Consider the following 72089-nt stretch of genomic DNA (forward strand, 5'->3'; position numbering starts at 1 on the left):
TGTAATGCTAATCATGTTTGCTCTCGTTATTATTCAATTGCATTCGATATGATTGAAATAAAATCAAATGAATAACGAAATCAAATTTTTTTTTTTTTATCAAGATTTAAAAAAATAAATAATTAAACATAAAGAAAACACAGATGTTACCCAAAGACTTAATTACAAACACACACATACGTCAGTCCTCGTCTAGACTTCCAATTAGAGGACATGTCTTTCCAATTGTTAAATTGTTCTTCTTCATAAAGTAGAACATAAAGGATTGAGTCTTGGTATTGATATAAGGTCACCTGGACTTCGCCCATCCAGCAGTAAAATGCATGCTAAAGAGATCTAGAGTCCCTTTTGTCTATACGGGATGTATAAATACTCAGTTACGTTCGGTCGGAATGATGACATTAAATCCGATGTAGTGATAGTGTTATGCTTTCTTCAAGTTAAAAAATCCTAACAACAACGTTTAATACTTTTAGGGACCAGAAGGTGGCCTGTTGCAAAGCAAAATCAACAAGTTCCACCCGAATCCTACATATTCTCGTTTTCAAGTGGTAGTCAGCATTTTTCAACCTTCACCCCGGTTGACCCACTTTCATGACAGAGCTTATAAATTATAGCATCGTTATAGTAATTTTTTTATCCTGAATATGCATGGAATATTTTCCACTGAATGTAAAGCAAGCAACAATAAAATCAATCTTTTATAGTCATGGTCCATTGGATCCTACCAATCTAATTAAAATATAAACGTCTGATTTCGTTATCCTCATCTTATGAAATCAAAGGTCTATATTTTGATAAGATTGGCAGTCTACGGCCTTTCTTGACTGCTTAGATTTGTGCGTAATTGCAGTATTGTCTCAGATAATTAGAAAAAGTGTACTTTTTCAACTCAAATGTATGGCAATATTACTAATAAAACAAATCAGTTTAGTAATTGTCCTTCTAATCTTTCTTTTTTTCAAATATTGACCAAGGTGTTGACTTTTGTACTTAAGATTGTTTTTATGGACATTTTTTAACTTGTCTAAACTGTTTAACTACTAGTAACCTAATTCTCATTGAATGATTTCATTGATTTCTGTGTTCGATATACTTTTATACTGTTTACGAGTAGAGTTTTTTGGACGGTTCAACGGGTGGTGCTGTTTAAAATTCGAACTTTTGAAGTATAGCAGTCTAGTATATTAGTATACAAGAAAGCAAGACTTCTATGTCAGCAGACAGATACTTTAATTTCGGTTGAAGCAGAGACATATGATACAATTATATCATATGTACTGTACAAAAATGAGATGAGGTATAATTGCCACTGATGATAAGACAACTTTCCAACAAAGGCCAAAATGAAGAAGAAAGTAGCAATCATAGATCAGCGTATAGGGACTTCAACATTGAGCAAAACTCATACCGCATAACAAACTGTTAAAGGCCCCGACACGACATATGTAAAACAAACGAGAAAACTAACGGCATGATTTATGTAAAGAATAGTAAACGAAAAACAAATATGATATACAGCAACAAACTGGAGACACCACTCGGACAATACGTCTATGGTTGAAGTTAATCATATAATTTATTGATACAATAGCATCTAGCATAATTCTACATGCAGGTTTTGTTTATTTGTGTATTTTTGTTATTGTACTTTTGTTTTGTTGAAGAGGACATTGAAATAAAAACTGTTTAAACATTCCATGTTCACGATTTCGAAATGTTAAATATTGTAAACAATATAGTCCATTGCCAGTAGTAAGAGAGACATATATATACACATATGTGTAACTTTATATATGTCTCTGATAGTATGACTAAAACATACACATTACAAATAAAACCGATAAATAAGGATAAGAAAACAAGTTACATAGTCACACTGACTTTTATGAATTCAGCGCTCTCCTAAAAATTGACATCAAAGCACTACTGTGGTTTTTAGACACTTGTCCCAATGCGCACAGATAAAAGAGAGGCGAAAGATACCAAAGGGACATTCAAACTCATAAGTTAAAAATAAACTGACACCGCCATGGCTAAAAAAGAAAAAAAAAAAAAACAACAGACAAACAACAGTACACAAAACACAACATAGAAAAACTTTAGATAAAGGCTACTATTGACTTCTGGGTGTCTTTTTCTGTGTCTATTGTAAGCTGGTCCTCTACTGACTACTACACTTTGTCTATGAACAAAGTGTAGAAGTCAGTCGAGGACCAGCTTATGTCTATTGGATATACTGTTTGGTTTCTTTTTTTTTATTGTCGTTTATCTATTTTCTTATTTCATTATTAGACTTCATCACATATAAGATCATACTGTATCAAAGTATTTTTTTTATTAACATCCTTGATATAATCTCAGTGACAAATAACTGGTCACGGTTTTCCAGTGACTTGCCATAAGACTTGCTTTTTTTCAAAGCGTTCTTTATTTAAGATATAGTATGGAGAACTGAAGAAAAACAGTAAATTTTGATTAAAGTATTTACGAACAAAATGTTTTGACTTGCTCTTTCAATTTGCACATCTGTCTACTAAACAAATCCTTGATACAGACAAATTATAAATTCCGGAACCGTTTGCGTGCCCGATAACGGCGTATATTTAAAAATTACTATCGGAATATCTCGAGGTTTTTCAAAAAGAAATTTACACAACCTTCCGAACAGAAAGAAGAAAATGAAAATTTTTGAAAACATTGAAAACGATTAAAATTGACAACATTTATGTGAAATATGTAGTAAAATGCCAGGGTGGAAGCCTGACTGTCTGAGAGGTTCAGTTTATGAGCCAGGTGACTTAAATATTTGAGTTATAGTCTTACAGTATCTAGTGAGATGTTTATTGTTGAAAATTAACATTTCTTTCAGAAAAAAAAGGATTACCCCTACTGTCATCTTTAGATCCTGGAGAACATATAAAGACATGATTTTTATACTTATGCTGGATCTAAATGATTGCTTAATTTTAGTTAATATGAGACAGGTGTTACCTGATAAGCCCAGGAATTTTGGTACATGATTGTTTTGTTTATCTTCATACTTATCAAATAAAAGTTATCACAAATACGAATTTGCAGTAAACCGTGCACTTTTAAAATACAAATTTGCAGGAAATCGTATCCTATTTATGACTATAAATCCAAGAAAGTAACTGAAAACCAAAACGAGTTTTGTTGCCCTCTCGATCAAATTGATTGCATAAGATGTCATGTCAACTGTACGGAAGGAGTCGTTCTATCCCAGAACAATCAGAGAGTGGAACACCTTGCCCAACTCTACTGTCTCTAGAGTCCTGAATCCTTCAAGGCTCAGCTCCGTCATTAGATTAAATGCCATGTTTTTAATTGCACCTGTATATATATTAAATTGCACCCATTCTCTTTTTGTTTAATAAATTTCAAAAATATTTCATGCGCTCACTCCAAAATGTGGCAGAATAGTCAACCAGTTGACGGTGGCCGCTTACCGGAAGAAGGAGAATGTCTTTTGACATTTACTAGATCATGTGTGTGTCAAGGTTAATAATTTACTCAAAATATAGGACCCTTACAATTTCTGTGAACAAGTAAGCTGGTTCTACGTGAATTGTATCTTGGTGATGATATTGTTGAAGATCTGTCAGTGCATTAGTGGTATGACCCAAATCAACCATTCTACCATTTATACTCCCTTAGGGAGATATAAACTTATAATTTCAGATAGTAAAGGTTCCTCAGAAGGAACTAACAAATAACAGTCTGTGCCAAACGCCGACAGTCCTGACCGATGAAATAGATGCAGGTCAGCCAAATCATATGTCAATTCCTGTCCGTATGTTCGGTGTTTTCACTGTCTCAGTTCTGTGACTTATTATTGCATTTTGATATGCGTGGGCACAGTTTGGTAGAAATGAAAACTTCCGGGTAAAATATTTTCTCCGAAGTATTTTCAAGGGGCTATACCTGGTAAACCCTTGATACGTAACCTGACTGACTAAGGAAGCAATCATGACAAAAAGCGCAAATAGGAGACCAGAGAGAAATTTTTACCATGAAATATGGCAAAGTTTACACCACAAAATTTACTCAGAAATACCTGTGAACCTGGAACAGTTTTAAAGCATGGCAGGAACTAGATATTTTAATTTGAAATGCATTTTATGTTTCAGAAAATTAAAAAGACTTACCTCGATTTTTAGATTTTTTTCTTAAGGTTCCCGCTGAAGGTGCCAAAATAAACGGACCTGGATTTTTAGATTCTTTTCTTAAGGTTCCCGCTGAAGGTGCCAAAATAAACGAACCTGGATTTTTAGATTCTTTTCTTAAGGTTCCCGCTGAAGGTGCCAAAATAAACGAACATCTGAATTTCATTTGATATATTCCACTCATTTACACAGTTTAAATCACATATTTTAGCTGATACATGAATCCATTGTCCCTCAATTGTCCATGTTTATTTATACAGTTCACTACAATTATCACAGGGGGAAACATTCATAACATTTTTCCTAACTTAGTTTAATTTTGCAACTTATGCATATACTGTGGGAACAAAGTTTATAATTTTCACATAAAATGGATTTAAGATTTAATTATCTGGTTCGTGCCATGCTTTTTCCAGGTGCACAGGTTTGTAACTGCTCAGCACTTATTTAAATTTTTTTTTTACATAAATTAAGAATTTTGGCATGCACTGTGTTCACTTCCAACATGTCTAACTGTAAACATAAAAGAATTTAAGAGCTTTAGATAGAATTAGCCAAATGTGTACATGTAATATTATTATGTCCCATAAAGAGTTTTAAGTTTAAGTCATAATTGTTTTTTATAATATTTATTTCAGATCTTTTGAAGCTAAAAGAAAGAAAGCATAATCAAAATGCAGTAATAGAAGATTCATGTGAAGGTACACTTGTTTCATGGATATGAATCAACCACCACCACACACACACACACATACATATGCACTAATATAACCAGGAAATAAAAAAATCGTAAGGGTTCCGCGGAACCCAGTGTCTCGCTTACTTTTGCTGTTAGTTGCAGGCTCAACAAAAATGGGGAAAAAATTATTAAAAATTTTCCTCTAGATACTATCTTTTGATTGTAAGAAGTTCTGTTCAAGTTTGGTAAAAATCCAAGAAGGTTTATGAATCTAATAAATGTTCTAAAAACTTTAATTGCAGACTGTACGTAATGTTAACTGGAATAAAACTAAGTCCATTTATAAGTAATATATGGAAAAATAGGAAATACATTTTTACAAAATTTCCTTCTAGTTACTAGCTTTTGATCATAAACAAGCTTCTGTCCAAGTGTAGTACAAATCCAGGATAGTTTAAGAAAGTTATTAAAATTTGAAAAACTTTAACCACAGAGTGAATGTTATGTTAACTGGCAGAAAAACTAAGTCCATATATGAGTAAAATACGGATAAACAGGACTTTTTTTTTACAAAATTTTCTTCTGGATACTATCTTATGATTATAAACAAGCTTCTGTCCAAGTTTGGTTGAAATGCAGGATAGTTTAAGATAGTTATTAAAATTTCAAAAACTTTAACCACAGAGTGAATATTTGTGGACGACGCCGCCGCCAGCGACGCCGACGGAATGTAGGATCGCTATGTCTTGCTTTTGCGACAAAAGTCACAGGCTTGACAAAAATGTAGTTATAGAATTACAAATGTAATTCTAAAATTAATAGTTGTTATGATAGTTATAATTGTCGTGTCTATTTACATAAAGTTCATATATATTGATACATGTAGTGAATTTAAGTGAAATAAAATCTATCATTTCAAGACCAAAAACTAAAATAAAAAGTAAGAGCATAGGTGTGCTCTTACATTGCTTACAGTTTGTTGAGAAACCTGTCAAAATCTTTTGAGAATTCATCTATCATTGCAAAAGAACGGAAATTATTCAAGAATTAATATATTCATTGCACAATATCCTTACTAGCACTTCACAATATCAACAGGAAAGAAAAGTGTTTATATTGCTGTTCTTTATATCAAAATCACAGTAAGAAGGTCCTTAGCACTTTTTTGAGCCTAATTTGTTGATAGAAGGTGATAATGCTTCATAAATGCATTGAGGAATATTATTCCATAAAAGATTAAATAAGGCATTAGAGAACCTGTGTGAATTTAGTTCAGAAAATCTTGTTATGACTGTAAGCAAGATTTCACTTGCAAAATGTATATCTTTAAATTTAAATGAAGACTTGTCTATTTTCTTTTATTTATAGATGACAGGAAGGGCATTGCTGTCATCGAACTGTATAAACAAGATGGTTGTGGTCTGGGATTTATTGTATCAGGTAAAGAAATATTCAATTCTTTTGGAAAACTCAGATGTAAATGTTATATTTTATTTAAGATATAATTCTTTCATGCCATGCTCTATGCTAATTTTAACATGGGTAGACATTATATTTGTTAATATCTTTATACCGAGCGAAAGTGAGGTTTAAAATGTGGACAAATATAATACCTACCCATGTTAAAATGAGCATAGAGCATGGCATGATAGAATTATTTCGATTCTAATAGGAAAATTTAGAACTTTTATCCTCTGAAGCGAACCTATAATACACGTTCGAAAGACAGCCATTTTGATTTGATGAAGCCAAAACAATATAGAAAATTAACCGTTTCACAATAAAAAATGAACAAATACATGTAAACTTACTCTTAGAATGATTTTATTCAATTTCCTAGCGAGTAACACCAACACAAATATCCATTTTGATCTTTGGCGTTGTTTAAAATACAACTGACATTGCAATTTCAATTGTGACGTCAATCACGTGCAGCCCATGTTTTATTCAAATATACATGGCTTTGTTACCAAAGCAAAAAAAGAACATCATATTAGAATATACCCTCATTCACTTAGTGGTTGGTATACTTCGGTTACCTTGTCTGTCTTTTTGTTTGTCCATTATTTTTATTACATACTACTCAGCTTCTGTATAAAGGAATAATTTGATATTTTGTCAAGAATTTGGTTAAGTTGGGTACATGGTCTCAGAAAGAAAAGTGGCTGGCATTGTAGCTTGGAATGAAGTCTAAATCTAAAATCAGAAAAAACATGCAACTTGCAGTAATTGAGGCAAAATTTAGTGTACTTGCATAATACTTTTTTTGGGGGTAAAGATTGCATTTATGGAATCAAAACCCGTTTGGGACTGGGACTGGCTTGATACATGTATTTTCCAAACCTTATCACAACTTTTGAGAGTAGAAACACATTGTGCTTGAGGTGAATATTCTTTTCTCTAATTCTTCGTCAATTTATCCCTTTCTGCACCCATTGTATAAAAAAATTTAATCAACGTGTGGTTCGTTTGATCTCAGTTCTTCATTGGTTAAAATCCGATTATGACGTCGAATTTTCTTGCTTTCCTCTGAATTTCCTATTGTATCGGCATGAAAAAAGGCGACCATGCCTGATGACGTCACATAGAAAGAACACATCTTTTTGCAGATCATTCAAAAAGAAGGAATAAGTTTGCCTGCATATGACTGTTTGAAAATCATTAGAGAAACAGATTCCACCACCAAATCTCGTGTAATACTATATTTATCCACTCTCGACAGTTAAATTTTAAATATTTAAAACGCTCGGCGAGTTTCTCGAGTGGATAAATATCATATCACACTCGATAGAGTGGTAGAATCTATATTTACATCCTATCAACGTACATTTCAAGCTATTAGATATGAAATAAATATTCAGATATTTATGTAACAAAATGTTGTGTATGAGTAGAAACATTCTTGCCAAGAAAACTATTTTATTGAAAATTATATGAGTGAATCTACAAAGCAATGAAAGGTAATATTAAATTTGGAGTTATCTTCCTTTGTTCAAAATTGTAGTTGAACCAACTACAGTTATGGACAAAAGAAGATATCACTTATTGAAAATATTGCCTTCCATTGCTAGTACAAAGGCAATGTTTAATTTTTAGTTCCCATCGCAAAATGAATGCAATCTTTACCCTGTAGTGCTAACAAGCACTTTGATTTTGTAAAAAAATCTTCAATGATGTTGTTTTAATTGTAATTGTCTATTGATATCTATTGTTACGTTGAACCATATGCTAGAGAAAATGTAAAGACAATCGAACCAATTTCAACAGAAAAAAAGATTAGTTTGTAAGTCATTAATGTTGTCTGCTCTATGGTCGGGTTGTTGTCTCTTTGACACATTCCCCATTTCCATTCTCAATTTTATTAATGAATGCATTACTCATATACCGGAATATCATCATGATCTTAGTGAAAAGTTTAAAGCTTACATAAATCATTGTGGAAAAGTAATTGAGATTGTATGTTTAAACTGTGTACTTCCAGGAGGAGAGGATAAAGGTTTTAGACCCACAGTATCAAGTATAAGACCAGGAGGAACTGCTCATAGGTATATCTTTAGAGTAATTTTTAATAATATTCTAGATAAATCTTATTGTACAAGATGATAGGTACATCTTACATTTAAATTTTAATAACATTCTAGATATATCTTATCGAATAAGATGTAGTTATAAGATTTGTTTCCTACAGTTTTGAGATGATATATATGGAAATTTTAAGGCTTGCTTTTAGAAACATTTCTGTCTGTGTGTCATCATCATGCATATTTTGTTCATGTATTCACAAATCAGGTAAAATCAAAGAACAGCAAGGTAATTTAACATCACTATTGAGGATGACCCAGGGATCACCACAGGCTATTTAAGGGTGGAGCTCCTCCACCCTTAAATTTTCGGCTCCACCCTTAAATCTCCAGCACCACTCTTGAAATCTCAACACCACCCTTGAATTTTTGAAAAATGTGATGAAAAGGTAAAAGTTTTGACAATTTTTACTTCAAAAGTATAAATTCATGCCATTATTTCAATTTTTTTTTACAATGGCTTTAATTTATTTATCTTTTTCCAAATTAACAGATTATGATCTACAATAAAGATCTTGTGTGATTGTAATTTCAATTTTTTTTTTTTTCTTGAACACCACCCTTAAAATAAATTCTGTGGTGATCCCTGTGACCATTAAGATCTGAAAACAAGCAAACCACACATTGAACGTCTAAACCACTGCTTAAATAATCCCAAAGATCATACATAGCAGATACTTGAGTTGAGAAATATAAACCATAGGCAATATAATCTCATTTACTTTTACAGATCTGATTCCTTAGAAGTAGATGATATCATCTTGTCTGTTAATGGTATAAAGACAGATGGAATGAAACATGACGAAATAATCAACTTATTAAAGAACACTGGAGAACATGTTATACTTGAAGTAGAATATCAACTTCCTGATAATTGTAAGTAATACTGGGGATTGGTTATTAATCGGGGGTCTTATTTGGGGGTTCTGATCCCGGATCCCCCTTACTGTTTTGTCAGATTCCCGTATCCTGCTTAGACTATATGTATGTAAGCAATTCTCATTTTTTTGTAATTTCCCGTGTCCCGCTAGACTTCATTTCCCATTTTCACGGCACAATAATTTGACTTTCACGTGTCATGCTTACAAAAAATCGGCAATCCCGGGTCACGCATGGACCCCAATGAGACCCACTTATTTGTGGTTTACCAATTTTCATTTTTTGTGAATTTCATGGGTATTGATTTAAAGCCACAAATTTCACCAAAGTACAAATTTGCTTTATGCTTGACTGTAGACTTAGGCAAAACCACAAAATCAAATATCCTCGAAAATAAAATTTGTTCCCAATCCAAGAAAATTACTACACACAAAATCAAATGAATCCATAGAAGATATATGTTAATGAAAATAAAAACATTAAGCAGTTTAAGAATAAGGCCATACTTAAAAATATTTTGGTTTGCCCAAACCCTACCCAAAGGTAGAGACAGTGAGTAGGTAATTAGGCATTTTCTTTTTCTTTTTTCGACAAAAAGAAACTGAAGTGTCAGATATTTTTTAATCTTCATACCTATCTGATTGAAAAAAAACTTTTTCACATCAGGACATTAAAAGATTTTGAGTAGGCAGCTATTTTCTGGGTAGGTAGGGTTAGGGCAAACAAACATATTCTTTTTTATGGCCTAATGCATTGAAGCATTTTTATGCCTTCACAATGGTAACTTTTTTAACCTAAGTAAATCAGATCACTGATAATGTAAGGGACTCTGAAAGCCACTATTAATAATAAAAAATTCTCATTCCATTCTGGATGGGGCAAACCAAAGCCATAAAAATTTGGAATTTGCTGCTTCTCCACTAGGCATGATTTATTTAGAAGTAAGAGTAAAGTATTGTTGGCTAGGAGAGATCTGCTTGAGGGATTTTAATGGTTGAGGGTTGAAACTGAGCGTGATATTGATAATGCCATGTCATATACACTTCATTATAAAAGTTAAAATGGATGGGTTTTTTTCCTGTTGGGGTTTGTTAATGCCTGTGCAACTGTGACTGATATAGATTTCGTCACAGATGGCTGATACAAAACAATTGCCATTGATTTTTATTTGCACATAATTTTTTTTATTTACTAAACACCAAGTATGGCATAATTCTTCTTATTTTGCATTTGTTTCTTATTTTCTCTGTTTTATTTGCAGCATTTTCAAGTTCCTTTTCTGTTTGTTGTAAACAACATACTGTGTCCCTGGAAAGAGATAGTGGAGGGTTTGGATTTACTCTGCGTGGAGGATACGATAACAACCCACAGAAATCTAGAGCCTTAACTGTCACTCAAATAAGACCAGGAGGATCAGCCGATAGGTAATACTTCAGTGGGTTAATGTATCATTGCAAACTGGAAAGTATGTTAATATTGTATATTTAATTATTTGAATATTCTAGTTGAGGCCATAATGAAAAAAAATGTAGATTCTCATCCCCGCCTGTCCAGAATTTTTTAGACCACAGCAAATGTTTTATTGCAGTTTTTTTCTGTTTTTCTTTGCTAGAAGTTTTCACAAATTATGGAGAAAAAATGCACAAATTTGTCAGTCCATCTTGATTTAAAAGTATGATGAGAATTTAGTATTTTTTTTATTTTGGCCTAAGTCAAGTTGGATACACAATTTGCAAGGGAAAAAAGAGTTTATGGTATAACTTCCTTCAATGTTTTTTAGTTTTTTGTTATCATGTACATGTCTAATTTTTGTAATTTGTGAAAAAATAAGAAAAAAAAAAATTATTTAACAGATGCTGAGATAAATTATTGTAAGTTTTTTTTGCAAAGTAGGCAAAATACAAAATGTAAGAAGTAATTTTGGATTATGTAGATACAAATATATTTTTCTTGTTTGCTTGATAGTGTATCAGAAATTTCTGTAGGCAATTTAATAATTATATGATGATTATTTTCATAAAGATTTGAATAATTTTTCATTCAGAAGCAAGATTTTTTTTAAGTATCACTTCGTTCTTCATATCTGATTCTCTCAAAATGCTTTTGCAAATTAAATCTTCATGATGTCTGGGTATTTAAGGTTTATAAATTGTATCATTGGATTTGCAAGTATTCTGGGTTGATAGATAGATAGATAGTTTATTCTCATAAAACCATGCAAGTACAAAGGTTACAGAGAAGATAAAAACATTTCTCTAATTCTTCGTCAATTTATCCCTTTCTGCACCCATTGTATAAAAAAAATTTAATCAACGTGTGGTTCGTTTGATTTCAGCTCTCAATTGGTTAAAATCCGATTATGACGTTGAATTTTCTTGCTTTCCTCTGAATTTCCTATTGTGACGGCATGAAAAAAGGCGACCATGCCTGATGACGTCACATAGAAAGAACACATCTTTTTACAGATCATTCGAAAAGAAGGAATAAATTTGCCTGCGTATTGTTTGAAAATCATTAGAGAAACAGATTCCACCACCAAATCTTGTGTAATACGATATTAATCCACTCTCAACAGTTAAATTTTAAATATTTAAAACGCTCGGCGAGCCTCGCGTTTTAAATTTGAAAGTTTAACTGTCTCGAGTGGATAAATATCGTATCACACTCGATGTAGTGGTAGAATCTATATGTATACAAAATATTAGATGTGATAACATAAAAACCAAAAATAAAATAAAAAATAAATAAATAAAATATATAAACATGTTCTTGTTCTTGTTCTTATTGTGTCTGTTTATTAATGAGTTACTTTATTTTTTCAGAGAAGGGTCCATACAGGTTGGAGATAGAATTATTGCAATCAATGAATACAATGTTGCACATTTTACCCTGTCTGAGGCCTCAATGTTCCTGCAACAATGTGGACATGAAGCTAACTTTACAGTTGAATATGATATGTCTGTTATAGGTTAGTAATTTGTGAAATGATTCTTGAGTATTTTCATAATTGCCCCCATTTCTCAGATTCTGTATTAATATGTTCTTGCCATTGTAATTATTACTTCTATATAAAGTCACAGTGGCACCTCAAACCTTCATGGAATTTTATGAAACTTGGACACAATTTTCTTTCTGATCAAGAGATAGCATCTAGAGCAAAATAAAAAAAAAATGTGTTAAAATTTTTTCTGTATTTTACCTATGCAACTAATAATAAAGAGATATTTCTTGAGTAAAATTATTTTGCTAATAAATGGACTTATTTTCTATTTTGAAGTGAACACCTAGTCAAATCTGTGTGAGAAAGATTTATTAGCAACTTTTAATAACTTTCATGGAAATTTTTTAAAACATGGACAAAAGCTTCATGATAGTCCCTGAGCATTTTATGAATTTTATGTCCCTGCTGTGATGGAGGGTGCATTAAATTTTACCCTTGTCCGTCTGTCATTACGTTCTTATGATCCAAAATAAGTTTTCATTCTCTAATTTTAGTTTGCCTTAACCAAATGTTAATAAACTTATACACAATGCTCATTTCCACAAAACACAGATCAAGTTTGAATTTGGGTGGCGTCACTTTCATTTTTATTTAGTTATGTCACTTTATAAATGGAAAAATTGCTAAATTTGCCATTTCTGCACACTAACATTAGTTTGTCTCATCTAAACTTATATTCACTGCTTATTAACACCAAACTCAGATCAGATGGGTGGTGTCATTTTCATCATTCTTAAGTTACCTTTCTTTATAAAGGAAAAAATAGCTGAATTTGCTGTTTTTCGCACTCTAACTTTACTACATTGACTCTTGCATATTTACAAGTGGGACATCAGTGTCCCATAGACTCATTTTTCTCTTATTTCTTTTCATTTTCCTGTATATACTTATTAATGCATTTTATTTTGGTAGTCAACATTGCACTTTAAACTGACAGTAGCAATCACAGGTGACAGAACATTACACTTTAAACTGACAGTAGCAATCACAGGTGACAGAACAAATCTTGCTTGCTAGCAGGGGTTATTCCAGCTTACTCTACCAAACAGTGCCTTGTTTAATCATTCTCATTCATATTGTTTTCTTTTTTTTATTTACAGATACCATTAAGAATGCTACCGGACCATTGTTGGTAGAAATAGGCAGAGTACCTGGGACATCCTTAGGTCTAGGACTTTCACAGACATCACATCAGGGAAAATGGTGTTTGTCTATTGATGGCATTGATCCAATGAGCTTAGCAGACAGGTATGTTGGAATGTCTGATAGGTGAATTCTAAATTGCTAATAAATATGATTTATTAAAAAGTACCTACAGTATCTGTTATACTTAGGGCTATTCCAGAAAAAAATGTATGGAGGGGTGGGAAGGCAGACGGCATATTTTGGTATTAATATGGATTCAATCATAGGGTCTTTGCATCGGAAATAAACACGTTTGTTCTAAAACCAGTTGTTGGCATGATACGGGTTATGTTCTTCTGAATCTTCTCATATATTTTAGGATGGTATGATACTAAACCCCTAATGGACGGGATTGTGCTTGATTTTCATATGATGAAGACATAATCTTTCAATCAGTTTAATTGAGGTCTGGAGCTGGCATGTCAGTAACTGCTAGTAGTCCTTTGTTCATTTATGTATCATTGTCATTTTGCTTAGTTTCTTTTGTTATCTATTCTAACATCGGACTTGGACTTCTTTTAAACTGAGTTTTATTGTGCGTATTGCTGTGTGTTTGTTTATTCTACATTTGCTAGAGGTAAAGGGGGACGGTTGAGATCTCACAAAACATGTTTAACCCTGCTGCATTTTTGCCCCTGTCCCAAGTAAGGAGCCTCTGGCTTTTGTTAGTCTGGTTTTTTTTTTAATTTTAGTTCATTTATATGTTTTGGAGTTAAATATGATGTCCATTTTCACTGAACTAGTACACATTTTTATTTAGGGGCCAGCTGAAGCCCGCCTCTGGGTGCGGGATTTTCTAGCTGTGTTGAAGACCCATTGGTGGCCTTCGGCTGTTTTTTGCTCTTTGGTCGGATTGTTGTCTCATTGACATAATCCCCATTTCCATTCTCAATTGTATTCTTTATATTAACAATACGTGGGTGATTGGTATCAGAACAACTTTTCACACCATAATGCACTATGCCCCCCCCCACTCTACATTTTTTTCTGGAATAGCTCTTATGAAAAAGAGGTAGGTCCAATTTCCCATATGTTAGTTTCAGTCACAAGGTCAAAATCAAAATGTTATCAAATCCGACTGGTTTGAATATTAAACAGTGTATATGATATTATCACACAAAATTTTAGCAATTGAACATATTTGAATTAAAAGAAAATGATATTCAGTGCTATATATATTGCTGCAAAAAAACAATTTTTTTTTTAAAAGTTGCATCGAAGAACGTCTCTAACCAAAATGAATTATTTGTAATCAAAAAACATTTCACAGCTTTAAAGAAGTTTTGGTTAAGGATGTCCTTCTCAAATATTTTTGAATTTATACTTAACATTTGCCAAAATCTGTCAAAATTGCAGTTTTAAGCTGTCTTATCTTTATGTCATATGTTTGAAAATACACCAAAATGTTGTTAAACAGTAAAGTACATCTATGATACTGTGATGTTTTTTTTATAGAAAAGGTTGAAGGACTTTTATTATAAAATTACCCTGTTTTGAATAACTCTCAAGTTTACTACACAGAAAATATTGATACTTATATCTCAGATTATCTAGTTACTCAATCAAATAATGTGGAGAATTTAACAATAAATCTACTTTCAGGTGTGGAGCATTGCATGTAGGTGACCTAATAAGATCCATTGAAGGGACCAGTGTTGAACACATGTCTATTGCTGAGGCTACACAACTACTAAAATGTAGCCTTGATGAAGTGGTCACCCTGGAAATATTACCAGCAAGGATCGTAGAACAACATACTTCCAGAGATATAATATCAAGAAGAGGGATTAAAAGTAATTTAGGTATATACATAATGTGATTTTAGATAAAGCATTGTAGGATCATATTTTTAACTAAGAATTATTTGAATAAGTCATTTTGTGAGGAAGTGATTTGCAAAATTAGCAGCTAGTCTTATATTTATATTTGATTGAAGTGATAGTTTTCTGCAGAATAAATTTGCTGGCTTGTTTGACTAGCATGAGTTGAATTAAATCTGTTAAAAACTGAAACAACTATTTTTATAAATCTATAGATAGGCCACTTTTAAAGAAATTAAAAAAAAACACAAGTTCTTAGTGAAGTTGATAAATAAAAAAAAAATACAAATAATTAAGAGTGTCTCATTTTTTGTTACATTTGAACTTACATAGCACCCAGGAAAGGCTTATTTAACTCTATGTTTGAAACTTCAGGTCATATAGTTATATATTTGGCATCTTCACTTTTTGGTTAGATTTGGGAATATTTGTATCTCTTTAAGATCTGTCACAGGTCAAAAAAATTTAAAAAAATTGTTGGACACTTTAAGCCACTTTAACTTACAAATGTACCTTAAAAATGAAGTATGTAATATTCTGATTGGTTTTATATGCTTATATTTGTATGTTTAAATGGAATATGCCTTATCCAATATTTCTTTGGTTTTCAGGCTTTATGTTTTTTAATTTTTATTAAAAGTGTCCAATTGATTATTCCCTATATGTATAATTATTATCATTATATATTTGTATACTGCATGCATATATTCAATATACAATTAGAACCATATAAATTCTATAGTTGAAATGAAATTTATAGTGACAGTCTTTTATATATTATCTTTTACTTTCACATTTATATAGCTATTTATATCTACTTTCCCTTTAGTTCGTTCCACCACTGGCAGCATGTCCAATGCAGCTTCTGTCCCAGCCATACCCTCCTCTCTTTCTACTCCTGGTAGCTTCAATATGTATAACTCTACAGGTTCCGCATATAACATGTCATCTGGTACCAGTACACTGAGGTTGTCCGGAAGGAAGAGACACCTGAATAAGAGACAGACATCCAACGGTAAGTTAAACATGTTAAAGGCATAAACTTGTCCAAATTTTTATATTGACAAAAATTATCAAGCATAGTTTGATGTATTAAGGCACAACTTAAGCTTAAATTTTTGATGGTTGAAATTAAATGTCAAAACGACCATAGACTGTTGTTCGATATTTGTTGGAATCTTCCAGTATTTAAATTTTGTAAAGATATAAAAAGCATTGAATGGAACAAAAGTTGATATAATTATGCTACCAAATTTGAACTATCTCACATTATATGAACAAAAGTTCATATAATTAGGGCTGTTCCATAAAAACAAACATGGGACCCAGGGAAGGCACTTCCGAATCTCATCTATGGGTGGGTATCATCTATGTTTTTGCACAGTGGAAATGCAAGTGAAATTTTAATTTGCCTCTATAGGTGGTTACCCCATTTTTGAAGCACCTTCCCTGGGTATCATGTATGTTTTGATGGAACAGCCCTTATGCTACCAAATTTGAACTATCTCACATTATATAACACCAAACATTAAGTATCAATTTTGATGGACGGAGGAATACATTTGTACTTACTTTTTAGTGAATACTGATTTAGTGGTTTTGCCAAAGTCTGCATACAAAAAATTGCCTTTAGAAAATTTGTAATTTTTTGAATATTTATGGTCGTGGTTCAGCTATACCCCGAAAATGCACGAAAATTGGTATCCCACGAATAATGATGAATTTACAGTAAGCAAAAGTACATTGGTTGTGGGGGACTTTGAATGAAAGAACCTTTCCACCCTATAAGTATTGTTAAATAGATGATATTATTATATAAGAAAGTGATCCAAGAAAAGGTAATCTTGTGCAAATATTAATTAAAGGAGATGTGAGGTTAATGTAAATGAGACAGCAACCCAAATCGAGAATCCAAGAGGATAGTTTTCATGATTTGTCCATCCATCTGTGTTTCAGTAACAACTTTAAGAATAATTTTTATGCCCCACCTACGGTAGTAGAGGGGCATTATGTTTTTCAGTCTGTGCATCCGTCCATCCGTCCATCTGTCCCTCTTTAGGTTAAAGTTTTTGGTCAAGGTAGTTTTTGATGAAGTTGAAGTCCAATCAACTCGAAACTTAGTACATATGTTCCCTATGATATAATCTTTCTAATTTTAATGCCAAATTAGAGTTTTGACCCCAATGTCACGGTCCACTGAACATAGAAAATGATAGTGTGAGTGGGGCATCTGTGTACTATGGACACATTCTTGTTTTTTATTCTTTTACAATTAAATTGTTTTTTAACCCTTTGATAAACACATTTTGATGAACATGTTTTCACTATGTGAACTCAATGACTGTCTATTAGTTGATGAATTATTTGACTCATCCTCATATAATCATTTTGGCATTTGGCAAGTCTATCGTAAGAATAGAATAAACATTGAATGGCAAATGAAATATGTAAATTAATAACTGTGGAAACAAAATGTTATCATGAAAACATTGCTGTTCAGTAATTTGATATGTCCAATACTTTATGCATATTCTGTATGAATTGATACACATATATGATATTTCCCATTCTTTCCTTTGTACGCAAGTACAGTACATTTAATGCATGTATACATTCAGAAAACAGCATGAGCTTTTAATTTTTCAGTCAAATATGCTCATAGTAAAATAATGGTATGTTTTTTATTCACTGAGACAGATTTTGAGACATCAGACTACCTCCTGTAGAGCAAATCAACACACTAAAACTCAATGGGGAAATGCACAAATACTCATATGGAAAAAATTTATATTAAAAATACATCACACAAAATTTGAATGCAGCAACTAGGCAAAATTAAAACATTTCAGGTAGGAAATGAGCTTATTATGCCCTGCCTATCATAGTAGGGGGCATTATGACTGGCCTGTGCATCCATCTGTTTGCCTGTTAGTCCGTTCATTAGTCTGTCTGTTTGCCTGTTCGTTAGTAGGCCCCTTCTATATCAGGTTATCAATTTTTATTTAGTTAGTTTACCATGAAGTTGTGGTCACATCAACAGGAAACTTAGTACACATGTGCATTATGATATGAACTCGTACTTTGACCTATAATGGTTTACTTTTATAAATTTTAACTTGGATGGAGAGTTGTCTCATTGTCACTCATACCACATCTTCTTATATCTATTTTAATTATATGCCAAATTACTGTTTTTATACTAATTTCACAATACAATAAACACGGAAATGTGATATTGCGAGCTGAACATCTTGTCCTATGAACACATATTCTTGTTTAAGTTTTTTTTATTAGTTAGTGCTCAGTATAAAACACTTTATTTTGCTTTTTTGTGTTCAGTTTCCATATCCTCCACTGCCACATCAGTTATGCTTGGCAACCAGATAGGCCGATCAGAAATCATGGAGATCAGACTGTATGCAGACTACAGAGGACTAGGTTTAACAGTAGAAGGAAGTTTTAATGATTCCTCTGTCCTTGGGGAAGCCCCTGTTGTATCTTATGTTCAGACTGGTAGTGCTGCAGACAGGTAAATACATACCAAGTATTGTTTTTAACTTGGAAAATATGTGCACAGCTTAATTATTTGTCATATTTTTTTCGCTAAATTGTTGGTGAGGTTACAACCTCCAAAAATTAGAATATGGGTAATAGGGACATGTTCTATGTTTGTTTTCTTATAATCATATCAAAACATGTAAATAAAAAATACATGGTAAATAGAGGCCAAATTAAGATTTTGCTAAAGATTTTCAGTATCAATTTTATGTTAGGTTTCGAGTAATTTTGTATTTTATTTATGTACAAAATGGCTAACCTGTAGTTCAAACTTGGCTTTCAGCTTATGTTAGTAGGTTTGCTTTCTTAATAGAAAATTATCAAAATTGACATGAGAAAAACATGATGGATTCTTACTTGCCAACCTCATATGATAAGATTTAGCATAACAAATATTAATAATGTGTAGAATATTAATAAGGCAGAGTATTAGATTCACTGTTTATTTTTGTTAGCTTAGTTTCCAGTGGCAAATATTTCATTTATGTTTGCTGTACATCCAATAGCTTTATTGTTATGATTTGCTCAATATGAGAAAAAATAAAACTCTACAAAGTGGATCAACAGTGATGAAGGGAAGGACATTTAGAATACCATACATTGTTTTTGGTCAATGTTCAATGGTTGAGAACAAACCTTTCCACAAATAACGAAAACATTTCAAAGCATTAAAAGAAATTCCTTTATTATAAGATAGTACTTTTTATAAACTTGTGTTACATTTTTTATGTAGATGTGCCTTGATGCAAGAAGGTGATAGAATATTAACAGTAAATGGACAGAGTTTGTCAGATAAAACTATTGATGAAGTGAATCAGCTGTTAAGAGAATGCAGACATCGATGTGATCTTGAAGTGGAATTTGATGTTGCAGGTTTGTAGTTCAATGTAAAAAAAATTTGATGTCTTGTAAACGTCATCGAAACAACAACCAATCAACACAAGTCTGTCATGTTTTAGAGGATATACATGTCTAATGGGTTAATCCCCATTTGCTACAGAAAAGAAATTAACCAAACTGTCACAGTATCTTTTCAAGGAACTGAAGTTTTGCGTCTTCAATCTTATTTTGGAATAAAGTTAATTTCTGGAGTTTTCCATTCCTAAGCAAGAATTTCCAATGTGCTTCCCATGCAACACAGAATTCCTCATAGACCACTTAACCTGCATATAATGCTTTTGTAGCTCCTTATAACCAAGTAAATTGAAATCTGTCAAAAAAAATTTCTAAAATTATGATGGTTTGCATTCCTTCAGCTTCTTATTTTGTTTGTAAATACAGGATTAAAGAAAGGTAAAAAATTACTCACACAATTATTCAAATGCTATATAAATTATTTTCGACAGCTTTATTGTGTTTTAAATGTATTTGTCTGAAGAAGCTTAGAATTTCTATTAAAGAGCTTTTATTGTTGTATTTATTTAATTCTTGATATTTTTAGTAGACTATTTCCCTACCCTATATATCTTGTTAGGGAAAAATATACTGAAAATGATACACAAGACTTTTTTTACCCTTTATAAGCTTTTGCTTGTTTGTTTGTTGTGGTAATATCAATTTCTATGCATTAGTATAATTGTCATGACAGTCAGTTTTATTGGTTGACAAAACTAAGGCCTTTGGTAAGGGCTATTCCATTAAAATGTATGTGGGAGGATAGGAAGGGACTTTCAAAATATCCCTACAACCAAGAACCATTTTTTAGATAATTTTGCGTAATGGTAATAGACGCATACTGAAAAAAGACCAATGACCCACATTCAATAATTAAACTTCCCTTCCTACCCTCCCACATACATTTTAATGGAATAGCCCTGATAGCTTTGTATCAATCAGTTTCATTGGTGGAAAAAGTGAGTGTTTGGAGTGTCAGATTTATGTTATTCAGCTTCATTGGTTGTAGAAATGAGCATTTGGTAAATGATCAACCTCCTTTTGAGTCACTAACAAATGACACATATACGGTAAGTAGGTTGCACACAGTATGCATTTTTTGCATATTGAGGGTGAGGCTGATCAACTGTCTTGAAACTGAACTCCTCCTGCCTACAATAACTTAGGATTTCTACAAAGAGAATGACTATTTTAGTAGTTTTATCTTAATTTTACTTTAGATTTAATTATGACAGTATTGGTTTGTTAAAAAATGTGCCTATAAGACGATGTTTAATTATATGGATACTGTATTTTACCCAATAAACATCCCCCGGGTGCTGAATTTTCTAGAATGCGGTGCGTTTAATAGGACAGTCAGTCTGAATCAAGTATGACTGCCTTGCAGTTAATTATCATAATGTTTGCGAAACAGACTATAGTTATTGTATGAGAATGGTCAGCATATCTAAATATAGATTATGCAGTCGATGAATCAATTTTATTGGTGTGCATTTTTACTACATGTGTATAGTAATGGAATTGAGTTTGTCAAGTTCTGTAAGAGGTAATCACATTTACAAAAGTTGTTGGCAGTATCAAATTGTTGAAAAATTACATTGCAAAATTGAAAAAAATAGTCTGCAAGTCAAATTGCCGAATCAAGATTTTGGTAACTAATTTTATTTTTAGTGTTCATCAGGTCAAATGCAGTATGTTGTTTTCTATAAACAAAGCCATTAGAATTTGCTTTTACTGAACACTTTGATGCAAGTATAGTTGATGCACACAAAAGACATGAACATTTGTTTTTTTTTTTAATTATATTTTGATATTTTTGCCCATTAATAGCAGGTGCCGATGGCAGATCTTAAATACTGTATGCTAACTTTCCTAAACTAAAATCAATTTATAGCTTGGTATATTGTATAAACATTTATATATTGCTGAGGATTGTATCTTGATCCTTAGTTGTGATTTGCTTTTTTTGTGTCTTTGGGTTGCTGTCTCCTTAATTGGCAAATACCACAAATCTCCTTTAAGACATCATACTATTTTTAAATGGTTCAGATTTAAACTACAGCTCAAGAAAATGTAAAGTGATTCAGTTTCTATTTTTAACCCTAACATTTATGATGATATATGTATTTGTGTAAGAAAGAAAATTTGAACCTCAGGAGTCAAGACAAGTAGACATGAATCTTGAGATTTTTAGAAGGTCCTTCAGCAAAAAAGTGGTGGGTATGGTTAGAGCTATTTTCTGTCCATGAAATTACAAAATTATAAGAATTCTTCAATCCTTTCAACATTATGTAAGTTCATTTTTTAAATGAATCAACAAAATGCGTGTTCAAATTATCAATCAATATCCAGAGATTTTGTATTACCTGTATTTTTTTCATGATTTTATAAGCTTATTTACACCTAGAATTATTTTTTTTAGAAAATCCTGTTTTAGATATGTTGACATGATTATATGATATGTTTCTTTGGCTGAAATGGAATTTTTATATATATTTACTATCGTAAATGTGTTAAATGCTGTTCAACAAAGAACTTAATTAAGTTCACAATACATGTGAAACTCCATGTATGAGAAGTTTCTCAGAAGTGGGAATATTTATGCGAAATTTAAAGTTAACAAAATTACAATTTTCTTACAAAAGTAAAAAAAAAAATGATATGTTTTTCAGAATCAGTGGTGTTAACATCTGGGACATTTGTAGTCAAACTACCAATGGTGAAAACAGGTTTAGGTGTTTGCTTGTCAGGTAAGTCATATCTAACAAACAGAATTATTGTACTTATTGCCAAGGCAGTTGTTCTTCACAGCAAAATTTTGGTTTATATGTTAACCAACTTTTTTTAACTGGTTCATTATAAATGTTATCAAAATTGCAAAGTGGGTAACAGGGTGTTCAGGTGAAATTTTTTATACTCTTATAAAAATGGAATAGAATTTACCACATTAAAAAAAATTGGTAAAAATGGCTTCAGGTGTAAGCAATTTGATTCAAGCAGCTTACAACAGAGCTTGTGAAAAAACCCAAGACTCATCAAAGATAACAGGCTTATAATTTTGTATGCCAGACGTGAGATATGTCCACAAACTACCCATCAGTGACGATCCAATCAAAAAAGATAAATGGCCAAATAAAGTATGAAGCTGACAAGCTCTGAGGATCTGAAATTCCGACAGGTTTCGCCCAATACAGCTAAGTAATCTATTCATGGGGTAGAAAATCCAAAGTATTTTGGACAATTCAAAGGTTTTGTAAACAGTTAATTCATAAATATGACCATGTCAATGTAACAGTCAGAAAAGAAATTACCACTTTGAAGAAAATTAACTCTAAACTGGTTTTACATGGTATCATTTATTATATTACACTCATGTTTATACAGGTATTAACTTATTTTTTGAAAGTAGTCAATTCAGTGTGCAATTTACCATGAGTTATTTTAACATTTATTGGATGATAAAAAAAATTATTCCTTAGGTGTAACAGCCTTTGTCAGGTGACTTAACCATAATTTAAGATTTCCTTTACCATGACAAAATGGTCTCCATGATAAAGCCAAGTCAACTGAAAGACTTGTTACACACCAATCAAGATATAGACATAGATACAGTTAAAAAGGTTATCAATATTTGTAAAAGGAGATGTGGTATGAATTTCTAATGAGACAGCTATCTAGCAAAGACTTAAGGAGAAGGATGTAAACAGGTACTATTCAACTTATGGTTTTCAACAATGAGCAAAACTTATTTCTTATTGTAAGCTGTAAAAGGGCTCCAAGGTAACAAAATGTGCAACTATTCAGAAGGGATAACCAGCAACCTGATTTATAAATCTAATAGCATAACACTAAAAGCAATAATGGCAGATAGAAACCAATAGCAACGGGACACCTGGCTTGGGACAGGAAGTTAAAGAATGTGGCTTGGTTAAACATGTTTGTGAGTGCTCAACCCTTCCCTAACCATGGAACAGGGGTGTGGCTATATGATATGGATTTTAGTTTAAAATGAAATTAAATGCTGCTGATAAGATACATAATGTATTTATAGATCAGCAGTCAGTTGTGAAAAAAAATTTACTCATAAATAATTCAAATGTTTACACTTTATTAGGAGCTGGTGGTAAAGCCAATGACCATTTGATCATCACAGATGTTAAGAAGGGAAGTGTAGCACACAGGTAACTTATTCACTTGTACTTTAATAAATTTGTTGAAGCATACATTTTTGCTGGATAGATTATTCATTATGTACAATTTATTAGCAATTATGAAAACAATTCTTCTAGCTTATATGAAGTATTTCGATCATACCGGTACATTTTAAAGCAATGTAGAGTTTTGTTCAAATTATGACCCAGTGTGAGTTATTAGCAAACGCTCATCACTAGTTAAAAAGTTCTACTGGGCCATAATGTAAATGCCCAAAACGGTACTTTTATATTCATCTTAACCTGAGTATCTGAAGAAATATGAAATGCAAGCATTAAGATGAATAAGGAACCCTTGATAATATTGCTCTTACTGAACCAATTATTCTGCTTTACAAATAAAATGTAAGATGCATTTTTAAAATTTATTTTATACTTTGTTCATAAAACAAAGTCAAGGGTGTCTATCTTAAAGAGTTTTTTTCCAATTCTTTGTACAAAATATATGAGTACTCAATTTTTTCTAAGTAAAGCAAAATAGAAATTTACAGCAAAATATTTTGAAATGATAAACTCTGAATAAAAAAAAATAATTACATTATTTACTTTCAGATGTGGATCAATCCAACCAGGAGATAAACTACTGGCTATTAATGATGTAAAAACAGAGAACATGCTGGTTGAGGATGCTTTACATTTGTTACAATCCACAGATGACATCATCAAATTACGTCTAAAGAGAGATGACCCATATTCAGGTAACTTATCTGCTACTACTGTTCATCTGTGACGACAAAGAAAAAAAATTAGACTAAAGTTGAAAGTTGTACAGTTTTTACCAGGCTGATAACCTGAAGTTATGTATCGTCATTTTTGTGAATACTTCATGAAAAGAATTCAAATTTGAGATATCAGTATCATTGTAGACTATCTGTCACAGGGACACATATTCTTTCACTACAGATGTCTAATTTTTGTTGAGTCTGCGACTTTTGTCGCAGAAAGCTCGACATAGGGATAGTGATCTAGCGGCGGTGGCGACGTTAGCTAACTTCTCAAAAGCTTAATATTTTAGAAGCTAGAAGACCTGGATGCTTCATACTTTGTATATAGATGCCTTATGTTACGAAGTTTCCGTCTGTCATATGTCCATTGTCCTTGACCTCATTTTCATGGTTCAGTAACTACTTGAAAAAAAGTCAACATTTTTTGTAATGTAAATTTCTTTCTTATTATGAGTAAAAGGATAACTATATTTAGTATGTGCGTACCTTGCAAGGTCCTCATGCCCGTCAGACAATTTTCATTTGACATGACATTTCATGGATCAGTGAACAAGGTTAAGTTTTCGTGGTCAAGTCCATATATCAGATACTATAAGCAGTAGGACTACTATATTTGGTATATAGAATGATTGTGAGGTGTACATGTCCAACTGGTAGGTGTCATCTGACCTTGACCTCATTTTCATGGTTCAGTGGTCAAAGTTAAGTTTTTGAGTTTTGGTCTTTTTTCTAATACTATATGCAATAGGTCAACTATAAATGTTGTATGGAAATATTTTATGATGTACATGTCAGTCTCACAGGTTTTATTTGACCTTGACCTCATTTTCACGGTTCATTTCTCAGTGTTAAGTTTTTGTGTTTTGGTCTGTTTTTCTTCAACTGTAAGCAATAGATCAACTATATTTGATGTATGGAAGGATTTTAAGGTGTACATGTCTGTCTGGCAGGTATCATCTGACCTTGACCTCATTTTCATGGTTCATTGGTCAATGTTAAGTTTTCATTGTTAAGTTTGTTTCTTAGATACTATAAGCAATAGGTCAACTATATTTAATGCCTAAATTGATTGTAAGGTGTACATGTCTGTCTGACATGGTTCATCTGACCTTGACCTCATTTTTATGGTTCATTGGCCAATGTTAAGTTTTCTTGTTTAAGACTCTTTCTTAGAAACAATAAGCAATAGGTTTATTTAATGATTGTAAGATGTACATGTATTTCTCTTTTGGTTTATCTGACCTTGACTTCATTTTCTTGGATCATGTTAAGTTTATGTGTTACTTGTAGTAAAACTTTGTATTTAGGACTATCAACATAAAATCAATGGTTAGTAAAGAAGGTGAGACATTTCAGCGTGTGCACTCTTGTTTTATTTAAAGACATGATTACATGAAAGTAACTTTGGGAATGTCTCACTTTATCTGATCCTGTTCAGACCATACTTATCCTGTTGCTTCAGTCCAAAACATGATTTAAATCAAAATTTAATTTTGGAAGATACCTTTTTTGGACAAGATATAACTGAAAATTTGCTGAATTATAAAAAAAATAAAACAACATGTAACTGCAGTCCAAATATTGATTTAGATTTGAAAGATACTTTTTCTTTTACAAGATATAACAAGATAACCATGTATAACTGGAATTTTTTCTTGTTGTATTAAAAATCCAAAATTATTTTGTAACTGTAGTCCAAAAGTCCAAGTTTCAGATCATAATTTATATTTGAAAGTTACTTATTCTTGCACCAAGTGTAAATTAAAACTTAAGTTGATGTTGTACACCTATCCATATATAGGAGAAATTTAGTTATATTGCATTTATTTATTTTTTGGTGGTCCAATAGATGACAGTGGAGAAGAATGTGTAATGTATACAGTTGAAATGCAGAGAAGAGGAGGCCCATTAGGGATAACAATATCTGGTACAGATACCCCAGGGGACCCTATTATTATATCAGATCTGGTTGAAGGAGGTTTAGCCGTAAGGTAAGTGTTTTAGTGTTTTGAACATTATTAGCTCATTTGGTCCATTAGGTAATATGACATATTGCCATCACTTAGCTTGGCTTCCATCATTATTACAAGCTGAGCTACCACACTGTCTGAATAGCTCTTTATCAAAACAAATTGGGAGTAAAGTCAGCAGAGTCACATACAACACAAATTCTCTGTAAACAATATATACATGTACATGAAGAGACAGCAATTGTGATTTTTACTGAAGACAGATTCACCTCGAATTCATACTACATTTTGAAGGTTAATTTTTCAGAGTAATATCCTTTGTAAATGTACAGGGTTAAAGTATTTGATAATTTTATTCATTTAAATGAGTATACACCAGTCTGTATGAAGTTTCTTAGAAAGATTATATTATAAGTCAGCAGTATTTGTTGATTCAAAGGTTATGGTTCAAATGATGACCTCTAGATGAATTTTGGGTTTATTTTGTCATTAGTTTGTTTTTATCATTGAAGTGTACCCAACATCTTTTGAAAACAATTAGAAAATGGATAGTTAATTTTCTTTAGCCATGATTGACTTGTTTGAAATGTGCAATCTTAAAAAAGTTGTTAAATTGTTTTGTGGTCTGTTTTCTTCCATGAATTTATGATTGGAGAAATTTATTCTGTATATTTTTTTTAACATATATTCATTTTAGTTATATTTGTTTATGCTAATATTATTCCCCCACATGGTGGTTGGTTTGTCCAACTGTCATTCCTTCCCTTACTTTTGTTGCAAATTAAACAACAACTGTGAAAGGAATGATTTTATATTTAGTTGGGCTGTTTAGTTGTACCATTTCAGCAATTTTCAGATCTGCTGAGCAGTCACTTCCTGTTTGACAATACTGTGAATACTGAATATAGAATTTTTGTGATCGTCTAATAACAAGTGAGGATATACTTTGCACAAAATGGTTTGCAACTTCTTGTTCACGTCTGTCAGATGCAATTTTTACAGTTATAGTTATCTTTTCTTATAGAACTGGTGCTATTCATGTTGGTGACAGATTATTAGCTATAAATGGTGATACAACAAGGGGAAAAACTCTTACAGAAGCCACTAATATGTTACAATGCGCTGTTGAACTTGTAACTTTAAAGATAGCTAGGCCTGCTGAGACATCAAGTGAGTATCAAAGGGATGATTCACTTTTTAAGACATTCAGTCAAAATAAGCCATAAGTCACAATGGACAGAGGGATGGAAAATAAGACTGTTAGTCCCTGAGGGTATCAACAACCCAGTAGCCTATTCTTCCGTACTGACATGAAAATATGGATATTGTGCTATTAAAATTGGCTGTTACAAAATTTTTTAATTTAAAAAAAAACAATAAAGCTATATATCCCCCTCATGCAAAGTTCCGATTCCTTACCTGACTTTGGCTATTTTTTGGATTTTCAAATATTTTGGCTTTGAGCATCACTGAAGAGACATTTATTGTCAAAATGTGCATCTGGTGCAGAAAAATTGGTGCCATGAATGTTATTACAGATAAAGCTCGACAAAGGTATAGTGATCCGGTGGCGTCAATGGCGGCGTTAACGAACTTCTTAAAAGCTTGATATTTCAGAAGGTAGAAGACCTTGATCCTTCATACTTTGTTTATAGAAGCCTTATATTATGAAGTTTCTGTCTGTCATATGTCCATTGTTCTTGACCTCATTTTCATGGTTCAGTGACTACTTTGAAATAAAGTTAAGATTTTTAGTATTCTTAATTTATCCCTTATTATGAGTAAAAGGATAACTATATTTGGTATGGACGTACCTTGCAAGGTCCTCATGGCCGTCAGACAGTTTTCACTTTACCTCAACCTCATTTCATGGATCAGTGAACAAGGTTAAGTTTTAGTGGTCAAGTCCATACATGTATCTCAGATACTGTAAGCCATAGGTCTACTATATTTGGTGTATGGAATGATTGTAAGGTATACATGTCCAACTGACAGGTGTCATCTGACTTTGACCTCATTTTCATGGTTCAGTGGTTAAAGTTAAGTTTTTGTGTTTTGGTCTGTTTTTCTTATACTGTATGCAAGAGGTCAACTATATTTGGTGTATGCAAATATTTAACAATGTACATGTCAGTCCGTCATGTTTTATTTGACCTTGACCTCATTTTATGGTTCATTGCTCAATGTTAAGTTTTTGTTTTTTGGTCTGTTTTTATAATACTATAAACTATATGTCAACTATATTTGGTGTATGGAATGATCGTAAGGTGTATATGTCTGTCTGGCAATTATCATCTGACCATGACCTAATTTTCATGGTCAATCTTAAGTTTTCCTGGTTAAGTTTGTTTCTTAGATACTATATGCAATAGGTCAAATATATTAACAGCATGTAATGATTGTAAGGTGTACATGTCTGTCTGACAGGGTTCATCTGGCCTTGGCGTCATTTTCATGTTAAGTTTTCCTGGTTAAGTTTGTTTCTTAGATGTGCAAAATATAGGTCAACTATATTAAAAGCATATTTGGTGTATGGAATGATTGTAAGGTGTACATTTGTACATGTATTTCCAGTTTGGTTTATCTGACCTTGACCTCATTTTCTTGGATCATGTTAAGTTTATGTGATAGTTGTAGTAAAGCTTTATATTTAGGACTATCAACATAATATTGATGGTTAGTAAAGAAGGCGAGACATTTGCACTTTTGTTCCCTCTCTGTGTGAATAAAACTCTCTATGAGTTATGATTCTTAAGTTGTGTTACCTAGCTAGATGTTGTATGTTAATGATTGACATCTATATATTCCTTGATCAGTTAAGAAAATTATCACATAGTATTTGCAGAAACAAATAGCTTGATTGGACTGCTAGCCATAGGTTTTTTTTAGGTCTTGTTAGATACAGCAGTCAATCATAAATGACGAAAAATTTCTAATGTAAAATCTTAATTTTGATCTTGTTTGCACTTCTTTACTTCTTCTCTATTCTCTAAGTTAAATTTAATATGTAAATTCTTCTTTTTCAGAAACTAAAGGAAAGAAGTTGGTAAGTTATTGAATACTGGAGAACCATTCAACTGATTATTACTTTTAATGCCCTACCTACGATAGTAGGGCGCATTGAGTTTTTCTGGCTATCTTCTGTCCTTTTGTCCATTTTTCTGGACCATGTCAGGTTAAACTTTTGGTTAGGGTATTATACCATGAAGTTATTATTAGCTTGATATTTACTACAAATGATCATTATGATTTGAACCTTTTAAATTTTATGCAAAATTAGGGTTGTGACCCAAATTTCACTGTTTACTGAAGATGGATATATAGCTTGAGTGGGCTGTGGACATAGGATCTTGTTCGATAAGATCTAGATTCTAGAGATCAATTTCATTTACATTTGAAAATTTTATCATACCGCTTAATTAGCATGTGAGTTTGAAAAAAAAAAACGTGATTAATGTGGTGTTGCCTTGTAACATAAAGACTTAAAGGCTCAAGTTTTATTTTGTAGATAAGCTTACATATTACTTATTTTGTAGGGTGATACATGTAGGTCTACAACTCCAGTGGCTAGTGTTGACAGTGCTATGGAATCATGGGATAGCTCCGCACCAGAAACAGGACAGATTTATCATAATATTGGAACAGTACTATCAAATGGAAAACCACAGTTGTTACCCAAACCAAGCAAAAATAAAAGTGGTAATTATAAAAAAATATTAAGGCATATTTCTTGTAGTACATTTATGAAAATAAATGATGGAGATGAAGTATGAATGCCAATGAGACAATATTCCACCATAGAACAAAGAACAAGGATGGAAATAACTGCACGTCACAGTTCGGCCTTCAGTAATGAGCAAAATGGTTCTGTTAGCTTTAAAAGATCTTTGAAGAAGGAAATGCAAAACAATTCAAAAGAAGCAACCTAATTTAGCTCAATGACAAATTGAAACAAATAAGTTGTTGGATTGCAACATTGATTCAATTTTCGCAATTAAAATTCAAACAAATAATAAGTCATTGAATTTCTATAAAACTATGTTTTAATGCATTAGTTATAAAAAGACTGTAGGAATCAACCCAATTACATGTAAATGATATAAAGTAGCAAAATAAAATTGTTTCTATTATCCAAAACCATTCATGTTTTTGAGGTTTAATGCATTTGAAAAGTGATTTACTGAAAATGATATTTTGATTCAGGTATTAAAGCTGCTAACTCTAATAACACTGATACGAGTAGAGACAGATTGGCAGATTTTAACCAATCAGATTTTGAGTGGGAAAACCATAGCAACAGCAGTCACAGTGAAAATGCAAATGGTGCTGATGAGTGGACAGGTTCATTTGCTGAGTATGAAAATGGGTCAGAAATGTTGAAACAGATTAATGCAAGTTTGAGGCAGAGATCTTCTGCCAGTTTGGACAGGCCAAGGTCAACGACGACCAAACCACTTTTGACAAAAAACTTCTCTCACAGCACTGCAAAAGATTTCCACAGTGAGGATGAACTTTGTAGTGCAGGAAGCAGAAAGAAGACCACAAATAGACCAGGGAAAAAACTTGGACCAAATGCGTACAAAGAACATGTCAAGACCATTTTCTCACCAACACCTGTTCAGCTTCATAAAATTAAGATGGTGAAGGACCCTGGTGCAGAGGATTTTGGATTTGGTCTTTCAGACGGCATGTATGAGAAGGGTGTATATATTAGTGGTGTAAGAAAGGGTTCACTGGCAGATAAAGCTGGATTAGTACAGTTTGACAGAATATTACAGGTTGTTATTATTAGAAAATTAAGAGTCAGTGACATAAGTTCCATATATTTTTTCATTACACATATATATAAAAGGAGATAATAGGGTATTTATCAATGAAACAGCATCCGAATGACACAAAACCCCCAATTCTCCGTATGTACAATAAATTAGACTTTGAAAAATATTGGTACTATAGTTGTAAGATCTTGCAGAACAAAGATTAGTTACCATAAAAGTACCTATAGTAAGAGATAAAATCTAGTTGGATATTTAGATTTACTATGTGTTGGAGATTTTCCAATGTCAGTCCAAATTTCCATGGCCTTCAACAATCAATGTTGTAGTGTACTTTACATACCCTGTTATAACATTTAGATGTTTTTCAATAGTTTTTGATGATTTAAATGGTGTGTTTTTGAAAAAATTGTGTTTTTTCTATCACAAATATATAAAGAAAAGTAGGTTTGTATTTTGATATAAATGGATGGGAATAAAAAGAAACATGGGGTAGATATCAATGCGACAGCAAACCAACATCATGATATAATTAAAGTTTAGTATGTATCTTTTGTACTTATATTTTCTTCAATTTGATATAAAAAAGTCATCTCTATCTGAAACAAATATGCTGTAATTTACAGGTGAATGGAATAAGAACAAGAGATTTTGACTGTTGTTTAGCCATACCGTTAATTACAGAAGCTGGGAACGCTTTAGATTTGGTTGTGTGCAGGAACCCTATAGCTAAAGTTTCTAATGTTGAATCTAGTCAAAAAGTGGCAAGTAAACCAGTCAGGGAATATAATTCTTGTGATGAAGGCAGTGTTTACATGAATGTACCAAATAAAAATGGATACACTACACCTAAAAGTGTTTGATATTAGGGGAAGAGGAGATGTTTTTGGACCAGAATTGGAATACATTCGAATGGTACAAGTGGTTATTCATGCATAGATTTATTTTTTTGTATGTATTTAAATAAATACTTTTGCTGACAGGCAGACATTGCTTGAATGTTTATGTTGAGTGATAAATTGAGATTTGTTTATAGTTCTGAGTAAAGTTAAACCTTATGAGAAAGATTTTTATAGATTGTATAAATAGAGATGACTAAAGAATGAATAAAAGAGAGATGATTAAAAGATACTATAAAAGGAGATATTTAAGCATTATAACTTTTGTTTATATTCGTAATTAACAGATTTCATTCTGAAAAAGAAGGTCATTTTATTTTTCCCTTATGATATGCAATTATAAATTTTGCAATGTTTATTTCTGTAACTCATGAAGTTTTTGTCAAATGTGAAAGACTGCTAAAATCCAAAAGGAGTAGAAAATATGTAGATAGAGTGTGAACCTTGGTTGCAGTCATATGCTTTAAGGAATGTTAAATTTTGAAATTTACTTTATTTCTTAAGATAAAAAATAAAATTTGATCTATTAAAATGTGTTTGTATCTCAAGCCACATCTGCATCATGTTTGCATTTTTCTTTTATGTTTTTTTTTCTTTTGCATTCTTTAAAAACCTTTAATGTGTCAGATTTGAGTTGATTAGAAACAAAATTTATTTTGAGTGTTTAAATTCCTTCTGGGAATGAACTCAGTACAAACTATACTACTCAAAAGATTGCAAGATGGACAAAGAAAATGGCTGTAGATAAATCAAGATTTTCAAAAACAATTTTTCAATGATTCAATAGTTCCTACACCTAAATTATAAGGAAGGCTTGATAAATAAGTATTTTTTAATACCTTAATGATAATACTCTTATTTATGTAATACTCTAAAGCAATAAATGTTTTTTCAAGTGATAATTTTTTTTCTCACAAATTATTTTTGATACATATCTTTTGTTAACTGAAAGTTTTTAAATAGTCTTCAGATGTACATGGTACCACTACAAATGTGTATAATGGAATAAGGTGTAGATGTTATTTTTGTTGAATTTTTTTCTCCAAATAAAGTAATTAATTATGTATTGCAATACCTTTAAGGTATACTTAGCTTTAGATCAATAAAATAAGTTTTAATGCTGTATTGGCCAGTTCTCAATTTTGAAAATGAGGCATTTCTTTCATTATATTTACCAAAATTTACATTGATATATGCTTTTTTATGAAATAAATTTTTGAAATATATAGCATTTATTTTTTGTCTAAGAGTTAGATATTTAACAGATGTTCATGGAAAGCATAATGTTCACTTTATTGATTGACCCATGTGAACTGAAATTATTAAATGTAATTTTAGGTGTTTTTTGTCACAATATAGTAAGATACAATATAATTTTATTTTTTTGTTATGCATGTTATTATTTTTATTTCAAATGTAATCACCATCAAGTTTATTCCAACTATATTTTGTATTCCATATTTAACATGTTTAAGTTTAAATCATTTGCCATGGTAGCTTATTTGAGTGTACTTAAACATTCCAGATTTGAAAGTTTTGTTTGTTTGGCTTATTTATTTTTATAAGCAGTTTTTTTTTGTTGATTTGGCATAGTAATGGCCCTCAAATCTCAGTTATTTACAGTTTTGTGACGTTTTATTGTAGTTTTTGTTTTTGATTTGTGTTTTTTGTAAGATGTTGTGAAAAGGTTCCTAGAGTGTTTTCCTTTAGTGTCAAATTTCAATATGCTTTACAAATCTTGGAATGATAACTTATGTTTGATCTTATTAAAAGAATAATTTGGTATATATGTCAAGGAGACCACAACCCAACAGCCTAAGCAACCAAAACGTATATTTTGCATTTATAAGGGTCCAATAATGAAAGACATACTTTGATATATATTTATTCTAACCTTTAAGAGTTTATATACATTTTCATGTAATGTAACAATTTATGATGCTATATCCCTATTTGCTCATGAAAAAAAATGTAAAGGAAAAGGGATTTAATTGCTGATCTTCATCTCAAAAATCATCAATTCAAGTTATTACCACACAGCAAGATACCAAGAATTTTGCATAGAAAAATTAACTTTCAATGTTTTTTATTATTCAGTTGATCAATCCCGGTTTTATTTACACTCTCAAATGAGCTGCTGCTGGCTTATTATTCATGCATGACGAATTATTTATAGTTATACTCTACCATTATTATTCATAAATATACCTCATTATTAACTATTACTTCATTGATTTGACCTGTCTGGGCCTTTGCTTGAAGGCAACATTATAAAGAAATATTCTATATTAGAAAAGGTTTTTAGTTTGAACATATTTTTTTTTGCTTAAATATGCAAAAAGGGTGAGACACAAGTTAATGAAGTTTATAGAAAAGGTTAATAGTGGTTCAGATTTTAAATATCTTTAAAATACTGATATGCTTCCTGAATGCATTAGAGAAAGAGAAAAAAACTAAGTATAATATAGTATTTTTGATTTATGTTTCTTAATAATGCAGCCACAATAAGCTAACCCAGTCAGGTTAAATTTATACAGTAATACAATTTGTTATTATTTTTTTATTTGATTTATTTACTGATGTAGAGACTCATTAGGTTGTAAATACAATTTATCATTATTAATCATTGATAAATAATATATTTGGTAACTACGTACAAAATATATATATCTTACATCTTCTTATTTTTTATACGACCGCAAAAATTAAAAATATTTTGGTCGTATAAAGGTATGACGTTGGCGTCGTCGTTGTCGGCGTCGTCCGGCGTCGTCCGAAGACACATTGGTTTTCGCACTCTAACTTTAGTTTAAGTGAATGGATCACTATGAAATTTTACCATAAGGTTCAATACCACAAAAGGAAGGTTGGGATTGATTTTGGGGGTTATGGTACCAACAGTTAAGGAATTAGGGGCCAAAAAGGGGCCAAAAATAAGCATTTTTGTAACTTCCAGACAATAACTTGTGTGTAAGTGTATGGATCTCTCTGACATTGTACCACAAGGTTCCATATCACAAAGGGAAGGCTGCAATTGATTTTGGGGGTAATTGCCTCAAAATTTTAGGAATTAGGGGCCAAAAAAGGGGCAAAAACCAAGCATTTTTCTAGTTTCATGACAATAACTTGTGTGTAAGTGTTTGGATATTGCTGAAATTGTACTACAAGGTTCCATATCACAAAGGGAAAGCTGGAATTGAGTTTGGGGGTTATTGCCTGAAACGTTTAGGAATTGGGGGGCCAAAAAGGGGCCAAAAATAAGCATTTTTTTCTAGTTTCCAGACAATAACTTGTGTTCAAGTGTATGGATCTCTCTGAAATTGTACTGCAAGGTACCATACCACAAAGGGAAGGCTGGGATTGAGTTTGGGGGTGATGAATCAAAAGGGGTTCAAAAAATTTGGGGGGGGGGATTTTTTTTTTTCTTTTTTTCCTTTTTTTTTCTTTTAAAATTTTCCATTTTAAGTTGGTTATTTCTGATTTATATTTAAAAGCAAATAATAATGATATGGTAGAAGATACACACCAAACAGGATGTGTAAATCATTATATAATAAGTATTGTGCAATAGCAAGAAATTTTCAATTGCACAGTATTGCACAATAGCAAGAAATCTTCAATTGCACAGTATTGCGCAATAGCAAGAAATCTTCAATTGCACAGTATTGCGCAATAGCAAGAAATATCCAATAGCACAATATTGCACAATAGCAAGAAATTGTCAATTGTACAGTATTGCGCAATAGCAAGAAATATTCAATTGCACAGTATTGTGCAAAAGAAGATACTTCGTATAAATTGCTTATTTCTTGATTAATTTCAATGGGGTTTTATTCTTGAATTCTTGGGGTTCTTTAATATGCTGAATCTAACCGTGTATTAAGTTTTTGGATTTTGGGCCCCGTTTTTAAATTGGTCCACATTGAGGTCCAAAGGGTCCAAAATTTAACTTTGTTTGATTTCATCAAAAATTGAATTATTGGGGTTCTTTGATATGCCGAATCTAACCGTGTATTTAGATTCTTAATTTTTGGTTCCGTTTTCAAATTGGTCTACATTAAGGTCCAAAGGGTCCAAAATTAAACTTAGTTTGATTTTAACAAAAATTGAATTTTTAGGGTTCTTTGATATGCTGAATCTAAACATGTATTTAGATTTTTGATTATGGGCCCAGTTTTCAAGTTGGTCCAAATCGGGGTCCAAAATTAAACTTTGTTTGATTTCAAGAAAAATTGAATATATGGGGTTCTTTGATATGCTGAATCTAACCATGTATTTAGATTTTTGATTTTTGGGCCCCGTTATCAACTTTGTCCACATTGAGGTCAAAAGGGTCCAAAATTAAACTTTGTTTGATTTCTTCAAAAATTGAATTCTTAGGGTTCTTTGATATGCTGAATCTAACCATGTATTTAGATTTTGGATATTGGACCATAATAGGTGAATGTCCAATTTAAAATTTTTAAGTTCTTAGACCACATTCATTCTGTGTCAGAAACCTATGCTGTGTCAAATATTTAATCACAATCCAAATTCAGAGCTGTATCAAGCTTGAATGTTGTGTCCATACTTGCCCCAACTGTTCAGGGTTTGACCTCTGCGGTCGTATCAAGCTGCGCCCTGCGGAGCATTTTATTAAGTTTTATGTTAGGTTGTCCTCTTGTTATTGCAACATTTCAAAGGAGCAGGGCATCAATATCTTTATTTGTGGCAAAATATGTTCGCAAATATAGAAGTCATCATACAAATATGTTGCAAATATACAAGTGAACATAATGATATGTTGCAGATATAGAAGTGAACTTAAAAATATGTTGCAAATATACAAGTGAACATAAACATATGTTACAAATATACAAGTGAACATAAAAATATGTTGCAAATATACAAGTGAACATACAAAATGTTGCAAATATAGAAGTCATCATACAAATATGTTGCAAATATACAAGTGAACATACGAATATGTTGCAAATATACAAGTTAACATACAAAACAATGCAAATATACAAGTCAACAGACATATACATTGCACAAATAGAAGTGAACCAAATGTAAACCTGCTATAAACATGTAAAGAATAATTGTAAAATTATATTGAAATAAAAATTAATATAAATTTTTCTAATTTGAAATTATTTTCACCTGATTACAATTGTAATACATTCATTTTTGAGGTAACATATTATAATGTTTTCAAAAATGCATATATTGAGTTTTTTCAATCCTATTGAGACTCTTTCCTATGTGCAATATTACAAATCAAAGGTTGTTAATCTTTACAGAAACTTTATTTAATTTTGTTATTACAAAGTCCCATATTATGTTTACCAAAGTTTGAATAGTTGCCTTATAAATGTACATGTGACTTATTTGTTTTGATGTTTTGTTCATAGTTGCCATTTTGTGAAATACATTGTAAACCAATTGTGTTTATTAAAAAGTTTGCATTAATTGTTGATGAGATTCTAAAGGATGATTTTGACATTAAACTTATGTTTGATGACAGAAATTTTCATTTATTGCATATTCATCTAATTTTTTTGAGAGATTTTTTATTGAAACGAGCACATCTTAATATTATTTCAAATTGTTACACTTTGGTTATGGATTGAGGTTACTACAGTTTTGTTTAAAACCAGCTTATATTACACTGTTATATAGTAGTAGCATGAAACTCTTATTAAAAAAAAATAATAATAAGTTCAATACAGGGTTTTCATGCTAGGAAACTACATCAAGGATTTGCAAAATACTCTTGATTGCACAAGTCCTGGGTTGTATTTTATCCAATTAGAATTGGCAATACATTTTTTCAATGGAATACTTTTACCCAATCAGAATTAGCAATACAGTTTTTACAATAGAATAGTTTACCCAATCAGAATCAGCAATAAAAGAATACTTTCATCCAACTACAGTTCACATTACAATATTGCAATAAGAATACCTTTATTCAATCACAATTGACAATTCAGTACAGATTTGTATTACTATGATTTTATCAAATCACAATCGACAATATTATATTGGATTAGAATCAGATATTTTTTTTCAAGGAATCCTTAAAGTTAAAGATTAGTAATTCATATAGATATTTCATTGTCTTCCTACCATTTTTAAGTTTATTGAAAAGATGTTGTTAATTTTTCATGTTGTGAACATCTATGAATTCTCACATTGATAGTATTGTAATTTCTTTCAGTTGTCGAGATCATTATTTTTTTGTCAAATGTTCATGATATTTTACTGACTTATCCATCATGTTATTTTTCTTGATATGAATGTAATATATGTTGCAATGTCAAAAACATTTTATGTTTTCTTTTTTAGAACACCATTTTGGTTCATTTATTTGGTAAATAATGGCAGCAGTTTGCTGAGTTGCATACTTTTTATTTGGAAAGTGTTAAATTAAAGGCACTAACTAATGAGCATGGAACATTGCATAAATAGCTGTATTCTTGCCAAGATTGAACCAAAAATTTAAGTAATTGTCTTCCTTAGATCTGCATGTCTTTCAAAGATTTGTTTTTTTGTTATATTTTGCACAACTAGAGAAATAATTGTTCTCTGCTTCATGCTTATACATGTATATGACAAAAGTCTTAAATTTAGAAATAAGATTCATATCTACAAATAATCAAGGTTGTCAATGCAGGGCAAAGCAATATATATAATTACTCAAAGATGAATTTTTGGGGACATTGGTAGTTTTAGTTTTTTGTATCGATCCGCTAAACACGATCAAAGACCAGGTGAAGAAATTGGTAAAAAACAACTGTTTACTGACCTCATTGCATATTGATAGCCTTTTACAGCCACAAAAGATTAAAATGGTTTGGTCGAACTTAATGATTTATTAGTGATCAATTATGATAAGAATTGGGTTAGTTGAGGCAATCCATCTAGATAATGAATTGTAAAATTTCAAAATCAATTATAATCAGTTGCAAATGAATTAATTTGAAGATATGGAACACACATTAAGGTGGTACCCAACACCTTGACTAATATTAAATTGGCTCGTTTAATTTTCATAAAATTTTGACAAAATGTTAACTTTGACCCTTTGACAAAAATATAAAAATTTCCAAAAATTTGAACCAACCACTTTATCAGAAAAATTTCATTGGTTATATAGCAGTTTGACAAACACTAATTTTGATCATTGAGAAGCTTAATATTTCCTTAACAATACAACGTAACTAACGTTTAGCTGATTTTTACAGAGTTATCTCCCTGTAGTGTTAGGTACCACCTTAAATGGTTACAGTATACCTGTAGAATCTCTGCAAATACCCTTAAAGTTGTTTTGTTGAATATTCAGTGAAATTTTATGCATAACATTTACATAATTGAAAATTGTTTGGTTTTGCTTAACAAATTACAACTGATCATCAGTTACAAGTTTTTACTAATTGAACACTAGTCTTAAATTTATATTGTTTAAATTTGTTAAAATAGGTCAGTGTAAAAAATGATTTCCCTACCCCCTTAATAAAAAAATGAAAGTATAACTTTAAACTTTACAATTTAAAATGCATAAATGGAAATAATTTACATTGAGAGTCATAGATTTTGTTTATTAAAGTTTAAGATTTGATATGTCTTTTATATTTAAATAGCTTTCAGAATCAATCTAATTGTAATTGGTCAATTTATAACCCAATTTAATTAAACACTTTACAGTGGATAACAAGTAAATGTCTGATTCTCGAACTTTCAGTTGTTCATAAGTTTCTTCCAGTTAACACAAAATATTAACTTTTTTCGAAAGATATTTTGTCTTTCATGGATTGATATACATTTTGTATAGATTTATACACTTTTTGTAGAGTAGTTTTTAAAATTTTTGTAGATAGTAGAAGAAAATTGTTTTTATTTTTTTTGGTGCTTTAGATAAAACTTTGATGTTGACTTGTAACTATTTTTAGATAAGAATGTTTATATGAACATGAATAGATGGAGGAAATCTCTGTAGCAGTTTATTGTCAGTCCAGCATGATGTAAAAAGAAATTGTGAAAGATGATTAATACTAAATATCTGATATTCAATACTAGTCTGGATGGGGTTTACAAAATATTGAATAATAAGCAGAAAGTGCAGAATAAAAGTAAAAAAAAAATAAAGAATAGAGAAAAATTAGCTCAAAAAAAAAGAAAAAAGAATAGAGAATGATGGAGTGTTGAAATATAAAGAATAGAGAATAATTTGGGGAAATAAATAAAGGAAAGAGAAAAAGGTATAAAAAAATTAAAGAATAAAGAAATGAAGGACCCCTCATCAAGACCCTCATACCAATATTAAGGTTTCTATAAATCTCGAAAGCAAGTAAATGGTTACATGTTTAAGTATATGAATCTTTGAAAAAAATGTATTTGGTCACATGATATTTTGACTCAAGGAGGATGCTGTAGTAATTTGGTTGTAAATGTATATACATGTAAAGGGTACATTATGGTTGTATGGACACAATTTATAAAATACTAGTTCATTATTTTATTGATAATTATGGTCTCTACTACTGAAGCATTGATAGATCTAATTGATAGAAATTGAAATTTTGCAGATATGTACATGCATATTTTGCAAATAGTAAATTTTTTGAAACTAATACTAGGAGGGTGTTTAATGACCTTGACTACCCTTGAGGGTGACGCACTGTTGTTTTTTTGAAACAATAATGCAACAAACTGGATTTATTATGCATCATTTGCTAGTGGCTTGTTAAATTTGCAATTTCTGTTAAGCACCTCTTTGATATTTATATTTGCATTGTTTTTGAAGCATTTACTCTATTTTCAGGACAGAATACATTTATTTGTTTTCTTTTCATTTACAATCTGTACTTCTAATTGAAATCAGTTAATCATGAATTAAATTATACCACAGTTTGATATGTGTTTGTATGTTTATTGCCTACAAATGACTGACGAACTTTACATTTTCTACCTTGAGTTATATAACTACTCATATAGGCAACCAGGAGATTTCATTAATGTTTTACCTTTGAATACAGTTCTAAAAGAGGGCTGTGAATATAATCATTTATTAAATTCATGTTTAAATTTTGTCTTTTAATGCCTTATGATGTATGTGGCAGAAACATACATATTTTCCTATGTCAATACATGCATCAAGTTGTGTTATAAACTTCTATTTCGTTAATAAAGTATATTTCCTAGAAACCAGGCCCCTGATCATTTCATGATTTTCTTTTACTTTTCTTGGGTCAAATTGACATTCATTTTAGGCATGAATGAATATGAAAACGTTTTCTTATTTGCCATAGCTGATAAAGAAATTTTAATATTACTTTTCGTATAATCACTATTATACATTTCTGTAGATGCAATAACCTGCATCACTTACTTGACCAACTTTTGATCAGTCCGTTTATTCAAAATCTTTGATGGTGTACCTGTGATTTTCACCACTACCAATTAAATTTGTCAAAAGTACCAGCTACTGACCAGAAGCAAATAGAGAGACAAGCCAGAAGACTGAGAAGTGTCAGTCCAGTAATATTAAAATTTATGGACTAGTGTAATAGTATTGACGCATAAACATAATAGTATAAGGAGATGTGGTATGATTGCTAATGAGACCAATATCCACCAGAGACCAAGTGACGTAGATATACAGCATAGCAAGAACCATGACACAACAAAATGTAAAACAATTCAAGCAAAAAAAAAAACAACAGCCTATATTGTAACAAACGACAATCACTGAATTGCAGGTTCCTGACTTGGGACTGGCACATACAGTATGTTGCAGGGTTAAACATTTGATGGCTCGCAACCCTCCTTATCTAGGACAGTGGTGCAACAGCACAACACAAAAATAAACTACAATTCTCGCCATAACTGGGACAGTGGTGAAACTGGAAAACATAACATGTATACATTTATAATAAGCTAAATTAACATCTTTTGCTGGACTAAAAAAGACCGAAGAGAACAGCCAAATTTCTAAGGCTAACACAATGGTTGATAAAAAACTATATTTTACCAGTTCATTTTATTAAATAAATCAATGTCATATCCTTTCAAGATATAGAATGATACTAAGATGAACTAATTATCTTTAGTGTGTTTTTACTATCCTTTATATCAAGTAGCCTCTGAACATATGTGGACTATACTTTTAAAAGGAGTCTTGAGTGTTCATGTTGTAAGTCATACACTTATCATCAAACACATTTACTGGCATTTAGATTGTATCTGCCGCAGATCAATGTGATTCCAACTCTTACATTCTTAACATGACCTTTGCTAGCATCTACTTTTCATTCACTGCTAGAGTTTTGTTTTACACCCAAAGTTTTCCAGAGATTGATATCTGAAATTGAGTGAATTTGCTTGGAATATATGAAAAAATTATAAATAGAACACTTTACAGATGTAGTATTTCCTCCTGAAAATATCAACAAAAAAGAGGACGAAAAACCAATATGGGAATAAAAACAGACAACACCATGTAAAAAAAAAGAAACCGCGAATAGACAAAAAAGAAAAGTTTCCAACATACTAGACAAAACTAAATTTAGCAACACGAACTCCACAAAAAAACTAGGAGTTAACTTATGTGCTCTGGAAGGGTAAGCAATGTCTGCTCCACATGTGACACCAGTCGCGTAGGTCATCGTAAGTAACAATTAGGCGAAACTCCACATTCAGTCTATATAATAGAGGAAAAGAGGTAGGGTTTGTGGCTACGACAGGCATGAACGAATTCATGGTCATTTGTCACGCAAACAATCCATAGCGATCAACCAAAATTTTGATTTGGTCCGTAAAACTTTTGAAGGGATGACATCAATATTTTTGATTTCAATGTTAGGTTGACACTTACTTTCATGTTTTTTCATAAAATTTTCCTCCTTTCGTGTTCAATGAAACATTTGATGTATCCGACTTCCTGATCATTAGATGCTCGCTTAAAATTGATAAGTTCAGATATCATCTATTTATCTATTTCCTGTTTCGTTTTAGAATTATCCCATTATTTAACATACAAAATGTGTAACACCCCCTCGTAAAATACACACGCACAATACCCAGAAATAAGAATGAGAATTTATGCATACCTATGCTTTTTGTGCGGGGCTCATAATTTGATAAAATCAAAAATAAATTGTGTGTTTAAGTTTATCACAACTGACAATTGACATTGGCATTAAAAGATTAGAAATTCTATATCAATACATATTTTATTTTGTGTCTTTACAAATAGAAAAAAATATCATAATATCATAATATGGATAAAGTTAGAATAACATTGAACGATTTTCTGACCTTCCATGATGTCCACATTATGTGTAGTTTTTTACGCGAACACATTCATTGCATCCGTTTCTGTTTTTACAATCCTCATTGAAGTTGCATTGATTCCTTGAAAAACACCTGTCAACACAGCCTTTTGGGTGAATCGCATCAATTGAACCGACAGGCAAAATACGGTCTACTGAACCGCTTGGAATAATACGACGTACTGAACCCCCGGGAATAATACGATCAATTGAATCTCCTCGAATAATACGGTCTACTGAACCGCCTGGAATAATATCATGTACTGAACCGCCTGGAATAATACGATCTACTGAGCCTCTTCGAATAATACTATCTACTCCACCGCCTGAGATAATACGATCTACTGAACCGCCTGGCAGAATGTGGTCTAATGGTGAATTGTCAACCATTCTCTGGCAAAATCTTCTACAGTCTTGTCTACCTTGCAATCTACAACTTCTTAAGCATCCTGATGAGAGTGTATTACCAGGAATTATTGTATCTATTGGTACACGGTCAACTGGTGAAAGGGCTTCGACACGTCTGCAAATGCTATTACATCCTACAGTTTTACAGTAGTATCCTGGTTCACAATTCCTGTCAGAAAAGCATTGTTGATCACATTTTTTCTTCATTGGATATACTGTAATATAAATAATTGAAAATATTTAGAATGTTGAAATGATTTTTGGAACGTAAAATGCCGAAATTTAAGAGAGACGTCTTTTTCTTCACTAGTCTCATGTGTTTGTGTTTCTTTAAAGTTCATCGATATTATGAACTGAATTTGTCTTACTAGTTACATATTGATTATGAAAAAGGTCTTGTCCATTCCTTTTAACTCTTGTGTTCAAACACCTAACAACGAATCATGCAGTTTATATGAGTTATTTACTACTTCTCCTTGTCTCATTGACATTTTGTGAGGTAACACCATTTTCAATCTCTATTTGCAATCCTTCTACATGTATTTGTAAAATATAAATATTTTAATTTGCTGTCTAACGAAGAAGTAAAATCTTCGTTATTTTACCTCTATCGCGAAAAGATGTGTTTTGCTGTAATTTCCTCTGCCCTTTTCGAAATGTATTTTACCCGATGTCGTTATATTTATTTTATTGTTTGGTTTCACATCTGATCATACTTGATAAAACTGTACAGTAAGTTATAAATGAGATAATTTTCGACTTGTTAAGAGTTTTTAAGTTAATATACATTAGTACAAATGTGGACTACTAAGCGAATCATTATTACTATTATTTGTTTTATATAAATTACAAACCTGCAAAAACACAGGAAACAAATCCAAGAAAAACCAATACAGCTTTTCCCTCCATTCTGAAAAAATACAAAAATAATGAGGATTAATCAAAAACACAAACACGACAAACCGATATTTTCTAATTTTAATCGAAGAAATATCGTAGAAAATATGAAAGTATTTCGGGGAAAACTTTTAATCCAACATAATGTGTATATCGTATTAAGTTCTTTCGTAACGATGAAAATAAAGAAAAAACAAAAATTCATTCCAAATCAACATGCATCGATACGCTACTACTTGTTAAATTACTAGTAACAAAAAACCCATTCTTATCATATTGAAATGCATGCAATATTTTAATGACTATATTTGTGATAAAAAAAATTACGGTAAGGGGTATAAACTTTACCAAGTAGCACTTCAAGTTGTAGATTTCAAATAAAGCATATTTTTAGAACAATTTTCGCCATTTTAATTCCTAATTAGTGATGACAAATACAAAATGCAAGAACCTGAGCATCTTATCAATAAGTACTGAAAGGAATTGTATAATTTCTCCACATGTGAAGAGTACTTACCTAAACGTATTTAATATCTGTGCTGAGTGGAGTAATGTACTGTGTCTTTTATCCACGGCTGTCTTATATATATAGTTTAAATAAGGAAATGAACGGCTCAATGCATTTATGACGTCGGCTATGTATATGTAATATTTTTATATTTGTACATTAATCAAGTTCAAAATGTCAAATTTATTTTTAAATGCAATTTTGACAGATCATTTAATTCATTGTTTTTAACCACAAATAAAAAAATCTATCTTCTTGCTCAGAAAAAAGACATTGCTTAAAATTTTGATCGTGTTGTTTTCAATTCGAAAATGAGAAGATTAAATACGGTTATCTTAATAATAAAGTTTGTTTTATTAAAATATTGAGTACAGGAGTCGTGGGTTCGATTCCTGGTGGTGTTAAACTAAAGACCTTAAAATTTGCAGTTGCATCTTATTCGCTTACGTTGATTCATTATAGGAATAGGAAAAAAAAAAGACTGGTCCATTTGGAGCCAATTAAATGAGACCGATAGAAATGATATGTTTTACCCTTGGAGTAAGTCCTGTAAAAGCCTGGAATCATATTCATAGCAAATTTGAACATTTTCTCATACCAAATACTCAAAATACTTTTGGGAGATAACACCCACTTAGCGTTCAACATTCATCCATAAAAGAATTATTATCATCCGAATAAGGACAACACATCGAATGTCCTTGTAGGGTAAGTGCCAGTCTTTTCCCAATTGTTCCAAAATATGGAGTTCCTATTTTCATTTTGAGAGGTTATTTGCATAGGAAGAAGGATTCTAGTTGATGTAAAAAAAAACTTATTAAAGATACCAGTCTTATAAGCAAAGAAACAATGCTGTAATGGGTCTTGTTTTCTCAATCTTAAAAAAAAAAATCAAAATTGTATGAAAAGTGTTTATTTGTAGGAATGTCTAGGAATTTTCTATATAATGAAATGCCTGTACCAAGTCAGGAATATGACAGTTGTTTTCCATTCGTTTGATGTATTTGAGCTGTTGATTTTGCCATTTTTATAAGGGACTTTCCGTTTTGAATTTTCCTTGGAGTTTGGTATATTTGTTATTTTACTTTTTTCAATCATTCCATCTTCCCTAAAAAGGGCACAATTCTTAAACAAACTTACTTCCCTTACCCCCTTACCGTCAAGTCACGAATTGCTTCATCTACCAAACTGTGACTTTGAAAGATGCTTTAAATGTAATTATAAAAAAGAGATAGAAAATAACAATTAAACAAATCGTTAAAAACATACAAAACTATGACCAAAATGACAATCGACGAAAAGAGTCTACAAAACTCTACAAGAAATAAGAAATTGGAACACAGTCTTTGAAATTTTTTTTTCATAGAATATTCGAATTTATTATGAGTTTTGCATCAATGCTAACAAAGTCAAAAAGAAAAAAATAAGAAAAAAAACCTGCCTACTGCCTACTACAATAGGCAAGTAAGAAAGATGCCTATTTCGATTCTAAACTTGTTTGTGGGGTTTTTAAATTTTTTTTGCTAGGGGCCGTCTTAAACTTGCAGTTAGGTGAGAGTTGTTTTTTACTCCGTGTTAAAGGCCTCATTATGACTTTGCGATGAAGAACAGGAATGAAACTGCTGTTCCTTTGCTCTTTGTGTGTGTGTGTGTTTATTTTTGTTGTATTTTTTATGTCATGGATGGATACCCAATATCCTTTGTTTTTCTATTTGATCGACATAAAGATTTTTACATATCGTATATTGTTTCAGATAATGTATGCATTTTATATTTCACAGATATTCATATCAACACCCTTTTGAAATTATATGATACTGATTTTGCATACACAAATTTGTGAATATTTAGATAGCGCGTTAGATCTTTTTTAGCCATGGCGTTGTCAGTTTATTTTCAACTTATGAGTTTGAATGTCCCTTTGGTATCTTTCGCCTCTCTTTTACAACCTTAAACATTTTGTTTTATATAAAAACTTATTTTTTTTCAATTGATTTCGGTCTCGTTAACGGAATAGATAAATTTAAAATTTTACAGAACATATGTATTTTAATAATAATCAAATTCTAATTCGTTCTAGAGTGAACGACGCTTTAAAAAAGAAAGGAAAGACACCATGGCCGCATTGTTTATTGTTTTCTTATATACCAATTAACAACAGTTTATTGATATGGAATTCAGAAAATAAAGTTTATCCGATTTACACATCAAGGTCGTTTTTATCATATTATTAACACTACAAATCAGTAAAAGTCTGAAATGGCCTACACCTGTACTCGACTGTACTGATTTTAATCGACCAGTCTGAATTGGTCTGAATTTTACGTAATATTACTCGACCCAGTCTTAACCATACTCGACTGAACTAATTTGTACTTGACCTTTATCTTTGCTATTGGAAATAGTCTGAACTATTACTCGACCGGTGTGAAACAGTCTTAACCCGTTCTCGACCTGTACTCGACCAATATTTGACTAGCTCTCGACCTATTTTTTCAGTCTGAACCATACTCGACCAAAGGTCTGAACAGTACTCGACCAGTCTGAACCATACTCGACCAAATAACCTCTACTTTTTATAATTTTGATCGTTAAAATAATTTTCTTTTTAACTGATATGACAACAGCTACAATAAAATAAAGATATATGTATATATATATATATAACAGATTTTTAAATCCTTTCATGATTCTCAGATTTATCAAATCGAGATACAAAAATGTAGTTGAATAATCTAATTTTAAAGTCTGAGTCTTGTTAAATAAAAAGACTCTTTTTTTATCTGAAAATCACACCTATACTGAGGGTAATAAAACCTTATTAAGGTGCTTTTTGTTTGGCATGTGTTTTTTTTAAACAAAACTTGATTTTCCTAAATACCTAAATAAAAACTACATAGGTTTCATGGTTACATACAATAGTTATAACTATCTATTTAATGAGGTAACAACAGCCAACAAAATCACTGACAATGTTTAACTTTATATCAGAAATATATCTATTCTCATTATAATTTGGGATATATATATATATTTTAAAAATGGATAAAAAATTAAAGAAATGAATAAATGTTTTCTTCTGATTAGCTGATTAGGGTTAAACTATAAAGTAATACACCCGGCTTGGGTCACATTGATTAAAAAGATCACACCTGGTCAGAGAGTAATAAATTTTAAACAACATCCTTTGAAAATTACAACATCCTGTAAAACTGAAATCACAAGGCCTTTTGAATTCACTAGATAAGTAATACACGAGTTTAAGAAAAATAGGGGTTTCTTTTTACCTGTAAAACTCACCTGTACTAAGGTAATTAAACCTGATTTAAATGCTTCTTGTATGCCAAGTCTTTAATTTTGACAAAATGTATTTAAATTTAATTAATTTAAATTTCTACTGCAACTTTGGAATACATTTCCTTTTTTAATAGGTTATCAAGGATTGCTATGAAAGTTTTATCATTTTTATTATATTAAATTCTTGGTTTTACAAAACAAAGGAGTCAATGTTAACATTTATTAAGTTGCTTTATATACTATTTTATATATATTTTGATAAAAAAAATTGAATAACATTTAAGATATTTGAATAATGGTATCAGTATTTTTTATGTACATAAAGCAATGTGAACATATCATGTATATAAAAATTCATTTAATGAAAACTTAATTTATTACATGATATTTTTTTTAATCCAACCAGAAGTTACTTCCTTTGATCATCTTGTTTTATTTTTATTTTAAATGTGATATACATTAAAAAGGTAAACGGACAGAAAGTCACAGGACAAAAAGTCACAGGACATAAAGTCACAAATTTGATAGGACAAAAAGTCACAGGACAAAAAGTCACAAATAATTTGTTGACAATTGTTTGAATATATAAGAGAAAGATCCTGAAATATTTTCTTTTTATTACATATATTCAATTGAAGTTTAGGAAATTGTTCATAAGCCTTGATAAATGAAAAATTTATTAAATTTTAATCATGCAAAGAATATATTTCTTGGCACAATGAAGCCATTTAAGTACCAAGCCACTTTGACATTTTTTTCATAACAAGTATTTGATCATTATTGATATTTATTGAATGAATGTTAATTACAAAGTTGCTTCGTATATAATAGTTCAAGAAAAAACAAAAACAAAAATTTTTTAAAATTAATGTTTTCTTGTTTAAAGAAAAATAATCTCAAAACTGAATTGTGACTTTTTGTCCTGTGACTTTTTGTCCGTGACTTTTTGTCTGTGACTTTTTGTCCTGTGACTTTCTGTCCTACATTCGTATTTATATGTATGTATAACAGTTCCTAAATTGATAAAATACAATAGATAGATACTAAAACAGGTCTAGGTTGGTTAAGACTTGGTCGAGTATGGTTCAGACTAGGTCTAGTATGGTTCAGACTAGGTCGAGCATGGTTCAGACTTGGTCGAGAATTTAATAAATTTAAATTTCTACTGCAACTTTAAAAATCAGTACAGTCGAGTACAGATATAGGCCATTTCAGACTTTTACTGGTTTGTAGTGTAGTGTTATAACTAAAAACACTTGGACAATATTCACGAGCAATGAAAAGGGTCAGATTTGATAATAATTCATGAACGCACATTAGAATTGTGTCTACGACATATCAGCAACAGTCTGTGATACAGATATTTTGTAATATCAATATTGTAATGATGGAATTGTAAACACGTGCAAGTATTGCCTTTCTTGTAACATATTTTACGTAGTTCTAACATTCGTACCACTAATGGTTTCTAAAACGACATCAACGCATTCATGATAAATGGAATGGTAAGAAGTTTAGAAAAACGCACGTTAGGTTAATAAAATAACACTTAAGGCGAACAATTAAATATTGCTAGTAATAATGTTTTGACATTGAAGCATCATTTGTTACATCAACAATAAAAAAAACCCAAAGAATTCGTACAAATACAAGTAGTAAAACTCGTTTATTTTTAATTTCCATTCTTTTGATGCTATGTATATTTGCCATAATAATAATAATAATAATCACCGATAATAATTATAATAATAATAATAATAATAATAATAATAATAATAATAATAATAAAAATAATAAAATAATCTGTTATGCAAAAAACCCCATAAACTACAGTATTAGATTATTTGAAACTTTTTGCACTGATTATTTAATTGACGCACTTGTTATGCATGTTAGCTGATTTATTATTTACAAACCACAAAGGCATAATCACAAAAGAGAAATTACATGTCATAAGTGTGTCGGTTTTACCTTTTAAACTATTTCCTAGTTGAGGTCAATGAACTCTATCAATCTTTGTTTCAATTGCAACGTTTTACGAAATCTATTGAAAAGTTCATATTTTCAAGATTCCACCTGTTTCATTTATAAAATTTATTCATTGTGCATTAAACTAAACTACACACCGTATGAACAATTTCATCATCCGAGGCTTTTCATTTCTTTTTTTCTATGGGTTTTTCAATATACAGAAATATATATGATAACATATAGTTACTCATTCGTTTCAATTTTCTATCGACAGATTTTGTTTTTAGAAGTACAAGTGAAATTTGGTGTAAATATGCAGAAAAAGTTAGGAAAACGTTTTCTCCCTCTATATAACTTGACTTGAACGAGAATAAAAATCTTACAAGAAACCGAAATATATTATATAATTTCAACATTCAATGTTCTTACTACTGTACCTGAAAATGTCTCAAATATCATTATCAGTGAGTAATTTAATGCTGACAAGGGATCTGTGTCTATGATATGCTGAGGGACTTTTAATCTAGCAGCAGTGGAAAATACTAAGCGAGAGTAATTTAAAAGATACCAAGATACAAGATACCAAAGCTAATCATAAACAGTGGCGACGTTGCTTCGCTAGACTTGCATTCATTCAAACCCAAATATTAGAAATCCGATAGTATTCTTCAAATGACAATAAACCTAAAACATTTAAAGAATAACTACTTCAATGTAATACCTACCTTTTACAGAAATACAGCTAAAATACAAACTTCAATACATTTTAAAATATGGATGAAAATTCACCTTTATGATGTGAGTTACTGAATTGTGAATATACGTGTGTAGTAGTAATAATGACTAAATAAGGAACACATAGAAGGATAGTTAATCTGCTTTTTAGCAAATAAATAACAGTAAAAAGTTTTACGTTGTTGCTGCGCTTTTAAAAGCATGATGACTAATCGCTCGATTCAATTTCTGTTATACTAAATATTGGGCTGCATTTATCATAGATTGACATCATGTGAAATGTTTGATATATTCACATCATAAAATTATCAAGCCCTTCTATTGACTGAAATTTCTCATTTTATATTTCTGTCTTTATTAAATCAGCTATAACTGATAATCCTAAGTTTTGGGTTTTATTCGGAAGGGTTCGAAGTTTAGGATCCACAAAATGAAAGACACCATTTGTAAGTACGTTTTATGTTATCTGTTAATTATCATATATTTAGCACGTGATTTTTCATTTTTGTTTTATTCTCACTTACAGTGATATTTTTCTTTTAAAGCTTAATATCTAAATCACCTTTGAGGGAGAGTCAAATTATTTACTTCAACCGTTACAACATCTATACGAAATACGTTATCCAAAGAACCCTAAATGAGTATACCTAAATAAAAACCCTTTTAACACCAATAGGCATCGGATAGAAATCTTACCACATCTCCAATTTTTTTTTATATTAAACGGAGTAGAAAAATGTTGTTTAAGGTGAAATTTCACTGTGGCAGTTCCAACCTTAGTATTAGGGCAATCATAAAAAGAAACAATTAGATAAAGACAAGTTGTAATATTTGAATCATGCCAAAACAGAAGCATAGGCTTCTGATCGAATGCCCCCTTCGGGGATACTGTTCACGGGGCCTTGTTTGTCAGATGTGGATATTTAAAAAATCAAAGACTGTAAAGACTACATTCAACTGAGGTTCCTCTAATGGTAAAACAGTACAAAACTTTTGACTTCTCTTAATTAAACCTTAACTTATCATTGACAGAATATGACCAACTGTATTTTATATAAAAGAAAGTATATACACATATATTGTTCTAGGAAGGGAGAAATATTTCCTCTAATAAACATTCCAATTAATTTTTTTTAGAAACCGACATCATCAAGAAGATTGAGTTTTTAATTAAAAACAAAATTGTTATATTTTGTTGACGTGTTTTAAAATAGTCAGTCGGTAATACCATCAAAACAATTTGCGCTTCTTCTCTCGTCGATATGAATCTGTATTTTTATGTGACAAATTTCATACAGGTTCTACTCTAGAAAATCAAACATCTGCCATTTTTCATTAACTTTCCCTTCCCCGATGTAGACAATTTTCTCACAAATACTGAATAAGTCAAGGTTTGGTGATTATCTTGATCGCATCTATCCCACTGATCTTGAAATTAAGGATACACAGATACTTAGGTTAGCTTCATACCTTGATTGATATCCAAGAATTGTCATTTGAATGTCGGCCCAGAAAATCTTAGAAGCCAGAAGAGGTGGTTTTGAATTTTGCAATTGCAAACTTTTCATTTTATTCTATTGTTACATGTATATATCCTTGGAAATTTTATACTCAATCATTTACCTGATAGTTACAAAATGTATACCCATTTCAATTTCCAGTCTGTACCTTCAACGGTGTTTTACAGGAAGACATTTACCCTTTTAATGCTGGTATTGAAAATGATAAAGCAGCGAAAAAACTTTGTAGATAATTGGTACTTATATATAATTAATGATTAAAAAAAAATAGAAAGACTGACAAAACTGAGCTACCGTATCATCAAACAAATCTCGTTAAACTGACATTTCCATTGCATAATCATTTTAAAAGTTATTAGGTTCAGGTTACGCGAATCTTTTATTTTTTCAACAGTTGTGTTTACTTTCGTAATTGGTGATGTCGTTTATTAACAGTGTTGTGCGCACTATAATCAATAGTATGCGTTTATTTTGCGACATTTTTTGCGATTTGATAAAATATGGTTTTCGTCTGATAGTTTCTGACATTACCAGACATAAATAAAAAATATAGCTCCATTTTTATCGAGCAGTGCGGCTGTTAAATGTTATTTGTTTTATATATTTATTTTTTTCTAAGATTTTAATATTAATTTGTTCTGCTGATTTTGTCTTTCGTATTTTTAATTTTACACAACATTTTTTTCTTCCCGTATTTGAGGTACAGCTTTTGGTGCAATGATTGCTTCTAAAATATATATGGAATAGAGAATAATAGGTACACAAAATAAAGAATAGAAAAAAAATGATCTAAAAAAATTAAAGAAAGTGTGCGACCCTAATCCAGACCATCATACTAATATGAAGGTTTATATATTACTCAGAAACAAGTAAATAGTGTTTATTGTAATTTGTTTACATGTTTAAGTATATGCATCTTTGAAAAAAATGAATTTTGGTAACCTTTATTTTGATTCAAGGAGGTTGCTGAAGTAGAAGTAGTTTGGTTGTAAATGTATATAAATGTTAAGGGTACATAATGGTTGTATGGACACAATTTATGAAATACCAGTACATAATTTTAATAATAATTATGGTCTCTACTAATGAAGCATTGACATATCTATATTCCTTCCTGAAACCAGATAATGATTTTTACCTCGGTCATTCTTTGTATGAAACAAAGTTAAACTAATTATCTTTGATGTGTTTAGACTGTCTTTTATATTGAGTTGTCTCTTCACAGAAGTGAGCTTTAGTATAGATAGGACTGTAGAATGTACATATGGTAAGTCACACTCATCATCGCACAATCTTAAATTACTGCACTTATGATTGAAACTGCCTCAGTTGCAGATAAATGTGATTCCAACTCCTAGAATCAAACATGACCTTTGATAGCTTCTATTAATTCCATTCACTGCTACTGTTACACCGAAAGTTTTCCAGAGATTCAGACCTTAAATTGAGTGTGAATTCGCTTAGAATAAATGAAAAAAAAATAAATAGAATAAAGACATCGCACACTTTAAAGATGTAGAACTTCCCCCTGAAAATGCTTTATAAAAAAGGGTATAAAAAAACCAAGGTGGGAATAAAAAGTGACAACATGTAACAAAAAAAAAAACCGCGAAGGGCTTTCAACATATTACACAAAACTTATAAATGTAACAACACGAACTCCACCGAATACTGGGGGTTAACTTATGTGTTGTGAAAGGGTAAGCAGTGTCTGCTCCACAAGTGACACTCGTAGTGTTGGTCATGGTAAGTAACAATTCGGCGAAACACCGCATTCAGTCTATATCATAATAAAGGAAAAGAGGTAAGGATTGTGGCTACGACAGGCATAAACATATTCATGGTCATCTGTTGCACAAACATTCCATCGCGATCAACCAAATTATGATTGGGTCTGTAAAACCTTTGAATGGATAAAATCAATATCTATTATTTCAATGTTAGGTTGACACTCAGTTCATGAATGTTCATCAAATTTGTCGCCTTTCACGAATTATGTTTGTTGAAACGTTTGATTTATCTGACTTCCTGATCATTTGAGGCTCGTGTAACATTGATAAGTTAAGATATCATCTATTTATGATATGTTTTCTTTTCTTTTCTTGTTTCATTTGAGAATTTTTCCAATATTTTACACACAAATGTTTGACATCCCGCCGTAAAATACACACATCATACCCAGAAATTAGAGTGAGAATAAATGCATACTTATGCTTTATAATTTGATAGTAGCTTAAATAAAATGTGTAGTTAAGGATTTAATAACTGACAATTGACAGTTGGCATAAAAAGATTAGAATTCTATATAAATACATATTTTATTTTGGTATCTTCACAAATAGAAAAACATTCATAATATCACAATATATGGATAAAGTTACAATAACATTTAACGATTTTCTGGCCTTTGATAATGTCCCAATTATATGTAGCTATTCACGCGAACACATCTTTTGCACCCATTTCTGTTTTGACAATCCTCAATGAAGTTGCATTGATCCCTTGAAAAACACCTGTCAACACAGCTTTTTGTGAAAATTGCATCAACTGAACCGCCAGGTAGATTACCGTCTACTGAACCGCCTGGAATAATACGACGCATTGAATCGCCGGAAATAATACGATCTACTGAATTTCCTCGAATAATATGGTCTACTGAACCGCCTGGAATAATACGATCAAATGAACCTCCTCGAACAATACGGTCTACTGAACCGCCTGGAATAATACGATCTACTGAACCGCCTGCAATAATACGATCTAATGAACCTCCTCGAACAATACGTTCTACTGAACCGCCTGGAATAATACGATCTAAAGAACCTCCTCGAACTATACTATCTATTGGTACACGGTCAACTGGCAAAAAGGCTTCAATAGGTCTGCAAATACTATTACATCTTCAGTTTTACAGTAGTATCCTCTTTCACAATTCCTGTCAGAAAAGCATTGTTGATCACATTTTTTCTTCAGTGGATATACTGTAATAATAATTGAAAATTGATAAAATGTTGAAATGATTTCTGAAACGTAAAATGCCGAAATTTTAGAGAGAAGTCTTTTTCTTTCACTAGTTTGATGTGTTTGTGTTTCTTTAAAGTTCATCGATATTATGAACTGAACTTGTCTTACTAGCTATAGTTACTTAAAAAAATCATGAGAAAAGTTTTACCCCTTCCTTTTAATGAACTATTGCGTTCAAACATCAAACACTGAATCATGCAGTTTTTTTTGAGTTATTTACTACTTCTCCCTGGGAATTACCTCAATGCCATTCTTTGAGATTTTACAACCTTTCCAACACTATTAGAAATCCTTCTATTTGTAAAATCTATATTTTAATATGCTGTCTAACCAAAACGTTAAATCCTCATTATTTTTCCTCTATCGCGAAAAAGATGTGGTTATTATATTTTTGCTATACTTTCCTCTGCCTTTTCGAAATGTATTTAATCTGGTGTCGTTATATTTATTCTGTTTTTTGGCTTCGTCTCTGATAATATAAACGGTACCAATTTTACTGCATCATCATACTTGATAAAACTGTACAGTAAATTATAAATGAGACTATTTTCAACTTGTTAAGATTATTTTAAGTAACTATACCATTTGTAAAACTGTGGACTGCAAGGCGAATCATGATGATTATTATTATTCATATAAAATACAAACCTGCAAAAACACAGGAAACAAATCCAAGAAAAATTAATACAGATTTTCCCTCCATTCTAGCTGAAAAAAAATTACAAAAATAATGAGGATCAATAAAAAAAAAAACAAAGACGACAAACTGATATTTTCTAATTCTAATCGAAGAAATATTGATAGAAAATATGAAAATATTTGGGGAAAACGTTTAATCCAGCATAATGTTTGTATCGTATTAAGTTCGTTTGTAACGATGAAAATAAAGAAAAAAAAATGTATTCCAAATCGGCATGCATCGGAAGGCTACTACTTAATTAACAAAAAAACCCACTCTTATCATATTGAAATGCGTCCAATATTCGAATAACTTTTTTTGTAATAAAAAAAATACGACAAGGGGTATAAACTTTAAAAAGGAGCACTTTAAGTTATAGATTTCAAATGAAGCATACTTTTAAAACAATTTTCGCTATTTCAAATTTATTTTTAAAAGCAGTTTTGACAGGTCATTTAATTCATTGTTTTTTAAACAACAGATAAAAAAAATCTATCTTCTTGCTTAAAAAAATGATATTGCGTAAAATTTTGATCGTGTTGTTTTCAATTCGGAAATGATTAAGATAAAATACGATTATCTTAAAATAATGTTTGTTTTATCTAAATATTGAATACAGGGATCGTGGATTCGATTCCTAGTGGTGTTAAACTACAGACCTTAAAATTTTCATTTGCGTCTTCTTCGCTTACGTTGATTCATTTATAGTAAAAGGAAAAACGATTGGTCCATTTGGAGCTATTTAAATGAATCCGAGTCAAGTGATATGTATCCTTTTGAGTTGCACATTAGGAATGGGTCCTCCGAAAGACATGTATCATATTCATGGCATATTTGAACATGTTTTTATATCAAATACTCCAAATGCTATTGAGATAACACCCACGTTCAACATGCGTCCGTAATGATAATTATCATCATCCGAATAAGGAAAACACATCAACTGTCCTTGTAGGGTTAGGGTTATGCTTTTCCCGTTCGTTCTGAAATATGGAGTTCCTATTTCCATTCTGAGATGTTATTTGCATAGGAAATATATGTATAGTTTATAGTAAAAACTCATTAAGGATACCTAGCTCATTAACATATATACATAGAGAGAAATATGGCTTTAATCATTTTTGTTTTCTCAATCTTTAAAAAAAAATGTATGAATAGTGCTTGTTTGTAGGAATATCGTTTTTCAACTCTTCAAGGAGTAAAAAGTTGGAACACGGCCATTTTAATTTTCTTTCATAAAAATTAAGAATTTATTTAAAATTATGTCTCATCATACTCATTGCTAACAAATTAATAATTATAAAAAAGATACTGCCCACTGGCTTCTACAATAATAGGCAAGTGAATAAAAAACGGCTAATTTGGATGATAAAATTGTTTGTTGTGTTGATCAACCATTAGATTTTATTTCTTAACATGGATGTTTCAGATACTATATATATTTTTTATTCCAAAGTTATTTATATATGGCGTGATCGTTAGACTTTTTTATGATTTTTTTTTTTATATAAAATTGAATTTTGTTAAATGGCTTTCTTTCAAATTTTAATTTGTTCTAGAGTGAACGGCGCTGTAAAAAAGAGAAGGAGGACACCAAGACTATATTGTTTATTGTAATTATTTATTTACCAATTAACAACAGTTCATTGATAAGGAATTCGGAAAAAAAAGTTCATCGATTTACACATCCAAATAGTTTTTATCATATTAATTAATGATATAGATAAGAATAATTCACGAGCAGTGAAAAAAATGTAGGAATTGGAAATAAGGATATAATTTGTGTCTTCGACGTGGCAGCGACAGACAGTCTGTATTATGTAAAATCAACATTGTAATGATGGCATCGTTAAAACTTCCAAGTGCTGCCTTAAACATAACAATTTAATATATTTTCAAAGGGTTTTTAAAAAAAGACAGCAACACATTCACGATATATATGAAAGAGACGTTCAGGAAAACGAACAATTATGATGATAATAATAATAATAATAATAATAATAATAATAATAATAATAATAATAAAATGCAAAAACGACAGTACAAGTTTTTAAAAATTTAGCTAAACTTTAGATTTATAAAGCAATAATTAAAACTAGCATCTAAAATTGCCAGTAATAAACGTATAACATGTATAGATTAATTTAAAACACAAACAGTAAAATTATTAATTCGTTCAAATACAGTTAAAAAAACGAATAAGAACATTTTTTTTATTTCCATTTTTTGTGATGCTATATATATATATGCCATGATATTAATATAAATGATACTTATAATAATAACAAAATTGATAGTATAATAATGATGATAATAATAAATAATAATAATAATAATAATAATAATAATAATAATAATAATAATGATAATAATAATGATAATAATACAAAAATACAAAAAATACAGTATCATTTTTTTTAAAACTTTAACTAAACGTTTTACACTGATTATTTAAATGATGCACTTGTTATACATGTTAGATGATTTATTATTTATAAACCACAAAGGTATATCGCAAAAGAGAAATTATATGTTGACAACATGTCATTTTTCATTTGTCGGTTAAACCTTTTCTTCTATTTATGTTACAAGAGATGTTTCAGTAGTTGAGGTCATTAAACTCTATCAATCGATGTTTCAATTGAACAGTTTTTGAAAATATATTTTGGATAGCATGTTCATATTATTAAGATTCCACGTGCACCACATGTACAATTTATCAGTTGTGCTTTAAACTGAACTTCATATCGTATGAACAATTTCATTATCAAAAACTTTTTTTCCGCTTCTATCTGGGGATTATTCAATAAACAGAAATATATATACGATACAATAAAGTTACTCACTGGATTCATTTTCATATCGACAAACATTGTTTTGAGAAATACTAGTGAAATATGCTGACAATATACAAAAAAAAGTTCGGAAAACAGGTCTCCTACTACGAAATTAGACTGCGAAATTAGCCTCTAACGAGAACAGTAGGAAAACACAATCTTAAAAGATACAATGATATTATGTAGTTCCAACGTTCAATGTTGTTACTATCTGAGCATTTCTCATAAATCATTATCAGTGATAAACTCTGCAAAAATGAATCTATTTCTACCGGTTCTGTGATATGCTGATGGACTTTCAACTTGCCCGCAATGGAAAATACACAGCAAAGTAATGTTAAATTACAAGAAACTGAAGTTAACTATTTATCAAACTCCAAAACAACAGCGACATTGCTACTCTAGACTTTCATTCGAACCCCAGTATTTAAGATCCTTTATTTGTACGAGATACAAAATTAACACAAGTTCTACTCCAGCAAATCAAACAATTACCAGTATCCTATAACTTCCCTTTTTTAGACGATGTTCTCACACTGCATATGTTAAGGTTTGTCTAATTATCTTCATCGCATTTATCCCATTGAACTTGAAATTTAGATAAAAGTTTACTATGAAAACACCCCAGATACTTAGGTTAGCCTGGATAGGACTATATATATCCTAATTGATACGATATTCCAGGGCTTGTATTTCTATCATGATTTCCTACATATAGAGGGTTGCTGCTCACAAGGAATCTATTAAACCAAGCTTTCCAAGTAGTGAAGTTGAAATCATCCCTTCGTTAATTTTACAGAGCCATCATGAGTTGGTTGACCGTAATGTAATATCTGTTTCACAGATGACGGCGAATATGTTCCAATTGTCGTTACCACAATCCCGTCCTTTTTTCTCCCGAATGTGACCTGCCGAATTAGACTTATCATTGGTATGTACTTACATGAGCAACACGATGGATCCCACATGTGGAGCAAGCCGGGGCACCTGAGATCAACCACGGTTTTTGGTTGGGTTCGTGTCGCTCAGTCTTTAGTTTTCTATGTTGTGTTTATTTTGTATACTGTTGTTTGTCTTTTGTTCTTTTTCTGTGGTTTTGTTTTTTGCAAAAATTTCTTTCTGTGGTGTTTTTACAGTAAACGTGTACGCTTTTAATGCCGATATTGACAAGATTATAGAAGCAAGAAAAACGTCATTATATAATTGTGCTACAAATCTCGTCAAACTGACTGGTATCTTTGATAAGTTTATTTCCAGAAATAAAACCCATAAGGTTCTTAGGAAAACATCTGATGCTTAAGATATTTCCTTTGCACCTAACGAATTGGGTTACACAGATCTAAAATTTCAAATTATTTTTGCACTTTGGCGTGACTAGTGACGGTGTTTCTTAACAGTTTTGGCCGACTGGAAGTAATATTATGCGTTTATTTATCGACACATTGTGTGATTTTGATAACATCTTTTTTCAGTCTAATAGTTTCCGACGTTACCAGACACATGTCAACACTATAGCTCCATTGTTTATGAAGAATTACGCATCTTAAATGTTATTCTTTTATGTATTCATTCCCCCTCCCCCCCTCCTAAGATTTGAATACTTAGTTTTCATGCTGCTTTTGTCTTTCGTCCTTTTAACTTAACGCAACGATATTGAGTAACAATACAATGCTTGTTTCTTGGTAAAAACTGTCATGAAAAATACATAGACTGATTAAAAATATAAAAGTGGATCTTTGTACAAAAAGCATAGAAACAGTGAGAAACGTTTTTGTTTATTTTTGCAACCACAAACAATTTAATGGAAAACAATATGTTCTGTTAATATGAAAAAATACTGTTGTCTAAACAAAAGCGTAATTTTATTACTATAAATTCTGAAGTTAATTTTGGGATCAGATTATACAGGATCATAATGTGTTTGTGTCAAAGGTGTACTTGATGCAAGTATGACCTTTTCATTTATAATTTGATTGATGTTGCATTTAAAAGTATTTCAAAACTGACGTCACACCTCCATTGAACCGTTTATTTCCTTTTGTAAATTGTATATAAAGTATCAACTGATAACAAATATTACACTACATCACTTCACACAACTTAGAAACGAGTACATTCTAGTAAGGTTAGTCGTCTTATAATGTTAATTTCTTGAAAAAATAAATATTAAAGACAGTTTGATTTTTTGATATAACAAAATAAAAATGACAACGGTTATCGCGTGATGAATTATTATTGTCAGGAATTTAGTTTTAAATTTAATAGAATTTTGTTTTAACTTTAAGTAGTTTCTGTGACCAGAAAGGAGCAGAAAATCTATAACAATCGTCTTAATTACATGATGAATTGCACACTTGTATTAGAATATTTTATAGTTTAACACAAAATTTTCGGTCAGAATATTTACTACCACTTAAAACAATATTATTAAAACAAAGGTTGTTATGAAAAAACGGGATTCTATTTGACAAATAAAAAATGAAGAAACACAGGGCCAACTTAGTGTTCACATCTTTCTCCTCATTTAATGTAACACATTTCTGTAGATAAATAATTCATTATATATTACATTTTCAAACCTTTAATTTTTTCCAGGAATAATGGAAGGAAAAGCTGTTGTGATATTCCTTGGATTTATTTCATGTGTTTTTGCAGGTATGTATCCTACTATGTTTTATACAAAAAAAATATGGTTTGTGGCTTTAAAAACGAAGCAATTAAGTAATTATACTTCTGAAAAAAATATATTTGAAATAACGGTTACATAAAACTTGCGTACGAAATACCCTTAGAAAATATTCTTGCATTAACCTTCACCAGGTACAAAGATAAGATGAAATTTTGATAGCCAAAATAATTTGGCATCTTTTCGGGTGCAAAAGTAGGCAAGAGCACTAACCGAACAGCTATTATCTAAAAAAAAAAGAAGCACATCACAAATACATTTTTGAATTAATTGTAATTACATTTGAATAACTATTCAGTTTTGATAAGCGGCAATAACAGAACGGAGAATTTCAAGTTCTTATCAAGGAAAATTTGATGTAACCTTTCAAGAACCTGTTGTCTTTTTTTCGAACTAATCTCAAATAATGTGCTCTAAGTTTTATGTTAATAAAGTAAAAACCATTTTGTTTCCTTCTCCATGTTTGTGAAAATTCAGGGGTAAAACCTGGAAAGCAGTAATGGTGGATTTTCTCGCTGCATTGAAGACCCATTAGTGTGCTTGGTTTTTTTACTGCTCTTTGGTAGGGTTGTTGTCTCTATGACACATCCTCGTTTCCCTATCTATGCATAAACGATATTTCATATTTCATCATTTATAATTTTCAAAATTTATTATTACAGTTTATCCAGTCAAGAAAACTTGTGTTAGTGAATGCTCAAGTCGTTTAGATTGTCAAAGAGGGTACCAATGTCAAACAGTAGGATGTAATCGTAGGTGTAGACCTGCAACTTTACCCATTGACCATCTTTCTATTGATCAAGTTGTTTCACAAGACACATTTTCAATGGAATGCGTTCAAAGATGCAGACAACAAGGAAGAGTAGGTTGCAGACGACTTTGCCAACGAACTGGAGATCTGTTTCCAGTAGACCAAATCTTCCAAGGTGATTCTTTAGACAGTACTTTTCCAGGTGCTTCAGTAGATCGTATTCGATCAAACAGTCTTACTGGTCGTATCTTACCAATCGGTCCAGTTGTTTCATCTCATCACAAAGGCTGTGAAAACATGTGCATTTCTAGGAATCAATGCAACTTCAACGAGGATTGTGTCAGCAGAAATGGATGCAATGTATGTGTTCGCGGAAGTTCATATACGTAGTGCGACAGAAAATGTCAGACTAAATAGTGCAATATTATTCTAAACGGTATCCATGTATTGTGATATAACATGTTGTATTTTTTTTATGATTTGATAATAAAACATATATTCTTATAGAGTTTCATGTTATATATACATATTCTCTCTTTCTGAAAAACACTACTCTTCTTAAACACATGTAATTTGAACAGTTTTTGTCTACTGAAGCAAATCTATTCAACTCAAATAGAAAATAGATCGTATCTTTATTTTAGCTATTACACTAACAGAGGTATTCTCTAAATCTGGGGACACAGTTATCGTCCTTTGAATTTCGTTGTCTACACATATAGCCGTCAGTGTGGAGATTGTATAACTTGCAAATTTTTTCATACACCGTAAAAATTAATTTCTTTGCATTTCATGCATAGAATAGTTATTAGGGCGATGACATTACATGTAAAAAATTCGGGTCATGACATTTTAGTTCAAGTAGTAGTTTTGTCCAAAAAAGGTAAAAAATTTATATGTTTGCTGCTTTCAAAACTAAATTATAAACTCACTTAACATAAAATTGGACATGATTGAGTTAGAACTGATAGACTTTTCTAAAAGTATGATATAATGTGTGCCAAAAGTAGTACACACTACTGTAAAAATCTTTTTGAGATAGAGCTGATGCGATTGTTTTCAATCTGTTTTATAATTTATTGCCTGGAAGAAATGCACTACGAAATAACTGTGTGCTTGAAACCAAAAGATGAATTAACTAAATGTAGATCCTCTACTTTGTAAAATTTCCTGGTCAGTTAGATGGTATCAATTTGTCAAACTGGATGAAAGTAAAGGATTTACATCTTCATTTTTAAGATATTCTGTACAAATGTCCCATTTTTGCATTGAATGGCCAAAATAAGCATCTTTATATAGTTCTCATTTTTATGTCTAAGAGGCATGTTGACTTTCTATCTGATAGGTATTTATGTTACTATATTTGTGCTTCTATCATGTCTATGCTTAATTCAAGTTTCATTAATCATTTGTGAACTTTGAATTTACAGAAGTAGATTATTACAGACAAAACGTGCAACATGTGTTGTATTTATGGTCCTGGTCTAACGGCTTGTTGGAAGCAAGTGAAATGTGAAGAGCTATGTACATAGAAGTTTGAGTCCATCATTAAGACATCCTTCAATCTGTGTAAAAATACTTAGCAATGATTTTTTTTTATATCTGTTTTATTTCATGTACTACCTTTCTTTTCTTATGTAGAATAGTGGTTCAAATATATGAATGTTGAAACGAAAATTGACTTTCAGTTTTACACTGAAAAGTAAAAAAAAAATGTATCAGACCATACTGTCTGCAAGAAAGTTGAATGAAAGAGTCTTATTGCACTCAAACTTAATGCATCATGTCACCTTAGTATACAAATACACATAAAGAAACAAAACTATATTTCAATACCTTCTGTATGCATTTTTATATGTAAAAATGTGTTCCTCAATTGAATATATGGAAATCTTTATAAAAAAAAACAATTTCCTATAAGGCCCCCTTCTAATTTGAAAATCACTATTTTTTCAAGCAAAGGCTCATATAAGTTTGACTTTCGAATAGCTGTAATAAGTTTGATGTATCACTTTGAATGTTTAGGCCCAAATCTTGAGAGTCAATTTTTATCGATTTGAACTTAAAAAAATAAAAACCTAAAGTTCAAATATAAACATGAGCATAGCGTATATATTATATCCTTTTGCCATGAAACTTAGTCAACTGTCTTATAATTCCCTAAGCTTAGATCATATTAAGTTCTATCGAAATTGGTGAAGTCTTTTTATTCTATGAGTTCTGGGGATACAGTTAACGTCCTTCAATTTGTGTTCTCTACAAATATAGCCTTAGTGTGGACAGTGTATAACTTGAAAATGTTATTCAGACACCTGACATATTCTTCATATTTTATGCATTCAAATAGTAAGTAGGGAGATGAAATTACATGTAAAAAAAATGGGATCATGCACTCATAGTTAAAGTAGCGATTTTGTCCAGTTGAAAAAGGTAAAAAATGTGTATATCTGAAGCTGTCATACTGAATTATAGACTCCCTTAACATAAAATTGTTCATATTTGGAGTTAGAGCTGATAGCTTTTTCTTTGATTATACAATTTGTTCCAAAAGAAGTACACTACATGATTAAGGTTTGTGTGCGGTAAAAAAACCATTATTACTCTTACATCAATGAAATGCATTGAAATTTGCTAACAAGCAAATAAAAAAAACTTATGACATACTATGAGTATAAAACCTCTAAAGATATAACACAATCTGTTTACAATTGATTTTATGCATATATACATATAAAGTTATGGTGTATTTATTCTTGAGATAACTTCTCTTATGTGTGCCACATTATTCTCTCAATTTATGGCCAGTTTGTGTACTAAAATTTTAATAAGACGCACACCATCTATACTTGGTCCTCATTCCTATCCACGATAAATTTTTCACTTCAAAAGATTTTTATGGAAGCGGGATCAATATAGCTGTATTTATCCATCAGGCCGTACTGGTTACCGAAAATTTGGATACACCAAACCAGGAACTTCATATCTGAGGAACAGGCAATATATGCCATCAATTTTCGAATTCATTCATACATTTTTGTATTGTTCAAAATTATCAGTTAATTGTGTGTTCTACAAGGATCACCAGTCCTTCACTTTTCATCTTATACCTTAATTACTGAAATATATGCTACATAGTTTTAGATTTACACCTATGCGTAGGAACTATTTTGTTTTAAATATGTACTACTTTCCAGTATGTTCTTTTTTGACCATGCCCGATTAGGTGGTGTTACATCTTACAAACTCTATCCTAATATTATTTTTGCAGAGAGTTCTGCTCAAGACGGTGCTAAGGGGCGTCTTAAACTTGCAGTGAGGTGAATGTTTTTTTTTTGCTCCGTGTTAAAGGCCTCACTGTGACTTTGAGATGAAGAACAGCAATAAAAGCATTGTTCCTTTGCTTATTCTGTTTTTTTTATGATTTTATGTCATGGATGGATATTCCATATCCTTTGTATTTCTATTATAGAAGTTGTAAGTATTGTGAACTATGTGTCAGTGCAGAGCTTGTGTCTAACACATCCTAGTTTGTGGAATGATGCCTTTGAAAAGAGTGTGGACAATCTGTCAAAGATTATCCACAATTTAAATTTCATCAATACTTACAGAACAATTTCGTCTGTGAACGAACTCATGCTTGTGAAATCACGAAACAAACCATATAGTGGATAGTTAGTGGAAAAATCTGTATATCTAAAAAATATTTTACCTTTTACATGTATTTTAACAATAAGAATTATATTACAAGGACCTTATAGTTCATACATCACATATTTGACCTCAGACGTGACTGGTGAGTGCTTTATTGAAGCACTGAGTTGCGTAAACTGACATCGGTATCATACATTTATTTTGCTTTACATTTTAATTCTTTGTATTTGTCACATGATTTTTTTATTCATCTCAGTCCAATAGTTAACGGTATTATTATCTGACATACATATAGCTTATTGTTTACTGAAGCAATACTATCCTATCATGATATCTTTTTCATTTATTTATTTTCCTCCATCTGCAACTTGAGATTTCTTGCAGCTTTTTTCTCTTGGCTTTGTTTTAAGCATAGGTATTTGCTGTCCTTATTTGAGTTAAGGCTATTGATACAATGTATGCATATTCAAACTTTATGATCCGAGTGTAATGGAACACTGCTGCCTTTTACTATTGTATTACAAAATACCAAAAATGAAATTTAAAGAACATTCTCATGTTTTTGTTGTTTAATCAAAACCTTAAAAAGTAAAATTACAAAAATACCGAATTCCGAGGAAAATTCTAAACGGAAAGTCCTTAAGTAAATGGCAAATTCAAGAGCTCAAACACATCATACGAATGGAAAACAACTGTCATATTCCTGACTTTTCATATTACAGGCATTTTCTTATATAGAAAAATGGTGGATCAAACCTGGTTTTATAGCTAGCTTAACCTCTCACTTGTATGACAGTCGCATAAAATTCCATTATATTGACAACGATGTGTGAACAAATAAACCGACATAATAGGTAAAAATATCAAAAATAGGGGTACTGCAGTCAACATTGTGTTATAATCTTAATCACTACAAAAACAAGCAAATATGTCAACAAAGACAATCAAAAAGGCATATAGACAAATCACATTAGAAAAAACGAAAGACAAGAATACAAAAATTTACAATAGCACAACAACACAATGACGGGATGTACAAGTACCGAACCACGTCAAATGAATCACTACAAAATCAGGCAAATATGCCAACAAAGAAAAACAAAAAGGCATATTGACAAAGCACATTAGCAAAAACAAAAGAGAAGAATACAAAAATTTACCAGAAAACGATATTAATAATAATCTTTTATCAGATCATAAGAGAGGCTAATGATTTTATTTTAAAGATGTACTTGTTTCAAGTTTTCAATTTAATTGATGTTCATAATTACAAGCATTTAAAGAAATGTTGATAAACCACATTCGAGTGAATTTTCGGCACTTAGTTTGTACCAAAGTCACGTAATCCAGAGGCATGTGTATTTTCGGTTTGAACTGAAAGTGATTTGATTCAGCTAAAATAGCTCATATTGAAACATTTGCTGCAAAACGCTCGGATAACCTGATGCCTCAACATTTCCGACGTCTTGCATAATATGTATGAAATATCGTTACGTTCTATCAGCACTGAACTATTGACGTACTTCCATTTTTCCATAGATAGGACGATCTATGATTGATTGATTGATTGTTGGTTTCTTAACGTCTATGATTGTATCATTCATTAGTGAATTAGAAATAAAATGGACTTCATTTACTGATTGACTTATTAAGTTGACTTGTTCTGTCCTTTCAATATATTGCTGATGCTTTGCATAATGATAAGGGTTATATCTGCTTTTGTTTCTCATTGTTTCTCATTGATTCAGACATTCTGTAGGTATTGAGGACGATTTGCTTATTTTGAAGTTGTCAATATGAAGACTTAAAAACTACTCTGTTGCAGGTTTTAATCACATGAAATCCATATATATGTATAAAGAGAACTAACAGGTGAGCTTGACTGTTATGTATACATACACAGGTTCTGAACAGTTGCAGTTTGAATTTGAATAAAAAAAAAGAAAATGGTTTACGCCAATGAGACCACTACCCAACAACTGGTTAAAATAACCCTATTGAACAACTATTATTACTCCCCTTGACATTTGTGATGTTTCTTTGATAACTTACATTGCTGATTGCTTCAGTAATTCTATTTAATTTTGTCGTTTGTAGAAATTTTCAAAAGTACATATATATATTGTATTATGACTAAGGGAATACTTAATGTATTGAAAGTGGTATTCATGTCAGAAATTTTCTAGAATATCTTTTTAACTCTTTTTTTCCACATTTGGTAACAGTTTAGTTAAGTATCAGTGCACGTTTGGTATTTTAAAGCGGGCATTTTGTACCTTTGAATATGTGTTTACAGATCCATATAATTTTGGTTTCCTGTAATCAGCCTTTATACATCTTTCATAATAAAATTGAGAATGGAAATGGGGAATATGTCAAAGAGACAACAACCTGACCAAAGAGCAGACAACAGCCGAAGGCCACCAATGGGTCTTCAATGCAGCGAGAAAATCCCGCACCCGGAGGTGGTCCTCAGCTGGCCCCTTAATAAAATTGTGTGCTAGTTCATTGAAAATGGACGTCACACTAAACTCAAAAACATATAAATGAACTAAAATTAAAAAACATACAAGACTTACAAAGGGCAGAGGCTCCTGACTTAGGACAGGCGCAAAAATGCGGCGGGGTTAAACATGTTTTGTGAGATCTCAACCTTCCCCCTATACCTCTAGGTAATGTAGAAAAAAGAAACACATAGCAATACGCACAGTAAAACTCAATTTAAAAGAAGTCCGAGTCCAATGTCCGAATAGGTAACAAAAGAAACTAAGCAAAATGACAATGATACATAAATGAACAAAGGACTACTACATTCCAGCTTCAAACCTAAATTAAAATGATTGAAAGATTATGTCTTCATCATATGAAAGTCAAGTACAATCCCTCCCGTAAGGGGTTTAGTATCATACAATCATAAAATATATGAGAAGAACATAACCCGTATCATGCCAACAACTGGTTTTAGAATAAATGTGTTTATTTCCGATGCAAAGACCCTATGAGTGAATCAATATTAATACCAACATATACAATCCTTAATGACTTGACAACAGTATCGTAACTATATCCTTTCCGAATAAGTCTGTTTAAAGGTTTGGTTAGCTTTTGAGGTGAATGCCGACACTTTTGTGCTTTGTAAAGAATATTACCATAAAATATTGGATGTGAAATACCTGAACGTATAAGATGTCTGCATGTTGATTTATATTTACAAATGATGTCCTTGTACCGATGATAAGATTTAATAAATGTTTTGACTAGTTTGTGATATCGAAAACCCTGGTGTAATAATTTTTCAGTAATACAGAGATTTCTATCGTTGAAATCAAATACGTTGTTACATACACGAGCGAATCGAACAAGTTGAGATATATTAACACCATAAGATGGCGACAAGGGAACGTCACCATCTAAAAATGGATAATTAACAATAGGAAATGAAAAATCATCTCTTTTCTCATAAATTTTGATATTAAGTTTCTCGTAAAAGATAAAGATATCAAGATCCAGGAAAGGGCAGTGTTCATTGTTAGTATTAGCTTTATTTAAAGTCAGTTCGGTAGGATAACACTCTTTAGTGTACATACTGAAGTGGTCATTATTGAGAGCCAATATATCATCTAAATATCTAAAAGTGTTATTAAATTTTTTAATCAGATGTTGTTTCGATGGGTCTTTTGCTGATTTTAGTCATAAATTGTAACTCATAACAATACAGAAACAGGTCCGCAATAAGTGGTGCACAGTTAGTCCCCATGGGAATTCCGATAAACTGACGATATACGAAATCTCCATAACGAACAAAAATGTTATCTAGTAAAAATTCAAGGGCAGTTATAGTATCAAAGCAGGTCCAATTGACATATTTCTTTTGTTTTTTGTTACTAAAAAATGACCTAAAAGAGTTTGAACATATATTCGTATTCTGACTTTTTAAATGCCTATTTAATCAGGTATGTGAATTTTTTCTTAATAAGATTATGAGGCAACGTGGACTATAGGGTAGAAAAATCAAAATTTTGAACAGATTCGAAATCACCAATATAAGCATGTAATTTATCAAGTACTTCCAACGAATTTTTGACACTCCAAAAGTAATTAATTTCACTATTTTCAAAGGCCTTATTTGAACAAATTATTACCAGGTTTTTGATTGTAACAATAACAAGTGTACTTGTAAGTAGAATAGATAGTATAGTAGTGGAACAATGGCTTGAAGACGAAATAAATCTATATTTGTAAGGAGTTTTATGCAGATTCGGAAGCCAGTACATAGTTGGAATTTTCTTTGTATTTGGTTCTGCTTGTAAAGAGGTAGCTAAAAGTTTATGTTTGTTATAGATGTCATTTTCCAAACATGGAGTCAGTTGGAATGTTGGTGAATTCGTGATTTCCTTTTGTAGAACATCAATGTAAAATTTACGTCAAACAATAATGATATTGTTAGCAGCCTTATCAGCCGGGACAAAAATATATTCCTTAGCGAGTTCTTTTAGCTTATGTTTGATACGGGAAATTGTACTATTATGGTTGTTTGGAGTAAAATGATCTTTAAAATGTTGAATACGTATATCAACTATGTTCATTACCGAATTAAAAAAAGAATGTAATGATTTCTTGTCAGCTTTTACTCGTTTTATCCATTTAGAGCAGTAAGTACGGAGTGAGTCGTGGATGATGTTACGACACTCATACGAATTGATAATTGACGGGAGACGATATTTAGGTCCTTTACTGAGGAATGATTTCAACTCTCGGTCACGAACGATGTTAAGGTCTCCTGTTATAACATGGGAACTGGGGCCATAAATGAATTCGGATTTACTGCAATTTCATGAGGTAGGGGTATTGTTACTGATATTAACATCTTTACACACTTCGCTGTAATTAAACACATATTTCCGGGTAGATTTTTTGTAAACATAACAAATAAGAGGGAGTTCAGTATTATCAAAATGACCAGGAATTTGTTCTTTAACAGAATGATCATAAAAAGATATTTCAAGAACTTGTACCCCTCTAATTCTTTTTAAATGTAAAGAATATATGTTACTGTTTGTCATATTAAACCTAAATCATCATTTCTGTCAATATTGTTTTATATATACATGTACATGTAATGACTATATACATACTTGTAAAAACCTAATCAACAAGTTGGACAACACTTATACATTGTTTTAGGTAGGTCCTTTTTATTATTCATTTCATTAGTCAACAAAATATTGTGACAAAATAAAAAAAGTTGTTTTGTATGGATTTTGGAAAGCAATGTTTAATTGAAACAAAATTTTGTTCATGTATGACACACAATAATTGGTTGTCCCAAGAACCCACCACACAAAAGACAAACAGAAGCAGCAATACTTGTATATAACTGTTATGACTGTATAAATTACATTTTCAGTCAGGAGTTGACCTCGTCAAAATTTCTTCCTATAAC

The 72089-nt window shown here is 31.0% G+C and overlaps 1 protein-coding gene and 1 long non-coding RNA gene across 2 annotated transcripts; one reads left to right on the forward strand and one right to left on the reverse strand.

Moving 5' to 3' along the window:
* Positions 1–2662: 2662 nt before the first annotated feature.
* LOC127704018 (glutamate receptor-interacting protein 2-like) lies at positions 2663–33570 on the forward strand. The gene is made up of 21 exons (XM_052208000.1): positions 2663–2796; positions 4826–4888; positions 6235–6306; positions 8348–8411; positions 9178–9323; positions 10588–10750; positions 12149–12294; positions 13428–13575; positions 15115–15314; positions 16162–16347; positions 18672–18861; positions 19624–19763; positions 22457–22534; positions 23899–23965; positions 24548–24693; positions 26570–26711; positions 27715–27860; positions 29717–29736; positions 30227–30389; positions 30894–31468; positions 32092–33570. The coding sequence occupies exons 1-21, from the start codon at positions 2748–2750 to the stop codon at positions 32326–32328; spliced, it is 3141 nt and encodes a 1046-aa protein (XP_052063960.1). The 5' UTR covers positions 2663–2747; the 3' UTR covers positions 32329–33570.
* A 10027-nt stretch (positions 33571–43597) lies between these two features.
* LOC127704652 (uncharacterized) lies at positions 43598–45546 on the reverse strand. The gene is made up of 3 exons (XR_007983448.1): positions 45505–45546; positions 44945–45000; positions 43598–44305 (listed from the first exon to the last, which is right to left on the reverse strand). It is a non-coding gene; the product is annotated as an uncharacterized LOC127704652 (long non-coding RNA).
* Between the last annotated feature and the right edge of the window lie 26543 nt (positions 45547–72089).

This window comes from Mytilus californianus, unplaced genomic scaffold (genome assembly GCF_021869535.1).
Source record: "Mytilus californianus isolate M0D057914Y unplaced genomic scaffold, xbMytCali1.0.p SCAF_1, whole genome shotgun sequence".
Taxonomy (NCBI): Eukaryota; Metazoa; Mollusca; class Bivalvia; order Mytilida; family Mytilidae; genus Mytilus; species Mytilus californianus.

What these genes read in the sequence shown, in the direction of transcription:
- LOC127704018 (XM_052208000.1), top strand. Translation starts at nt 2,748, where the DNA reads ATGCCAGGGTGGAAGCCTGACTGTCTGAGAGGTTCAGTTTATGAGCCA. An exon ending in CCAGGAGGAACTGCTCATAG is followed by an intron (nt 8,412 to 9,177) that starts GTATATCTTTAG and finishes TTACTTTTACAG; the next exon opens with ATCTGATTCCTTAGAAGTAG. An exon ending in ATATGATATGTCTGTTATAG is followed by an intron (nt 12,295 to 13,427) that starts GTTAGTAATTTG and finishes TTTTATTTACAG; the next exon opens with ATACCATTAAGAATGCTACC.